Below are 72,089 nucleotides of genomic sequence, written 5' to 3'. Positions count from 1 at the left end.
TGGCGCCACCTCTTTAAACTGTTTGAAGTACATTTAAACTGTTTGAAGTACATTTTCTTTGGTACTGTAAGCGTTTACAACTTTGACTTCTGTAAAAATAATCTGTGTATCTTCTTCTTTCACCACTGTCCAGTTTGTCCAGGCCTCATCATTAGTGGATGAACAGCAAACAAGCAGAGAGGGCCTTGCAGGGGCGTCACAAGGGGTAGGAAAGTGGGACTGAGTTACCGGGGCCCAAGGTGGAGGGGCCCTAGTAACTTTAGCTATTGAAAAATAGCAGATATACAAGCTCACAGCTCATACAAGCTTGTAGATCTGCTATTTTTGAAAAGTCGTGAAAATGTGCGCAAATCTTTGAATATATATGTATTTTTTAAGTGAACATTTGTAACTCAAATTTTGCTTCTGGGGGGTCCCTGGAACTAAATATTTTGAGATGGGGGGGTCCTTCACATGAAAAAGTTTGAGCATCACTGACATGGAAACAGGTTTCTTGGCACACATTTTCACGATTTTTCAAAAATAGCAGATCTACAAGCTCGCAGCGCGGCACTCGGTGCCACGCTGTGAGCGTGTATATCTGCTATTTTTCAATAGTTAACATTCATGGGGGGCCCGCAGTGAATTCTTGTACCCAGGGCCCAGAATTTGGTGTGACGCCCCTGGGGCCATGCACGAGGGCTGAGCTTCAAACGGCAGAGGATCAGAAGGATGCGAGCTGAGCGGCTTCTCCCAGAAGACGGGGTTTGTTTGGACAGAACCCTTCTGGGTCGTCTGTGGGAATACTTTCCCTTAAACTGGTCGGTTTGATTTTCCAGTGACTGTGGCTGCAACAGGAATTTGTCAGGAAATCTGGCGGTTTATTTGAAAAACTTTCTCTCGCATGAAAGATGTGTCTAACTCTCTCTATGACCACATCGTTCTTGTGATCTTTGTCAGACAGACGTATCCCCCTGTTAAGAAGACGCGGTTCAGATGCAATCCAATCCAATCCACCTTATTTATGGAGCACATTTAAAACCACAGTGATTAATTAAATTGCTGTACACTCAGTAGAGAGAATACAGTACACAATAAACAGGACAACATATAGACACATTGCCCAGGGGAAACAGCAACTCTCAGTATGAGTTTTCAAACGTGATTTAAACACAGGCATGGTTTGAGACACTCTAACATGGGGTGGGAGCTCGTTCCACAGTTTGGGGCGCTACAGCGGAAAGTGATTCTGCCCGGGTCCTTAGCTTTGTTGGTGGGACTTTTGCTGGGATTCAATGGCGAAATTAGATCTTATTCTGCATGGGTTTTCAGATCAAAAGGGCCCTGTACTGCTGTGAGGGGGGCCCATAGATTAGGAGATTAGAGACCCCTAATATATTGGAAATGACAAAATACATATGTCGTTGTCGGGTGTAAACCTCGTATCTCCAAGTTTCAAATTTGTATGTTCTTTCGCAAAGTAAAGCCCTGCTTCATCAGACAAGGCCGTCGCACAAAAGTAGTGAAAACAGCAGATCTACAAGCACACAACGCCTCGCACCGCGAGGCGTTGTGTGCTTGTAGATCGGCTGTTTTCACCAGTTTAAATCATTTTTTAAATGAAAAATGCAAAATGAACGGTTTTGGACATACAAGGTTTTCACCCGACAACGGCGATATAATAGCCTATGAATTTATAATACTGTCACCAGTATTGGGCCCTTGGGTTTATTAAACCCATCAACCCTAAACAAATTACGCTTGTGCTGGGATTCATTCCTAATAATTATTTAAACTCCAGGTGGTTGCCTCAAACTGCATTTATTCAAATCTACAGTATGTCTCCCGAAGGAGACATCCACATTTACAGCAGTGTGGATCTCGGGTCCGGGGACTTGAAGGGGGTTCCAGAGGGTCCCCCCCAGCTAAATGAGTTAATAGCATCATCAATGAGCTCACTATTATACTTGCTGAGCTTTGCCATGTCCTTTGTGTTATTTAGCGCACGCCTGACCTAAATGGAAACAATAAGCCTTTGCCTTTTTAGTGTCTCATCCATTTGTCATCGTATTAACTGATTGTACAGCCTATTAAAACTGAAATCAATAAAAAGAAAATTGTCAATTCGAAAATAGCCAATCGACGGGCTAAAAGGGTTCTGCAACCAAATACGTTTGAATGTGTTGATCCTTGACAGGAGGTTTGAGAACCACTGATCTACAGTACCACTGTTCCAGAGGAGAACAGTACCAGGAGCTTCAGGCAGGGCTGATCTGCCACAGGTACACTCATCTCCTCCGCATGGGGGGGGGGGACTTACAACAGAAGAGTAATGAGAGCAGCCAACTTCATTCTTTTCACTTTGCTATTTGGCTGACACCTTGAACAGTGCCAGGCCAGCAGCCCCAGAGGCCAGACGGAGGCCATTAGCCTACAAGACACAACAAGAGGATGAATTGTACCTGTGGGAGCCAACGGTGTAATGTCTCTCGCGTTCATTCACCTATACGTTATGCAAGAATGCAGCTGCGTTTGTCTGAGCCCTCGGGGCACACAGACACAACGATGACTCGACCGTAATACTTTCTTCTCGCCCTGAATTCTCCGGTGAAAGTGTCCCAGATCTACTACAGCATGACGCGTCCCAGATCATATCAATTCATCGCAGCCCCCGGTCCTGGACATCGACCAAGAGAACGATAGAATGGCAGAATGGCATAGTTACGAAGATTTATAGTTGGCGACATACGTGGCATGACACAGGCAGTATGTTTCCAGGTTGTCTGTCCATACCGCCGTGTGTCTGTCTGTCTCAGGGACGTGCTGGCCATTGGGAAAAGCGGGAAAACTCCCGAACGGCCGGTTCATTCCCGGCCGGTCCAGGCTGGCCATTAGGAAAAGAATATTAAAAATAAAATGTCGGCCTTCGTTCCATTTTTATCCTTGTATCTCCAAGTTTCAAATGTATACATTTTTTCGCAAAGCAAAGCCCTGCTTCATCATATAAGGCCGTTGTGAAAACAGCAGATCTACAAGCACACAACGCCTCGCACCGCGAGGCGTTGTGTGCTTGTAGATCGTCTGTTTTCACTCGTTTAAATCATTTTTAAAATGATAAATACAAAACAAACGGTTTTGGACATACAAGGTTTCCAGGGCCTCTCCAACTCTTTTTCCCGGGCTGAATCAGGGGCCCAGCACGTCCCTGGTCTGTCTGTCTGTCCGTTCGTCCGTCCCCACCTTGTGAGCCCGGATACCTCAGGAACGCCTTGAGGACAGTGGTGGAAAAAGTACTAACATATTTTACTTGAGTAAAAGTATCAATACTGCAATGTAGAAATACTCTGTTACGAGTCAAAGTCCGGAATTCAACATGTAGGCCCTAATTGAGTAAAAGTACGAAAGTATTGCCATCAAAATGTACTTCAAGTACCAAAAGTAAAAGTACCAAATGTTTGAAAATAGCAGATCTACAAGCTCACAACGCGTTGCATTACAAAATGTTTGAAAATAGCAGATCTACAAGCTCGTAGATCCACTGTAAGACTTCTCACTGCAGAATTACAGTAAAGTACTGGCAGCACGTTATCTTTTAATTGCTGTCTTTTTGGCAGTCTCTTCCTGTATTTGGAATTACAGTAGCCTATATTACTGAAAATAGATGTACAGTTAAATACTGTATTCCTGTTCAAAGTTTTTCAGTAACTTACTGTATTCCTGATAAAGGTTTTTCAGTAACTTAATGTATTCCTTCTCAAAGTTTCTCTGTAACTTACTGTATATTATGGTATTTAAACTAAATCTGTGGAAGTATGCTGCAGAATGTTGACATTGTTAAAATTGGGACAACACAGAGAAGATTTGCAAACATGGTCCAAGAACACATTAAGCATTTTTAGCTCCCAGAAGCTTAGACAATGCCCCTAATAACTAGACAAATGCTTTTCCCAGAATACTTTGCTGTCTTCTTCCCAAGATGCTTTGCTGTTAAGAGCAAATTTACAGCAATTCCTGACAATAATGATATAATCTTTAATTGCTGTAAAAATGTATTTTTCCCTCCCAGAATGCTTTGCTGTTAACAGCAAATTTACAGCAATTCCTATGATAATGACATTCTCTTAAATTGCTGTAAAAAAGTAATTTTCTCTCCCAGAATGCTTTGCTGTTTACAATATAATACTGTCTGATACTAATACAGTATAATACTGTTCGGATTTTGCTATAAATTTACAGCAAGGGCTAACAGTCGGCTATTTTTTTAGATCTGCTACTTGGCACCATAGACTGTAAAAAATATGGACGGTGGGAACCCATTGGTTTCTATGCTGCGAAAATTATGCTTTTTTAGTTTTTTGCCCTTGTGTGAGTGTCGCCATCATTGTTTACCGGTACCCAATTGGAATGCTATTGTCACGTGTAACCGCAGGGACACATGGGCATTGTCTTGAGCCGGCTGAAAATAAAGCACACAAAGAAGAATCATGACAAGCCTATGACCGCAAGCCCCTCCTACAGCATACCCTGCTATAGGCCTAACATAAAATATAACATACGGTAATTTGGACCATATTTTCACAAAACGCATATCATGGTGATTGAAACAAGGCTTTAAACTAGCGTCAGGAACTATAAAGTATTTATGACAATGTTTATTAAGGTAATAAAATCATGTAAAAGTTTGGGGGAAATGAATAGAATCCAGTGGAGAACATGCTTCTTCTGGTACCAGAACAGTGCAACTAGCGGCCAATCATAGGAACTTGCTTCATTTTAAATCCAGACAACTGGCCCCCTGTTTGGCACTGTAAGTTGTGCTTTAAGTATTGGTGCTATTTGTGTTGTGACACTTTGTGTTTTCGACACTTTAATATCGTCGTTGTCGGGTGAAAACCGTGTCCAAAACCATTCGTTTTTTATATCATTTAAAAAAATGAACTAAACTGCTGTTTTCACTACTTTTGTGCGACGGCCTTACCTGATGAAGCAGGGCTTTACTTTGCGAATAAACGTACAACTTTGAAACTTGGAGATACGAGGTTTCTGCCTGACAGTGACGATATGTTCTTCATTTTATTGTGCCTTGCTCTTTTTCACAACAGTAGTTTTTTTTCTTTTTCATACTTCTCTGTAACTTTGTAAATCTTAAAAAACTGCTGTGCTGCCTCTGGGCAACTGAAAAGTAACTGTTGAATATGAAAAGGACTCCTATCCTCTCCTCTCCCCTCCCCTCTAAGGAGAGGAGACCCTTCCTCTGCTTCCAGACCTGGTTAGTTCCTGTGGTGTGGTGTGTGCCCCCCCCCCCCCTCCCCCCTCCCCTCTCATCATGGACACAGATTGTCTGTGTGCTGTCAGCGGACCAAGACAAACACAAATATTCACACCGGACGGGAGCCTAATCAGCACTTTAACACACACACACACACACACACGCGCACGCACACACACACACACACACACACACACACACACGCAAGCACACACACACACACACACACACACACACACACACACACACACACACACACACACACACACACACAGAGTACTCGCTGTGTGTGCGATGACATCATCGCCCGGGACCCCTTCTTCCCTTCTTCCCTTCTTCTTACTCATGACATCACCCACGCGTTAACGAGTCTGCTTGCGGTGACCCTGGGATGACCTCCAAGGCCGCAGAGGGGTTTTTCCATCCGACTTTTTTTTGGGGGGGGGACGGACGGGACCCTCCCCCCCCTCCCCTCTCCCCCTCCCCCCTCCGGTTTCCTCTGGGCTGCTGGAGGAGGCTCATGTGGTTGTAATAAATCCTCCGCAAAGACTTGAAAGCACAGCTGAAAGATGTTTGGATGGCCCCCGATGCACCGACCCCTCTGCCTCCCATCCTCCTCCCCCCTACCCCCCCCCACCCGACAGCTCCAATTCTCCTTGCTTCGAGGAATTTATTTTAGTTTATTCTCCCCCATCGCTTAGTTTTTTTCCTCCCACGTACACTGTGTGAGCAGCGATCGATCCACTTTCGGAGACAATGCACATGTGTTCACCGCTTCCAAGTTATGACGCAACAACAATGTGGGGGAACATTCGCGTGAAACGCGTTGGCGCGGCGCTGCAGTTTGCAGGCATGCGTGCTGCGGACTCCCCGTGGCGCCCTCAGCGGGCCGCTCCACCCAGACGCACCCCCGCAGCCGCGCTCAAACCTGGCCCCGATCTGGACGGTCTTGCTCATCTTTTTGATCTGAGAAAAGGGATGAGTGGCACATTGGCCGCTCGCACGTGAAGTCCCACATGCGTTCGCGATAAATGTGTCTGGGCGAGTTTGAGAGAGAATGATTTGGTGTTACAGTGTAGACGGGCGTCACAAGGGGGGGGGAAAGTGGGACTGAGTTAATAGGGCCCAAGGTGGAGGGGCCTGGAATTATTTTATACTTTAGCTATTGAAAAATAGCAGATATACAAGCTCACACTGTGGCGCTGCGAGCTCGCAGATCTGCTATTTTTGATAGTCGTGAAAACGTGTGCAAATCTTTGAATATATGTATTTTTTTTACATGCTTCTGGTGGGTCCCTGGAACTAAATATTTTGAGATGGGGGTCCGTGGCCAAATACATTTCATTTTGGGGGTCCTTCACGTGAAAGAGTTTGAGCACCACTGACACAGAAACATAGGTTTTTCAAAAAACCTCAGAAGGATTTGAAATATTCAATGACAAATGTCAAGATTTCTCAAAAATAGCTGATCTACAAGCTCGCAGCGTGGCACTCAGTTGCACTCGGTGGCACTCGGTGGCGCTTTCTTAGTTACTATTTACACCAGCCCCCATAAGTCACATCTGCCCATGAAAGATTGCGGTGCATCTTGGGAATGGGCTTATTGTGTCTAAAAATACATAATTAGCCACTCTAGGGGCATGCTTGCAAATCAAAATCGTTAAAATCACTAAAAAGATAGAAAGAAGTAAATGAAAATATTTTAACACTTCTATTTTCTCTAATGACTATCTAAAATATGAACCCTTGTTGTGAAAAAACAATGTTGTCCTTTAAAGCAGGGGTTTTCAAAGTGGGTGACGGGGCACCCTGGGGTGCCGCGACGACAGTCCAGGGGTGCCGCGAGATCATTTGATAATATTTGGAATTTATTTGGACACTGGAAAAATATTTAGTATCATTTTAAACTTGAAGTACACAGTTATCAGTTCTAACCAAAATGGCTATTATCTCGACGTTTTCCTCGCAACATAATCACTAAAACATCATTACTGTCAGGCAGAAACCTCTGTCGCACAACACGAGTGAAAACAGCCGATCTACAAGTACACAACGCACGTGTGCTTGTAGATCTGCTGTTTTCACTAGTTTAGTACATTTTATAGATGATAAATACAAAACGAACGGTTTTGGACATACGAGGTTTCCACCCGACAACGACGATATGCTATAAGGTGCTGGGAGTGAAAATTATAATGTAGGCCTAGGGGACTAGGGGTGCCTCGGATTAAAAACATATTTATGGGGTGCCCTGAGACAAAATAGTTTGGGAACCCCTGCTTTAAAGTACCCAGGGCCCAGAATTCGGTGCGACACCCCTGAGTGGGGAGGCCGCGGCGCGGCGCAGCGCGGTGCGGCGGTATAAGCCACAGGGCTGCTCTTACTGCTTGGCCCGCTGGGTGTTTATCAGCTCGTAAATGAGCTAATACGAAGAACTGTCTCACACACAGACCTGTCTCTGTCTGGAGAGGCATGGGAGCTGCACTTGAAAGAAACACACATGGGTTGTGTGGAGAGAGCAGTCGCTCCTCGGCCAACAGGCCTGGACCTGATACGACTACGCAGGGTGTGAGCTGAGCTTACCCAGGCCACTGACCCAGACCGATGCTGAGCTAATCGTCTGGAACGGCCGTGTGGATAACTTTTAATGCTTTAATGTGCAGGATTCGGGGTTGTTCAGAAACTACAGTAGAAGCGCGTCTGTGTGTGCGCGCGTCTTTGTGTGTGTAAATATGTGTGCGGCAGGAAGACGTAAATATTTTTAACCTCGTTATTTCTGAAGTCTGGTTCCCATTTGGCTCCAGGTCTCACACTCTGGATTATAAGACTCATTCTGGTTGAAGGCCGCGCTTCTTTTTCTTGGAAACATAAAAAGCGTAGGAACGCTTTGCTGGTCAATTCTTTTGATTGTTTTCTTAGAAGTGCCGGTTCTTACAGTGCAGGACAACAAGTCTCTGACATGCAGTAGTTTTAGCCCCCGCACACACTTATACACACAGCACCAGACACCAAAACTAGGCCAAACAACCTACTTCTATCATCAGACTCAACAGGAACGTATTTAGACGTAGGCCTACAAGGATCCAGGATTTACTTTGGACACCTCTGTGCTGTACAGTCTTTACAGTGGATCGTATGAGTCCAAATCCCTCTCACAAACTGAAGGACAACAGGCACGTGCACACATAGACCTCATGGTCTATGTGTGCTCATGCTCATGCCATAACCGAAGGCAGCAATCGGGAGAATCGCCTTTTCTTCGGTACTCTCCTGAACTTGAACGCAGCATTTTGCGTTGACATAATTTGTCCTGTGTAGAAATCCATGACACATAATGGGAGCGTGTCGCTATTTCTACAAGTTATCTTTTCGACAACCAAACCTAACCCTAAACCTAACCCTAACCTCCGCGGGGTGAGTAGCGGTACCTGCCGACGCTCCGTTGTCGAAATGATGTGCGTTCGAAAAAGCTAGATTTCCCCCACATAATCAACAATATAACGTTAGCAAGGTTTTCTAAATCAATAATATAACTAAACAAAAATACAATAAGATTATCATTTAGCACGAGAACACCTTCCTTAATAAAAAAACGTTTTTAGGCCTGTTTTAAAAGCATCTAGGGTCTGTGGTGCTCTCAAATCCATGGGAAGGCTGTTCCACAGGCGTGGCACTATACCAAGCAGAAGGCCCGGTCCCCCATGGTGCGTAGGTTTGTACCAGGGACTTCCACGAGGTATCTGTTTGCTGATCTGAGGGTATGGGTGGCAGTCTGTGAGGTTTGTGGAGGCTTAATTAGCTCTTGTAGGTAGGGGGGGGGGGGGGGGGGGCAAGTCCAACAGGGAGCCAGTGCAAGAAGGCATCACAGCGGCCTGGGAATCACACGAGGGGAAAGTAGATGCCACTTAAGGGCTTTGACTCTCTCTGGATTAGTGGCCAGTTGAGACGGAAATGAGCGTATAAGAAGGGATTTACACACTAACACATTTCGGCTCGTTAGCGTAGCTTTAGTCAGCAAAAGGTTGGATCTCTTGGTCTATCAGCAAAGCACAGCTTGATCCGCCCGGGGCTTTCAGTTCAACACCGTGTGCATTGTTAGCGTAAAACATCTCAATTGTTTGAGCGCTGTGATATTATTATAGCATTGTTGACTGATTAAAAAGGCAATTCGACGACTCGACTCAAGAGGGTTTGTTCATGACTTTCAAAGATGCACCGCCCGGGGAAGAACTTCACTGAACCGTGAAATTGCAGCTTTCGGGGGGAAGAAAGTGCTGCTCTTCAATGTTGATATGACACTGATTTGGGGTTTGATTTGAAGGTTTTTCCCGTGTCTGTCTTAAGGCTACGGGGCTACGGCGCTTTGTGTTTGTCAGCATAAAGCGGGGGCACGAGTGCGGATGAAGGGAGCCCGGAGAGATCAAATGGCAGCCTTGTGAAGAACCACAGGATCTTTTTGCAGACATGCTATAGAAATGACTCCATGTCTGCCAAGCGAGCGAGCAAGCGTGCCAGCCAGGGTGTAATTAACGGTTGTGTGTGGATAGGTTGTAATACAACTTTACATATCCCCTTTCAGCGCTCCTGCCTTTTTAGGTATGAGGCGTTCATTGTGCAGCCATAGTTTTTGAGGGAATTGACTGTCATTATCTCCGTCTCTCTCACAGAGAGCTGCTCCCATCGCCTCGTTCTGCGGTCCCGATGACACACAGCGCCGTGTGCTGCGACTTACACAGTGTAGTGCCACTCTGATATCTGAACCAAATGTAGGTTTCAATTCCCTGAACCAGTGTGGTAGTGTGAAAGATAGGCATTCAGGCATTGTAATAACCGGTGGGGTTGAAGAGCGGCATGGAAAGGACATTCGACTTCTCATTTTTGTTGTTGTGGTAATGGCACACAAATAGGTTGTTGAAAGGGCGGTGGGTACACTGTCACGTCTGGTACGCAGGTTTAGGGAAACGTCGGCTTTCGACAGTCGGATTGCAGAGGGCTGGTCGTTGAAAAAGACATCAAGCCATAGGTATTTTTAGCACCTTAGTAGCCGTCTGTCGGTGTCGGCCCCCAGGTGAATTCAGGATTTTTTTCTTCTCTCCTTCCAAACGACTGATCTCCCGACTTCATTCAACTGCCAATCTGTGGGAATCTGTAGTAGACTGTTTGGTGGAGAGCTACCTTTACACATACAGCAGTCCAACTAGATAAATGGTCAAATCAATCTTGCATCCACACAGCGAAAAGCCTGGTGTTTGTTTCCGAAACGACCAGTCTCCGGTCTAGAGCCCGCTCCGCCTATCGCATCCGGTCATTCGCACGCACGCATACTGTAGGCCTACTGTACAGTACATGCACACACACCGTTTCTGTATCTGCACCAGACAAAAAAGACAGCGACTTGACCCTTGGTAAAAATGGAACATAAAACAACAACACTGACGTGTTTCAAATTCAACAATAAACACATAACCAACTTCCTAACTCAAATAACCATGCGATAACACAATAAACAACGGTACAGTGTATGCACCTGAGGCATGCTGCTGGGTAAAATGTTTTTTAAAACGTTTTTCACATCACACTGGCACGCCCCGCAACGCCACAATATTTACTGTGGTCAGCGACGCATAGCTCAGAATGAGGTCGGCTGGGCTGGAGTCCGTCTGAAGCTGGTCTACCTTCTGAAGAATCCTTAACGTGGGGAATCTGGAATGTGCATGTGGGTGGGTGTGTGTGGGCACAGGTGTGTACGCAGTTGTGTGTGGCTGCGCACGTGCGCGCCTGTGTGTGCGCGCGCGCGCGCGCGCGCGCGCGCGTGTGTGTGTGTGTGTGTGTGTGTGTGTGTGTGCGTGTGTGAGTGAGTGCGCTGTGATAAATACACCCTTTAGACACAGCTGAGGGTACAATGATGTTCTTAAAGTCCCTGGGTGGTCCAGCCTCTCAAGGAGACTCAGAGCGCCTTCTTCAGAGTCCAGAACCATTTTTAAGAGTGCTCATTATTAGCAGCCGCTCCAGCTCCACCACCAGGGCTGGGATTAGCTTCCTTTAGCCCAGCAGCAGATGTGAATGTCTAAACAGTTCAGTGTAAAACGCCTCTGAGTATTCTATTACAGGTTCTCCCCCTATCCTATCCTATGCTATGCACCAGATCCAGAGGGGAAAAAAAAGCTCTAAAGACTGACTAAATGAAGTCATTCATTTTCTGGTCTGATGTCATCCAAGAATTGCCATAATTGCGCGGCCGGGCCTGGCGTCTCTGGTCTGTGACTGGCAGGGCCGGCGAGCTGAGCGGGGTTAGGTTTATATACACTATGGCTGATTGGTGGAGGCCATCAGTGGTGGAAAAAGTACTCACGTTCTTACGCAAGTGAAAGTATCAATACTGCAATGTCGAAATAGTTTTACCCTGTTACAAGTAAAAGTCCGGAAATACTTGAGTAAAAGTACAAAAGTATTGGTATCAAAATCTACAATACATAAATGGTGCATGTATATAGCACCTTTATCCAAGGCGCTTTACAATGATTTTGCGTTACATTCACCCATTCACACACACATTCATACACCGATGGCGGAGGGCATGCAAGGCACCAACCTGCTCATTGGGAGCAATTCAGAGTCTTGCTCAAGGACACTTCGACACTAACTCTGGTGGAACCCAGGATTGAACTGAGGACATTCTGGTTGCCAAGCAGCCACTTTACTCATGAGAAAGAAAAAAAATCACACCCAATGTGAAGTGAGCGGTGGTCGTGCTCATAACGTCTTCAGACTAGGATATAGGTCTAGGATGTAATTGGTGATGTAATACAGGCTACACACACACACATTGCTATAGAGCATCGCAGTGCGGTGTCGGAAGTAAACAACCCATTCATTTTCACCATAGTGTTTTTCATTATCAGCCACAAAGTCGTAGCAATTCAATGTACACTTACCACTAGGCTGGTGGTTGTAAAATGGTTCTATATGCTCCTGTAGAACCCCCGAGTATGTATGCAATCACTCTAGTTTTAGTAAAAACACGTTTTAATCAAGATCGCACGGAGAAGAACTGCATTTCCCATACTGCTAAACGTAAAAACGACGTCTGTGATTGGTCTAGCTTCTTCTTCTTTCATGTATCTTGCGGTTACCGCGGAAGTAGCTACTGCCCCCTGTCTTCCCGGCGGATTATTGCACGTCAGCAGAACAACGTGAGCGATCGTCTTTCTTTTACAAATATGATCCACTATGTTAAGATGACGATAAGAGCGTCCACAGAGATGACAATCATTACATTTCAGGCCGTATGCTGGCCTGGATAACTAAACTGAGCGTGATTTAAGGGCTTTATTTCAGGAAACAACAACAACATTCGCTATGCATTCTGGGAGTGTAGTTTCCGCAATTTTAAAAATAATGATGTACACAGTCTTGTACCCTGCCCTTTTTTTCAGCTTTCTAATTAATCTTTGCATTCAAAAAAATTTGAATATTGACACGATCCCTCTCCAGCCGAGGTGGCTTTGTCCAAGGCTTAAAAACGTTTAAATAAATACTTTATGAAATGTCTATGGAAGAAATGAATGCGGAAAACGCTTCCGACACCAGAGTGAGGACGGGGTGGGGCTTCAACTGCGATGCTCTATGGCAAAACGCTGAGGAAAAAGTGGCTACAGACACAGCCACTCTAGTTTACCACCGCTCAAAAAAGAGTTGAAACATCTAAGAACTGTGTTGCATCATGACACATTTTAGCTTGTAGATCTTCTGTTTTCACTATATTTGAAACGGGTGCATCCCCACATTCCGACTTGCTGCCATTCCGACAACACTAACCCTAACCTCTATGAAAGTGCCGCCACTCAGACAATTAGAAGTCAATGTCGGAATGGCAGCATGTTGGAATGGAGAGCTGCCCCCATTTGTGAAATAGGGCTTAGGTGGTTCATTAATAATAATATAATTTTTGCCTTCCTAGAAATGTGGTGAGGTCCAAAAGTGCAATATGCGTACCATTTTTCTTTGAAATGTAGTGGAGTGAAAGTCGTAATTATAGAAAAAGAAATCCCACCTAGTATGAATTGAGTGGTGCTAATAATGATTGGTGCTAATCATTTCATTAAGCGTCCAGAGAAGCTTGGCCAACGTGACCCTGGGCGCACAACAAACGCTTTGTGCCAAGATGTAGAATGCCAAATGTAGGCCAAGCTTTGTGTCCCGGCAGGGACGTGCAGAGAATGTTAGTGAGGCAGGGGCTAACATTTCTAAAAGGCCCTTTTGGTGAAAATATCGAAAGTATCAGACCTCACAAGTTGTGAGCTTGGAGGTCGGCTATTTCCGATGCTTGATATCTACACAGAGAGGGCAACTCTTAAGATGTTGCATTCAAGTTCAGGACAGTTTGGACAAGGAAATTCTCTTGAATGCTGCCTTCAGGTATGGCATGGAAAGAGGGCATTTTCATTTCTTTCACCATAGTAAAAATAAAAGGGCAGGGGCTCATGCCCCCTTTGATGTCTATGTGTGCACGTGCCCGTGTCCCGGACAAAGCCAGATGTTGGAGCTTAGCTCAAAAACACAAACACTCAAGTAAAGTGCAAATACTCAAAGAACATAACTACTCACTGTAAAGTACAGGACTCAAGTAAATTGTACTTATTTACAGTGCTCTGTCCACCACTGGCTGATTGGTGGACGCAGCGCGGACCGGAGTGGATGCTCTGCTCAGCAGCAGACCATAGAGCGCAGCAGGATGCTACGGTATGGGAAGCAGCAGAGGGACCACTTTCCTCTGACCGCCGCTGTGGCTTTGGAAGCCAGAGCCGGTGGCGTGGGCAGCAGCCTCTCTGCTGCTGTCACAGGGCTAAGACAAGACGGGGCCTGAATGATGTGGTCGGACCCGCAGGAGGAAGGGTAATGATAGGCTCAGCTAGAGCTCACTCAGCGTCAGAGACCTGATGTAATTCACCCTCTCACACGGGGATTAGCGTTTACGTATGACCATGGGAACCTGACGGTCCCGCGGGGGGGCATTCGGGGTAAACGGGTCGGGGTCAGAGGATCACACAAAGTTGTTCTTCCTGAAAGAGACCTGGAAGGAAGGGATCAGAGAGGTTACAGTATTTAGGCCAGAGGGTCTCACAGGGGCGTCAATTGGGTATGGCAGGGGTATGAGGCAGCCATACCCTGGGTCCAGGGGGGAAAATAAAAGTTACTTTAAAAATATAAATACATGAATGTCTCTTTGTCTATCTGTGCTGGTTATTATTGTGTTAAAATACAGTAAAATGACAATGCAAAATTTTACAAAATGGTCAGTTCAACAAGATATTATAATTATATTCTCCACATTTTTATTCTTTTTGACAGAATGGTATATTCCCAGGTTCCGCAGGTCAGCTGCACAGGTGCAATGCATTATTGTTAGGCCTTAACCCTTAATCCCTTAACTCCTTTGCCTTTTTTTTTACTATTTTGAAAAACATTTTAAATAGTTCAAAAAGCTACAAGCCCACAACGTGTCGATGAAGATTGAAGTATTTTAATTTTTCAAAATAGTAAAAAAAAAGGCAAAGAAGTTTAGGGATGAGTGGTAAGGCATGGACGAAAATATATCTCAAAGAGTGTATTCCTTTAAAAACCCAGGACGGGTGTGTCTGATAAAATTTATATCAAAAATATAAATACTGAATGAAAAGTTTGAAGTGAAACATAAAAGCCAGAGTCGATGTTAAAATGACCCCAAACTGAAAGTGAAATATCTTTTAAGTGTCTTTGTAGTGAGTATTGGAGTGAAAGTCATCCGTATCATAAAGCATGGCGTTGTTGTCGGGTGGAAACCTCGTATGTCCAAGTTTCAAGTTTGTCTGTTCTTTCGCAAAGCAAAGCCCTGCTTCATCATACAAGGCCGTCGCACAAAAGTAGTGAAAACAGCAGATAAAATGATACCGGTATATGCAAAACAAGCGGTTTTGGACATACAAGGTTTTCACCCGACAACGACGATGGGTTGGAGCACGGGGCCAAAGAGTTTATTCCTTAGCTTTACTACAGCAGCAGAGCCCGGGGACAGAGAGTTTATGACTTGGCAGAGCACAGGGACATGAGGATCTGAGCGTTTTAAAGGATGAAACCTTACAGGTTGAGCTCAATTCCTGGCTGCTTCCTCTTGGCCCGCTTCCTCTCTCTTACCTCTCAGTGAACTGGCCCACTTCTCAGGCATGGCTGTGCCACCGTGTCCCGGACCTCCGGTCCCCGCAGGCCTACCGGCTGGCTGTCCCACTGTGTCCCGGTCCCTGCAGGCCTATACAGGCTGGCTGTCCCACTGTGTCCCGGTCCCTGCAGGCCTACAGTATACAGGCTGGCTGTTCCAGCCCCTGCAGATCTAAAGGGGCAAGCGCACGGTGGTCTTCAGGGAGAGAGGGAGAGAGATAAGGGCCGGGAGAGGCTCTGTTATGACCCCCTCCTTTGTAGTCGTTGGTACAGGTGTTTCTTTAGGTAAGAGTTAGGTAACATCTACAGTTTGTCATCGTTGTTGGGTGGAAACCTCGTATGTCCAAAACCGTTTGTTTTGTATTTATCATTTTTAAAATGATTTAAACTAGTGAAAACAGACGATCTACAAGCACACAACTCGTCGCACCGCGAGGCGTTGTGTGCTTGTGGATCGGCTGTTTTCACTACTTTTTGCGACGGCCTTGTGTGATGAAGCAGGGCTTTACTTTGCGAAGAAATGTACACATTTGAAACTTGGAGATACGAGGTTTCTGCCCGACAGTGACAATATTGTTTCTTTAGGTAAGAGTTAGGTAAGATCTACAGGATGTACTTTAATGTATGCTTTGTTAAAGGTAAGCATAGGATATTTTGTATTTTTTATTGGGACTTTATGTTCAGGGACCAACCCTGAGGTACCCATGTTTGTCAACGTAATAATCACTCCCTTTTTTAATATATAGGAGGGAGTCCATTTTTATGTTACAGCTGGTGACCCCAGCTACAGGCCGGGTCACAACAGACTGTGTTGTGTTGTGTAAGAGCCACGTAACTAAAGACATAATACCCTGGAGTAAAGATGAGCCGTTAGCCCCGCTGACGGACTGCCCACAGACGCACCGTCATTCATTCACACAGACAGCTTTAAATCCCTTCATTAGCCTTCCTCATTATCAGTGTGGGACAGTACATTGAGTATGAGTACTTTCACTCCACCCTCTTGTTTTCATACTAATTGCGACCGTAGGTCGCATTTAGTATGAAAACCTGCAGATCATGTCTGTCCGCCCGTGTGTCACGCCTCATGTCACGCTCCATATATGGCCATCAATATTAAGCCCATATCTGTCTCATGATAACCAGTGTGGTTGTCGCGAGTCACACTTAATTCCGCCCTTGTCCCTTTTATGCCCATATATGGAGATCCCTGATGTCATCAATATTAAGTCCATTTCTGGGAATGCTGATATATGGACATATTGTGTCAGTTTCTGTTGTTTCAGCGCAACCTCGCTTCTCGCCCTTAGGGCGTCTTACTGGTATATGAAGGGGACGTGTCTAATAAAATGAATATCAAATGTCTAAATATTGAATCAAACAACTGAGTAGGCGTTAAAAGGACCCCAAACATGTTAAAAAGTGAAATATCCCTGTAAGCCCTATTTCAAATAAAGTGAAAATTGTAGATCTAGAAGCTCACAGTGTGTCATGATGAGACGTTATGAGTGTGTAGATCTGCTATCTATATTATGTTCACTATCATATTGTTTGAAAATGTATATATTAATACAGCAATGGATCAATATTTTACTTTTAAGTGTAACCAAGTACTCCGTTACTTTAACTTGGGTACACATTTGACAAAGCAACTTTCAATTGTAGTTATACTGGGGTTTAATACTTTGTCCACCATACAGTATATAGTAACTTAGATGGCTTGTTTTCTCTAAAGTCCAAACAGATTACTGGACGAATGCTTTTTGGTGGTGGCGAAGCAATGCCAATGGAGTTTTGTAATTAAACAATGTAATAAACAACAAACAGTTCATTAAGAGGGGGAGAGAACTATTTATGGGGGTCCATATAAACTGTTGGACATGAGACTATACATTTCCAAGAGGCCATACAATTGCCAAAGCCAATTAAAAGCCCCCCCCCAAGTGAGGAAATATATGTTTGATCCAACATCAATAGGCTGCACTGCAGCTGCATGCCAATCCAATGTCAGTTGAAACTCTCTTGGAGCCTCGTAGATCCCAATCTCCCCGTAATGGGAGAGGAATTCAGTAGAGGAGAGGAATTCAGTAGAGGAGAGGAGAGGGGTGTCACTGAGGTTGAACTGTTAATTGTGGTGGACTGTCTGCCGCTGGTGGAAAAAGTTCAATTTATTTTACTTAGGTTAAAAATAAAGATCAAAACCACAAGGTAGAAATACCCCGTTACAAGTAAAAGTCTGCAATTCAAAAATGTACGTTAGTAAAAGTACAAAAGTATTGCAAAATGTAGCCTATTTAATGTACCAAAAGTAGAAAGTATAAGTAGGCCTACTCATTATGCAGAACATTGTGTGTGTGTGTGTGTGTGTGTGTGTGTGTGTGTGTGTGTGTGTGCGTGCGTGCGTGCGTGCGTGCGTGCGTGCGTGCGTGCGTGCGTGCGTGCGTGCGTGCGTGCGTGCGTGAGTGAGTGAGTGAGTGAGTGAGTGAGTGAGTGAGTGAGTGCGTGCGTGCGTGTGTGTGTGCGAACCTGCAGCTTTCCATGGAAAGGGATGCTTCCCTAGAAAGAAAACAGCACGTGCTTCTGTTTCTGCTCTTTTCCTGACAACCCTTCCAAGGGGGCTCACAGTACTGTTGTTCTATGAAAATGGAAACAAGCCATAATATACTTCCTTGGGTAAAATCCTCTTAGCAAGACCTTGTATTGAACCGTATACTTACTTTCATGTGCTTTTTATTTTTGCTAACTGTTAATAAAGTATTCAATGCAACCAATCAATCAATCAATCAATCAATCAATCAATCAATCAATCAATCAATCAATAATGTTGTCAATGTCAGGCAGAAACCCCTTATCTCCACAGTCCAAACTTTGTTTTGTTTTTTCCTGTAAATTAATTACATTAAATGGGGGCACGATGGCACAGTCTGTAGCACTGTCGCCTCACAGCTAGAAGGTCCTGTTTTTTTTTCGGGGTGCCCGCTGGCCTATAGTGGTCCAGGGGCATACCACATACTAGGCTATGATGCCTGCTGGTGTCGCCGGTTCGATTCTCGATCCGGACAACCTTTGCCACATGTCATTCCCCATCTCTCTCCCCATTTCCTGTCAGTCTACTGTCCTATCAAATAAAGGCATAAAAAGCCCAGAAGGTCCTGGGTTTGATTCTCCTCGGGGATGCTTTCGGTGCTGTGGGCCTGTTCTCTCTTCCACGTCACCAGTGCCCAAGCCCTGCTGTAGGTGGGGTTGGCGAAGGGGCCTTTCTTTCTGTGTGGAGTTTGCATGTTCTCTGGGTGTCCCCTACCTATAGGGTAGGTACCCTCACAAAACACAGGCAGTAATCCTGGTGTCTACAGCGCCTCCCACTGGTCAGCTGGGGCGCCTCATGATGGAGGGGAAAGGAACCGGTTGGAACGTATTCCTTCCACGCGCTACGTCCAACCGGGGACGCTCCCCCCCTGTCAGGTGATAAGAAGTGGCCTGCTCACTCCTCATGCATTGAAAGAAGCATTAGCTCAGTTCGGGGCTCTCTTCCCAGGCTGGCAGAGGGAGAGTTGTGCCTAGGATTACAGCTTAGGTAATTGGCACTGGGTGAAAAATGGATTACAAATCGTGGTATAATAAATAGATCCGCAAGCTCGAAACGCGACGCGAAGAGACACGTTTCAAGCTTGCGGATCTTCTACTTTTGCTATTTATTTTTTTAAATTTGAATCCTGAAAATAACAGTTTTGGACATAAGGTTTCCACTCTACATGACAAGGATACATGAGACCAAGGGGATATTAGCTTTTTAGAGTAGATATCTCTCTGAAACAATTCATTCTCTGTAGGTAAATATCAGATTCATCAATATCACAATAATCCGATAGCATTCCAAACTAATCTAAATACTTAATGGTTATGTTTTTTTTGTGTGCCTCAAATCCCTTTTATGCTTCATATAAAATGCATTTGAATTCTCCCTCTCTTAAAATGTCCTGGCTCTTGATTCCATGAGCCCCCGTCTGTTTGATTATGGCTGTAATCTACTACAACACCACCCTCTAGTGGTAACCTAGCGTGAACACATTTTTCTTTCCAAGTAGCTCAACAATCAACATTGTGCAGCAGCACTGCTGTATATCAGCTGGGTTAATCATCACTCTTTGACCTGACTGTTCTATGCTCAAAAGTGTTCAGTTGCAGCTTTTAGAGGCTCACCGACTACAGGCTAAAATAAGGGCAAGGTTACTGATGCCTCAAAAGTTGAAGTAAGGGTGTTGCTACAAAATAGAATATGTGGAAACTGGTCTTATATGTAAGGTACAGGCTATTCTTATGAATAGAATATGCTTTAACATAAATTAAGACCTATCTTTTAATGGTGCAACAAATTGCTTCAAAAGCTGCATATCGAGTGATTTTGGGCATAACGCAAGAAGTTGAAGGGTAGCCTAAATGTAGGCTAAGTCTAAAAAAGATGTAGTGTGTATGTTCAAATTATTTATTATAGCCTATAGGCCTACTTTACATTACTTATAGCCCATTTTAAATCAAGGTTCACTGCCCACTCTTCCTTTGTGACCAGTCTGCCCACTCTTCTTTGTATCTGTCACTCACAACAACACAAACATAAAAAGTAAGTGTGTGTGTGTGTGTGTGTGTGTGTGTGTGTGTGTGTGTGTGTGTGTGTGAGTGTGAGACTGTGTGTGTGTGAGACTGTGTGTGTGTGTGTGTGTGTGTGTGTGTGTGTGTGTGTGTGTGTGTGTGTGTGTGTGTGTGTGTGTGCGCGCGCGTGCGTGCGTGCGTGTGTGTGTACAGTAGGCTATGTAATAGTGTGGTTGTGGTTTCTCTACTACATTGTCTATATTTAGGCTAGTTGTTGTCATGTGCCAGCTATAGCTGCAGGCCAGGCCAGGCCAGCCAGCGGCGTTAGTTCAGAAAAAGCTAAGGTATGGCAACATGATTGGTGTCACCAGTCATGTTGCCATACCTTAGCAACAGGCACGATTACAGTACATTGTATTATTTCCCCCTGTAGCCAAGGTATGGCAGCTGCCATAGCTAGCCATACCCAATTGACGCCTCTGAGGCCAGCAGAGGTGTTGTTGACAGGAGGCCACTCAGACACAGCTGGGTCCTAACCGTCACCCTGACCTGGCACTACAGTGACAGCTAGTGACACACAGTGCCACCAACAGTCAGTGGTGGGAAGTATATAGGGGCCTACATTTACTCATAACTTAACTTAGTAGCCTACTTAAAGTAGTAGTTCACCCACCCATACAATGACTTATTTACACGTACACAACCTAAGAGATTTAGTTTTAGTTTTGTTTCAGTCACATTCCTGAGCCAATAAGTTCATGCCAATAGATTTACCACCATTGATTCCGGATGGGGACACAAATGCATTTGGGTCCCCATCCGGAAACAATGACGGTAAATTTACTATAATCACATTTTTGTCGTGCGACAAATAAAGAAATATATAGGCCTATTATTGAACTTAAGTCTCCATGGCGTGAGTAATCAATATAGAAAAAAAGGCATTTGGGGGTGAACTACTCCTTTAAGTACAATTTTGAGGTATTTGTAGGCTACTTAAATTGAGTATTTCCAATTTCCAAATACAATAGGCCTACTTTTATCTCAGAGTGAAATATTGTACTTCACTAATTATTTTACAACTTACTATACAAGTTAGTGCTACTATGTAGATTGTGATTATTATTACAAAACATACACTAACCACTTCAGCCCTGTAGGATACATTTCTGTCATTTGAGAAGAGCTGATGGTACAGTGACAGTGACAGTTATAGTGACACAGTGCCACCAACAGTCTAGTCTAGTGCCACCAGCCAGGACACGCCCCTCCATCTGCTTGAATGGAACTACACTGTACGTGCGTAAAGACGCGCTGCGCGCAACGCACTGTTTACATGCATGGGAACAACAACAACAAAAAACTTCCTACACTTCCGTTTCCAATTATAATCATACAAAAACACACACACAAATTCATCGTTTTAGCGTTGCTTTCGGTTTGAATCCAATGCCGCGATCATGACGCGAGAGGAAGAGCTGATCCGGATCGCCAAAAAACTGGACAAGATGGTGTCCAGGAGCAACACGGTGAGTGTCGGCTGGACGTTGACGCATCGCAGCGTTTGTGTGGTCGCCTCGGGTCCTGGTCTAGCAGGCCTGGGCCTGAAAAGAACCGATCTGCAAGCACGCCACGCGTTGTGATCTGTGATGTGTGATCTGCAAAGAACAGATGCAGATCTATTCTTTATCTGGCGGCGACGACACTGCCGTATTACGAGGAGTTAGAAAAATATAAGCACGAAAATGCAACTAAAGAAAGTCACCGCCTATTTAAAGTTTTGATTTATTTTCTAATCTATAGTCATTAAGCTTTTTTGCGTTTCTGTTGCCATCATTCAAAATTGCATGGACTTTTACCAGTGTATTACTGCACACAGAACAGTTGTAAACCCCTAACAACTGTTGAACAGGTGGCTGCATGGATGCATGCACACGCACGCACACGCCCACAGAACGCAGTTTATTTGCTTGCTGAGCAGATTTGAGGAATACAAAACATGCAAATGGAGAAATAAACGCGTTTGCAAGCAACTTGTTGGGCCTGTAATGTACAGGCTATTGTTTGTTTTCAGGGTGATCTTTTGGTGTAGCGACAGAGCTTATAAGTGAAAGTAAACAGACAGTGCTGCGCGCTGTTGTTGTTGCGCGCATGAAGGTCGTGCCAGAACGCAGGCAGCCTGCAAGAAGTAGGCCATTATTCTTGGCGGTCATAATAGTAGTAGTAGTTGGTTGATCATTCATAGACACTTATATATCGACAAGTCCTGCGACCTATAACTGTCACTGCATTATACACTGTTATGTAAAGGGCATACCGCACTAATAATACGAGTGTAGTATTAGTAGGCTATATGTTATAACTAATGTGTGATTATTATTCATCTAAGACTAAATAAATGATCACAAATGATCTAATCTTGTTTTAAACCTCATCTATAAATGGACTGCATTACACACTATATAATGTAACTACACTAATTGTCATTGTGTAGTGTGATTGATATGGTTTAAGCATAAGATTTTTTTTCCTTTTTAATTTTGGTTAAAGAAACAAGTCAATCATAATATACGGATAAACACATACAAGCATAACGAAACAATTATTTAGAAAGTGGACCTGCAAATGTAATGTGAATATAAATGATTTTTTTTTTAATATTATATTTAAATAATCGCTGGTTAATAGTTAATAACCACTTTCGACATCTCCGCAATATAACTGGTACTGTAGTGTCATTGTGTATATACTATATAGAGATTGATTATGGTTTCAACAGATATGATATTATGTCTGCTGGCACCGAGTGCCGTGCTGCGAGCTTGTACAGCTGCTATTTTTGAAAAGTTGCAAAGATTTGAGCAAAAATATACTGTATGTATTTCTAAAGCGAACATTTAACTCAAATATTTGCTTCTGGGGGGTGGGGGGGTGGGGGGGCTCTGATACATAATATTTGGAGATGGGGTCGATGGCCAAATACATATCATTCTAGGGGTCCTTGACATGAAAATGTTTGAGAACTACTGACATAAAAAAACAGGCGTTTTAACCAACACACAAACGTAAGGGGTGTTCAATAGCACTGATTTATGAAAAATACAAAATAAATAAAAATGGAGCTAGCTGTTTTTGGCTGGACAGCGACGATATATGGTTTGTTTGAATAGTCATATGTGTGTTAACAGGAGGGAGCTTTGGACCTGCTGAAGGAGCTTAAAGATTTCAACATGACACTCAAACTTCTTCAGGTAGAGTATTGGACACATAGGCTACTCATACAAACTTCTTCTGGTAGAGTAATGGACATATAGGCTAGTCATACAAATGCAAAAATATGAATATGTGTATAATTGATCTCACCGCCTCACACAACGTGAAATATGCACATTAGGCACATTAAAATAACTGCGAGTGACAAACCAAACTTTTTTCTTTTTTTCTTTTTCTTTTTTTTACATTTGCCACACAAGATCGGTGAATTAATGAGGTGGCTATTGGCTTGATGATATGATATCGATCTGAACTGAAGATGTGCCTTTTCTCTGTTAATGAATGATTGTTTCGAGGTTTTTATAGGAAACGAGGATTGGCGTGGCAGTACAGTACAGTGAACAGTGTCAGTGTCTTTTCTCATGTTACTGAATGATTGTGGTGATGTTTTTTAGGAAACGAGGATTGGCATGTCAGTGAACAGTGTCAGGAAGCAGTGCACAGACGAGGAGGTTGTTGCCCTGGCCAAGTTCCTCATTAAAGAATGGAAACGCCTGCTGGGTAGGAGGACACTTCCTTTACAACACTTGTTCTCAACCTTTTTAACAGTTTGATATCAGTGGAAAAAAGTACTCACATTCTTTACTTGTGTAAAAGTATCAATACTGAAAAGTAGCTGTTACAAGTAAAAGTCCGGAATTCAAAAATGTACCTGAGTAAAAGAAAAAGTACTGAAAATTGGAAATACTCCAGTACCTCAGAACTGTCCCCAGACCCCCAGTGGTTAGCATAAATGATAAATGGTTCATTTATATAGCACTTGTATCCAAGGCACTTTACAGAGATTGTGCATTACATTCATCCATACATTCATACACCGATGGCAGAGGAAACCATGCATAGCACCGGGAGCAACTAGATTTTCAGAGTCTTGCTCAAGCACTCTTCAACAATAACTCTGGGGGAGCCCGGGATCGAACTGGGAACCCTCCGTGTTCTAAGACGGCAACTCTACCCCTGAGCCACTGCCGCCCCGGCATGTATCAAGGAGCTCCAGAGTGGGTTCTTTTTTAGTTGAGTAAATATTGACAGAAAGCTCCTTCCTCCCAACAGACTCAGCCAGTTCTCAGGGCGAAAAGGTCAACGAGATTAAAAATGGTACAGATGTCACCAAAACGGCAATGTCACCGAACCATTCATCTGAGAGGGAAGGCAGGTTGGTACTCTGACACACACACACACACAAACACACACACACACACACACACACACACACACACACGGACGCGCACACGCGCACGCACACACACACACACACACACACACACACACACACACACACACACACACACACACACACACACACAGGTTAGACAACTCATGAACTATTCCTTTCAGATTTTAATTTTAAAGGCTGATTGTAGCGTCCAGAACATCTTAAAAAGCTACTGCATCAAGGATGGCAGGTACAGTAGAGCGGGTGTATGGGAGATTAGCTGTTTAAAACTCATTGCTTGCAGGTGCAGCCGGGGCCACACACACCCTCGGCTGTGTCTAAAAGCCATGTTTTCGCTACAGAGTTCTTCCAGCTAAAAGATAAGCATAACTTGCTGGAATGGCAATGGGAGAGAGACCGTTTTCACATGCCCTCTGCGACAGCAAAAGTTCTGGCATTGACCGTAAGCCACCGTTTTCATTTGTTTATTTTCCAATGGTATAGAACTATATTCGTTCGTTCGTTCATTCATTCATTCATATATTGCAATCATTCATTATCACAGGGACTCTAGGTTAACAGGTGGAGTTGTCAGATCTGTTTCTAGCTACCGGTATATGTATCACTACACACACATCCCTTCCCACACACACCAACTCTCCTTTTTTCTTTTCTAGTCGTGCAAGGCACCCACAGTGTGTGTGTGGGTGTGTGTGTGTGTGTGTGTGTGTGTGTGTGTGTGTGTGTGTGTGGGCAGAGAAACGAACTGAGATGGTCTGGGGTGAACATTATTTGCTTTCTTGTCCGTCAGTGACAGGAGACTGGATGCGGGACTGCAGCACGACTCTGACCCTGAAAAAAAAAACCCTGACATCTACAAACACAGGAAAGAAAAGCGCGGCGACGACGACGAACACAAAAACAAAAAGAGAGACCAGGTGCCGACGAAGGAGAGACACGCAGAGAGAGATCGGACGCAGCGAGAGGAATCCCCCCAAATCAGCAAACTGTTAGCGGAATACAGAAAAGCGTGGCGTTTGGAAGAACCTAAAAAAACAAGACCCACTGAAGACCCCAAACGGGACAGGGCTGATGGAGCGAGGAAGGAGAGCCGTACGGACGGATCGCCCAGCCAAACGTACCGAGAGGAACCCTCGGATGAGAAGCATCCACATCACCCTGGCAAGGAGAGGCATTCCGAGGAACACAAAAAACAAAGAGCCTTTCAAGGCTCCAAACCGGAAAGACAAGACGATCCCAAAAGTGAGAGGCCTGCGCGAGACCCTCACGGCGACAAACCCAAGCAGGAAGCAGACGAAGGAAGCCCGACGGGGGAACAGAAGAAGATCAGAGGCGCGGACGAGATCACGAGGGAGAGAATCTGCGAGGACCCCCAACCGCGCAGGTACGTGGACTTCGTCAAACGGGACAGACACGCGGAGGAAGACACAAGAAAGGTCAGGCCTGCGGAGGATCGCAGAAACGAAAGGCGCTCGCTCGAGCTCCCGTGGGAGAGGGCCCCGTGGCGAGAGAGGCCCCCGTTCGACCCCCAACGAGAGCGGCCGCTCGACAATCACAGGCCGATGTTTGAAAGGTGAGCGGCGACGCGGAAAAGCTCGACTGTTTGGCTCACTTTGTAGCATTACTGTGCCACTAAGCAAAAGCGGGGCTTGGTTTCAGAGATGCTGAATTCTTCCCTTTAGGAGAGGAGTCCTGGACAACCTCTACCCGGACCCATACGCCATGTCCCTTCCTCCTCGCCCCCCCCGGCCACCCCGCTCCCCCCCTCCTGTCAAACGGCCCTCCGTTGACGTGAAGAAAGACAGGTCAGGACGCTCGTGCATTTTGGGCTGGAGACTGGAGAGGACTGCATGCAAAACACGGTCTAATTGGTCTGGCGTGCTGCATGAAGACATCTAACTCCTTGTTGGTGTGACACAAAACTAACTTCTGAGGTTTAACTGACTTGATCCTGCAGTATTTGAACTGGATTCCTCACCCAATCAGAAGTCTCCTGTGCACGGTGCATGAGAGTGCGATGCGAGCCTTTATTTGAGGTGCGTTAACTATAGAGGCATGCTGTTCCGTGTGTGAACCCTGCGCCTGCACAATTGAGCATTACGTCACTGTCGGGCAGAAACCTTGTATCTCCAAGTTTCAAATGTACATGTTTTACAAGCACACAACACCTCGCGATGCGAGGCGTTGTTTGCTTGTAGATCGGCTATTTTCACTAGTTTAAATCATTTTTTAAATAATAACCAAAAAAGGAAGGTTTTGGACATACAAGGTTTCCACCCGACAGCGACGATTATGTTGTGACGTTTTGTTCAGGATCAAGGACGTTCCGGAGCCCTCTACATGCCCTCCTCGTCGCAACACACACCCGCCGCCGTCTTCTCCTCCTCCCGCTAAGCGTCGCTTTAGCTTGGAAAAGATGATGAAGAAGAAGAAGAAGGAGAAGAGGGAGAGATCAGCCACTCTCAAGTGCGTGCAGTGGTTGTTGTGCGAAAGAACTGGGAGTGAGCATGGGTTGTACCCGACACCGACTGGTTATGAGTTCAACGCTTCGATTTTTCACCTATTGTGACACCCACTGTGAGAACCGTGACCTGCCCCGCATAGAGACGCTAAGGTTCATTTGGTTAAAGGGGTTGTGATTTGAAAGGAGTCTCTTGATTTCTCTGTCCAGCAACCTAACCTAAGCTGAAGGTTCCTGCTGTGTGCATGGTGTGATGGGGTCGGACTCGGTCAGGTCACATGTGTCTTTATGAGATATATTTGGAGGTTAAAACTACGGAGGCATGCTGTGTTTTTGTGTGAATTCCACGACTGAACAACTACTGTACTCTGAGCGTGGCGACATTTTGTTCAGGAAGGTGAAGAAGGTCGTCCCTCGTGCCATCGTCCAGAGGCCGCCGTATTCCGACTCGGATTCTGATTCCGACTCGGATTCTGCCCCTGCGAAGTACTCACTGGAGATTAAGGAAAGGTCAGCCAGAAGTGTGTACGGTACCGTGGTTGGTTGTTGGTGTGTGAAAAAGAAACGTGTAGTGCGTTGTTGTCGTACTCAACAGCGCAGCATGGTTATTGATTGAAGGATGAGTTTAACCCATTTGGAACGGGTACACATTTTGTGTATCATTATTTTATGCTTTAACTATTGAAAAATAGCAGATATACAAGCTCACAGCGCGGCACCGAGTGCCGCTCTGCAAGCTTGTAGATCGTGAAAATTAAATTCAAAAATCATGAAAATTCAAATGTTGACCCGATTCTATAAGTGTCTTTTGAATCCTTCTAAGATTTTTTGGAAACCCTATGTTTCTATGTCAGCAATCTGGCCAGCCATCGTCAAAGAAAAGGTCCTTTACACTTAAATGGAGCTCAGTTGGTCTGTTCTTGAGAGACTATTGTGTCAGTGGTTCTCAAACCTTTTCATGTAAAGGACCCCCAAAATGATATTTATTTGGCCACGGACTCCCATCTCACAATATCTAGTTCCGGGCACCACCCAGAAGCAAAATCTGAGTTACAAACGTTCGCTTTGAAAATACATAATATGTATTTTCAAAATCTTTGAATATATTATATTCAAAGATTTGCACACATTTTCACGACTTTTTCAAAAAATAGCAGATCTACAAGCTCGCAGCGCGGCACTCGGTGCCGCGCTGTGAGCTTGTATATCTGCTATTTTTCACCGGTTAAAGCATTCAATAATTCTAGGACTAAATGGGTCAAGTGGGGGTTCCGTTTTCTAAAGGAGTCTCTTGGTCTCTCTGTTCAGGCAAGTCCCGCCGGACCCCAACGCTCCCATCGCTCCTCTTCCCTTTCATCTCCATCCTCCACCACCCAGGTCAGCCGTCTGCATGTCGTCTCGCATCAATCGACCGTAGCGCCTTATTCGTTGCAATGAATTAGACTGACTGTATGTGTATATGTCATAGTATATAAGAGAAACAGCACATTCGAGACGCGGAGCACTCGAGATGCGGCACGGGGCGGAGCAAGCGGTCGCCACAACAACGTACTCCAGGCGGTGCGCCGCTCTATTGTCCACGACACTGCGAGCGGCTACCGAAGCCCCCCTGTATCCACGAAGCCCAAACGAGTTACGAGGCCCCCCTGGGTCCACGAAGCCCCAAGCGGCGCGAAGGCCAGCGGACCTTGGTCCTGCTCTTCGCCCCCGAGCGCCGCAGGCGCGAGTGGCCGCGAAGAGCGGGCCAGGGCCGCGCGGCCGGCGGAGCGCCGCGCGAGTTACGAAGCCGTGGTGAATGCAATCGTTATATTTATGCCCAGGCCGTAAGGCCTGGGCAAGCGCACGTTAAACGCCCTGTCCAAGTGACTACAATGGAGCTAATGGCTAGGCTAGGCTAGGCTAGGCTAGGCTAGGCTAGGCTAGGCTAGGCTAGGCTAGTAAATAAAGAGTAAACACTTCCGGTCTGCGGCGAGTTCAAAGCGTGACGTAACTCTCTTATCCAGTGGCTGACGTCGCCATCTGGTGGTGATTAGTGTGTGGTGAACGTCAAAACGAGTGCTCCTTGACAACTTTTACTGGTTTCTTGAACATACTGTAACATATACATTTGTACTCTATGTGGACTTTTAGAAAAGAGCCTCCGGACCCAAACGCACCGTTTGCTCCTCTTCCTTTACACCTGCACCCCCCTCCTCCTCCTCCTCCTCCTCCTCCTCCTCCTCCTCCTCCTCCTGCCAAGCGCCCCTCTGTGGAGGGCAAGAAAGAGAGGTCAGGACCCCCCCCATGTGTTGTCCTTGCAGACTGCAAGCGTGTTGTTCGTGTGGTAACTTAATCAAAGTGTGTGTCTGCGTTTCTTTGAGAGGGGAATCTGCCATTTTTCATTATTGTGACTGAAACCCGTATTTTATTCTATTCTGAGCCCTGTCATTATTGTTTGCCATCCCAGAAAGGAGTCGTCGGATTCTAAATCCCCGACATTGAAGAAGGCGTCAGACCACGTGAAGAAAGACAAGGACAAAGACAGGTCTGGGCTCTGTGAAGCGTGGCGTCTTTCTTTCGTCGCTTGGTGACTTAAGAAAGTCGAACGCTTGAATTGTTCTCGGGAAGTGTGAAGATGTGTCATTAAAAAAGTTTACACAAACTAGACGGAGGATTGTTGATTCTGCTCGAGTTGGCTCTGAGGGTGGAGGGGAAAGCGTACATATTTGTTCAATGCATTTGTCATGTACTGTACTCGCCTCAAAGCTATACATTGAATGTAGCACTTTGAGTTGACGTCTATACTGACAAAATAAACTAGAAACTAGATTGCTGCTACTCTATCTACAATGTGTTATGGTGGCTGGTTATAATAAGCTGTGTGGATGATTTGGGAAGAACACAGATTGTGTGAGTCTGTAAGTGCTAAGGGCTGTTTTCCTGTTTGCAGGAAAGACTCATCGGAAAGCAAAGTGCCTAAAAAACACTCGGAAGAAGCCAAGAAAGAAAGGTTGGCTTGTCAAGACTGAACAGGCATGCAGGGACTCAGAATCACTTGGCTAATTATGTTCGCTCACGGGGAATTTGTTTCCAAAATGCAATTCACACGTTGGAACTGATTGGCAAAAAGTCTGAACATTTTAAACTGTCACATAAGGCAAACATGTTTTCAAAACTCTTTATTATTTTCTTAATTCTAAAGAATTTAAAGAAAATGTCCAAAATAGGGAAAATAGCTGATTACTGTAGCTTACAATGCATGCATGCAATAGCTATTTTCACTATTCATCAATCATATAGCCGTCCCATTCCTTGTATTTGCAAACATACTTGGCCACCAGATTGTATTCTGTTGCATTAATGGTAGTCACCTGCGTTTAGTTGTTTTTCTTTTACTGACTAGTGCATTGATATTTTCCCACTTTTCATATTTCTAACATGTTGTTAAAGTTCTCTTTTATCACACACGTGCAACATGTTTCCCGTTTTCAGGAAAGATTCGTCTGACTCTAAACCAGTGTCTCTCAAAAAGACGAGTTTGGAAGTGAACTCTAAACCAGTGTCTCTCAAAAAGACGAGTTTGGAAGTGAACTCTAAACCAGTGTCTCTCAAAAAGACGAGTTTGGAAGTGAAGAAAGACAAGGACAAAACCAGGTGCGCAGGCAGGGCGGCTTAACGGCACCAGGCATTTTCTTTATTATCTTCACTCTCCACTAAAGTGCACCTCCAGGAGGATGGAAACCAGCTAAACTGAATATTATTGCACAATAATCTGTGCTCAACGATGTCATAAAGAAACCACAAGTGTACGCTTTCATTTCCTCGCCAAGAAAGAAAAGGGGGAAACGGCACCGTCAGCGGGTTTAACTCTGATGTTTGTGTTTGTGTTACAGGAAGGACTCCTCTGACTCCAAGCCAAGTCATCCTGTGAAACGCCAGTCCACCGAGTCCAAGTCAGAAAGGTATTGACTCGTTTTTATTATTATATGTCACAGTTTTTTTTTTTTTTTTTGTGAAATTGAGAACGGGAGCGCTCGTCGTGCGGCTTGTAAATCAAATCTTCTTTCTCAGGGTCCCTGGAACAAAATATTTTGAGATGGGGGTCCACGGTCAAATACATATAATTCTAGGGGTCCTTGACATTAAAAACTTTGAGCACCACAGATAAAGAAACATGCGTTTTTCAGCAAAGCTCTAGGATAGGACATTTTTAGGTATTTCTCAGGTCTTAGTGGGTTAACTTTGATGTTTGTGTTTGTCTTGCAGGAAGGACTCGTCAGACTCCAAGCCAAGTCATCCTGTAAAACGCCAGTCCACCGAGTCCAAGTCAGAAAGGTATTGACTCCTTTTTATTATTATATATATTTTTTTTTAACCGGAGAGTGACACAGAAACGCATCTGTGTCACTCTAGTTTTGACCACTTTAACCATTATTATTACAAAACTAACCACTATTACAAAATAGTAGATATACAAGCTCATAGCGCAGCACCGACTGCTTTGAAGTGCACTTTTGAAGTGCTTTGAAGTGCACCAAATCTTTGAATAAATATTATTTAAAATTTGAGTGTAACTCAAATATTTCTTTCTCTGGGTCCCTGGAACTAAATGTTTTGAGATGGGGGTCCAAGGTCAAATACTGTACATATAATTCTAGGGGTCCTTGACATTAAAAACTTTGAGCACCACAGATAAAGAAACATACGTTTTTCAGAAATGTTTTTTTGTTTGTGTTTGTGTTTGCAGGAAGGACTTGACTGACTCCAAGCCAAGTCATCCTGTGAAACGCCAGTCAACAGAGTCTAAGTCAGACAGGTACTGACTCGCTTTTATGTAATTCATTTTAGGCCCTTACATTATAGCTGACATTCTTACCCACCAATCTTCCAACTCGGCCATACAGTACACACCACCCATGACCAAATTACCGGACCCCAGAGGATTAAAGCCTGATTTATACTTCATCGTACAAATGCATAATAATAACCAAATCTACAAGCTATTGCCTTGAAGAATTGTCTGTTTTTAGCGCATGGCGCCAGTGCGTTTGTATTTACCTGTCTACAACTAGTAAGACACCTCAGGGCGACATGCAACCTAAAGGCAGAGGTCGTGGCATGTCTTGGCCGTCTGTCCAGTGATGTATATTGGACCAGTTACCCAAATATGGAGATCCATGTACTGTATTATGGAGATATGCTGTGTTACCCCAAACATGCTTACTCAGTTATTCGTTATGTGAAAGTCCTATGACGTCTATCACATCATACATACAATCCCTGTCATGCCCATACATGGAGATCCCTGTCTGATCCAGCTACACAGATATGAGCTGTCTTCCTCCATACAGTATATGGCCAAGACAGAATTCATTTGCAAATCAAGACTGCTGACTATCATCACCTGGATCTCCATATATGAAGATCACGACACTGACCTCAATCAACCCCTGGATATCCATGGAGATGACTGGAGGCATTCCCATATAAAGTCCTGTTAGATATGGGCTTAATATTGATGACATCAGGGATTTCCATATATGGGCATAAATTCTGTTAGAGTGATTCCCATGACATCACAACATACAATACATGTTATGCCCACACATGGAGATCCCTGTCTGAACCAGCCACACCACTGTGATGTCACCTGTTTATGCCCATATATGGAGATCCCTGCTCTGAGTATCTGACTGTGCTAAACTGTTCCAGGAGGGAGTCCACTGATTCAAAGAAAGCCACTTCACCCCCAGCGAAGAAGCTGACTGTGGAGAGGTATGCACTTCTCTAGCCTGATGATGATGATGATGATGATGATGATGATGATGATGATGATGATGTTAACCCATTAAGACCTGAGGCCGATTCTACAAATGCCCTCTAAATCCTAACAGTTTTCTGAAAAATCGCACCAGTGCGAAGTGAGCTGTGCAAACACGACACACGTGCATATCTCCTTGTGTGGGCCGTTCTGTCTGTGATGTCAGTTACTTTATGTGTATGAGCACGGATCCGTACTACATACATTCTGTACTAATACAGACAGTGAATGAATTGTAGGAGCGGTGTGCACCGCTCATAAAACGCTGTTGCTACAATTATCGCCCTAAATCATTATACTACAGCGTCACACAAAAAAGTAGCAAGCTGAACGCGGCACTAAGTAACGCGCTTTGAGCTTGTAGATCTGCTACTTGTGCTACCATTTATTTTTGCATCGTGTTTTTACAAGAGTTTTTCTTAATTTTTCTGCATATTACTGTGTTTTATCTGTCTGTCATTCAATGTTACAGTATATGAGATTAAAAGAATGACCCCAATTTAAACAAGCCCAAAAGATTTTCTGAGGTGTTGATCCTTTTAGTTGACCTTGTACCAGTGAACTGTACCATCATGAAACTGTACCTTTTCCTATACAAACTTCTAATAAAGTCTTCAATCAATCAATCAATCAATCAATCAATCAATCAATCAATCAATCACTATATAGGTAAAATATAACTAAAATCTAAAATGACACATAAGCTTTCCAGGTTTTAATGGGTTTTTAATGATGGTGAAAGAGACAGTGTTGAAGATATGTCATTGTGTACACCAGGAGGGAGTCTCATGGCTCCAAGCCCTCTAACCTGGGCTCTGTGCTGCAGAGGAAAGCATCAACGGACAGCATGGACAGGTACTGTATCTAAACACACACACACACACACACACACACACACACACACACACACACACACACACACACACACACACACACACACACACACACACACACACACACACACACACACACACACACACACACACACCCTTCACCTCAGCATCTTATCAAGATAGATTAACCCATTTAGACATGAGGCCAAAAAATGCCTTTTAAATCCTGAACTTTTTGGAAAAACTTCAGGAAATGTATTCAAAAATCACAAAACATTTATGTTGCTATCTATCTATCTATCTATCTATCTATCTATCTATCTATCTATCTATCTACTGTACAAAGCAACAAGGGTTCCCGGATTGGAAAGGTATAGTTAGGTATAGGGTTTTCTGGTCTAAATATAGAACAGCTACTAGGTAAAATCTTCAAATAATGATAATTTTATCTGTATAGTTGGTATCATGAGGTTCGGCCATTCTTGTTTAAGCAGGAAAGGGAAAGCGGACGTCCCCAAAGCGCCCAGCACTCCCACAAGCCCCATGTCCCCAGGGGGTCCGCTGTCCCCGCGCCTCGCCACCGGAGACTCCATCAGAGACAAGTGCATCGAGATGCTGGCCGCTGCCCTGCGCACCGACGGTAAGTCACACACACGCATAACTGACCGTGCATACGGTCTTTATGCAGACACAGCGACACATACTGATGGGCGGCTGTGGCTCAGAAAGGTCCTTAGAGTGGGGTGGCCAATGGTCCGTGGGTCGGCGGTTCACATCCCAGCTACTCCTGTCTACATGTCGAAGTGTCCTTGGGCAAGACACTGAACCCTGCGTTGCCTCCAATGGTGTTAGCTGGTCAGTTGCCACCATTGGTGTGTGAATGTGGGAAGTGAGGACGCTGGCGTTGACTGTTCGCCGCTTCACCTCCCAATGTATGAATGAATGGAACATTGTAAGCGCTTTGAGTTCGCAACTTGCTTAGAAAAGCGCTATAAAAATGCAATTCATTATTATTATTACTGTACTGTATAACTCACTAATCTCATTTATTGTCATGTATTAGCGTCATTTATTAGCTTAACTTTGAGTCATTTTAATTTCTACTTTTATTAGCACCCGGGACAGTTTTTACGTTGCTATATTCATTTTATCAGACACGCCCCCTTCCTGTCAAACCCATTGTAACTTCAATTCCATTCTATCCAAGCTTATTGTTTCACTTAGTGCAGCATTGTATAAATTAAAATAAATAAAAACAAAGCTCATCAGCTTATATATTTTTTTAAATATATAAAGACGAGGTGTTTCCCGATCTTTTTCTCCCGATTTCCGATCTCCTGATCCGATCGGGACATCCCTAGTTGGGACCCCCAGGGGGGGGGGGTCCCCAAATTATTTGGGGGGGTACCCGGATGATAAGCTTAATGTGCAACATTGTTTTTTTCACTCAACAGTAAACAAACCACCATACAGTTTAAGTGTATAGAGGGTATATGCACAATTTGAAGGACTTTTTAATAGTTCTAAAATGTCAAATGAAACATTGGCCAAATTGTCAAATATTAGAGGCAGAAACTGTGAAAATAGCAGATCTACATGCTCACAACGCGTTGCGAGGCGTTGTGAGCATGTAGATCTGCTATTTTCTCAAAAGAATCGTGTTATACAAAATGGAATGCCTCAACGCTTGTCAGGGTGGATTATTTTGAGGGTTGCGGCCTGAAAAGGTTGAGAACCCCTGTCCTAAAGGACTCCACTCATCCCTCATGCTGTCAGGCACTAGAGGAGGACATTTGACAGGAATTCCCGTGGGTCCCGTGGGTCCCGTGGGATTCCCGCAGGACAGGAGTCAAATTTGTATTAATGCCAGGATCGGGACGGGACAGGAATGAAAATCAACAGGAGTGGGCAGGAGCGGGAATCATCCCAGACCAGTTCATCAAATCGCAGAAATAAATTGCACTGGAAAGTGAGGTCTTTGAACTGCGAAAAATTATAAAATGATACGTTATATAATAATAAACATGATATAAAATATAATATGGATCAAAATAGAAAAACATCTGCACAATTTTATTTTACTACTCAATACGATTTTGTAGCTTATTTATATAATTTCAATGAGTTCTACAGCCTTTTATATAGTTATTTAAAGTTACCTTTAAATAAGTTTTCTACTTATTTTTTATGTGAACCATTTCAAATGACAAATAGCCTCGTCATGCATTGGCCACAACACTTATTATGATATGATGCAGTGTTACGGCCATAATATTCTAAATCCTAAAATCCTAAACAGAGCACAATTTCCATGTGCTCTGGCTTGTATCATCCTGCCCCGTCTACAACAGACGTGTTTGTACCATCGTCTACCTGAGTAGGAGGAATCCCCAGTAAAGCCGCGGCAGGTGGCATGAGGCAAAACAAACAAACATGTTTATTGTAGAGAGGGCAAGATGGTACAAGTCAGAGCAGATGCAAATACGCTGCCATCACAGGATTGTCTCTTGAGAGTGTGTGTGGGGACAATGTTTGATCATTTTCATTGTACAGTTTGTTGGTTACTCCCGACGTCGTAATGGTAATATTATTAGTACATTTTATGTTAGAGGTAATAAAGGACAACTTCGTTTTTTTACAACAAGGGTTCATATTTTAGATGTAATTAGAGAAAAGAAAAAGTGATTGTTAAAATGTTTTCATTTGCTTCATTCTATTGTTACCATGCTAAAATGTGGGGCATTGCGTACGCATTGGGGGCATGCGCACAAGTGGCTAAATATGTATTTTTAGACACAATGAGCCAGCAGTTTCTTTATTGCTATTTACAGTAACACTTCTAGCCCCCATAAGTCACATCCAACCATGAAAGGTTGAGTTTTATCTTGGGAATGGGCTTATTCTGAGTAAAATGACATATTTAGCCACTTGTACGCATGCCCCCAACCACTGAAATAGGAATCTCTAAAACAATAGAAAGAAGTAAATGAAATCAATTTAAAAGTTCTTAAAAGTCCTTAAATTGTTACTTTAGAAATGTGCAGAAAATTTGTGTGCGCTTATGCTGTATGTTGGTTTGTTTACTGTTGAGTGAGAAAACAATCTGGGGACCACCCAAAATCATTTCGAGAGCCCCCAATTTGGGAACCACTGATGTACACATCGATTAGATCGGTTGGGTAGTTACACCCAGCTCATCTAATTACTGCATTAGCCATCACCCACCACACCACATACAGATAAATACAAATCTAACATTAGTGCCTGTTGAGATTGGCAGATTTCACCCAGGTTTTTTTTTATCTCACTAACGTCACTTTGTCTGCTGACCTCACTCAGCAACGAAATAAAAAGAAAATAAACAAAAATAAAAATATAACAATTCACAGGAGGCGAGCAGTGATCACCCCATGATGTGCACTGCAATGTAGTTTCAAATGCATTACATTGCAGGTGCTATTTTGAGAGTAAAAAACCTAGAAAATGTGCCAATCTCAACAGGCATCAACGGTAAATGAATAATGTATTTTATGTCTGTTCTTTCCATAGACAACTACAAAGAATTTGGCACCAACTGTGAAGCCATGGCTGTAGACATCGAGAATCATATCCTTTGACTGCATGTGTTGAACAGTCTGAACCGATCACTAGCAGGCCTTACAGTCACACACACACTATGATCACACAGGTTATATACTGTATACGGCCCGCGGGCCATTTGCGGCCCGCGGGGGGCTACTGTCAGGCCCCCACCAACCCCAGTAATAATGGTGGCATACGAGCAGCAACAACACTAGTATATCGTCGTTGTCGGGTGGAAACCTTGTATCTCCAAATGTGTGTCGCACAAAAGTAGTGAAAACAGCCGATCTACAAGCACACAACGCCTCGCGGTGCGAGGCGTTGTGTGCTTGTAGATCTGCTATTTTCACTAGTTTAGTTCATTTTTAAAATGATAAATACAAAACGAACGGTCTTGGACATACAAGGTTTCCACCCGACAACGACGATATGCTACCACCAACTGGATTTTAGCCATTGTGCTCAGTGTCACTCAGTCGGCAGAGAATAGCCATTGATTTGCATGGTTCTGGATGAACCGCCAACTCAGTGTATGAGAGTGACTAATAATATACACAGCTATCCATCTCCCAGGGCTCTAGCACATTGTAGAGGGGATGATAGCGCTTGGCTGATAACCAACAATAAGCCACTCCTGAATTATTCACTGACTTATACTCAGTTGCGCACCAATGTCATGCACAGAAAATATAATGATTATTTTTGTGTGTGACACTGGCACGCAAGACATTATACGTCAGGTTTTACATGAACTCATTTACCGCCCCTCCCGATAGTCCCAATAAAATCCCTACGTTCCTCTCTGCCGGTCCCGATAATCCTTAGAGATTAATATGCTTTAATCACTATAAAACATTACAAAGTAAAATTGCTGTTTTATCGGTAATCAGTGCCTAATCGCCCCCCCTAAACTGGTGCTTCCGGTCGGTCACTTCCGTATCTGGTCGGACCAGTTTCCATATCCGGTCTGGGGCGGGAATATCGCGCAACTACCGTTAGCCTCCGTGTAAAACGGAGACGGAGCTCAGCGATGGAAAGGTCTTTTTTCAAGCGGATTTTTGTATTTCAAAGCTGAGATCGGCTCTACTCACGCATGGAACATGATCCATGCACAGATGGTGCGCGATGTGCACGCACGTCCCCACGTTAAACGGTAAGGACGACGTGGGAGTTAACCCCTTCAGTCGATGTTTAAAAGACAGTAAATGAGTTAACTGCGGCCATTATAAAGCAGTTTGCTTGGTGCACTATTAGCTGCCACTCGGGGGTGTTTGGTGCAGCCTTAACTCCCATCCTCTGTGAGGCTGCACATATCTACCAGGAGATCAAGGCCACCGACATGAAGTACAAGAACAGGGTGCGGAGCCGCATCAGCAACCTGAAGGACCCCAAGAACCCCGGGCTGCGCCGCAACGTCCTGGCAGGATACATCGGGCCGAGTCGCTTCGCCAGCATGACTGCTGAGGTTGGTACTCAGAGCTGAGCCGCCATGCGCTCTGGTGGCGCTTCTGGTAAAGCAGGGGTCTTCAACGTTTTGCGAGAGAGATAGTTGAGAGAGAGATAAAGCAGGGACCCCCACAACCTTTCTGTAGATTCCGTATAGTTTCATTGTTTGAACTTTGATAGCACAATCGTCAGTGTATTTTGGATTCATGTCAATGTGTGTTTGGCATAGACACTCGACACCGCGGTGGATTGGCACACCCAGACTTCTGTGTTGGTGGGTTCGATCCTTTACCACATGCATCTTCAATAGGGGGTCCGGGACCCCTAGGTGGTCCTCAAAGTTACTACAGGGGGTCCTCCAAATCTTTGAGTGATAGAAAGTTTTTTTTCTCCTTTTTTATATTAACCACTTGAACCCTAGTGCCATATTCTGAGAACTTTAGCCAAAAATAGCAGATCTACAAGCCAAATATGGCCCGAGGACAAATGTTATACGGCCCACGGCTTCATTCCTAAATTGTATTATAAACAGCCCACCAGCACCGTCAAACAAAAATATTTCCCCAGAGTATAATTTGTCAGGATTCCTTGTTCCCTGTTCCCCATTCTGAAGGGGTCAAAGAAAGGATATTTTACTGTATTTCTTACCCTGCACGTCTGGTTACATTTGGTAATGTAAAATAAGGCTTATGTTATTTCTGTTTTGTTCAGAGCACTCACCTGACAAAAGACCATTGATATTTAATATTGATGATGATGATAGTTAAATAAAATCGTTTATAAGCGATGCATAATTTATGTACAGTATGTGACTTTGTTATGGTCCGAAGGTACATCAGGAGATGTAGTCGCCCCTTAATATTTTCTAATGTGGCCCCCTTTGAAAAAGTTTTGAACACCCCTGGTCTATACCAGTGTTTCTCAACCTTTTTTCTGCATGGGGCACACTTTTCATGTCCCAAGAATCCATGGGCACACCGACATAATACGGGGGTGTAAATACCGTCACTGTCGGGAAGAAACCTTGCATCTCCAAGTTTCAAATTTGTATGTTTCTTCGCAAAGTAAAGCCCTGCTTCATCATGCAAGGCTGTCGCACAACAGTAGTGAAAACAGCAGATCTACAAGCACACAACGCCTCGCACCGCGAGGCGTTGTGTGCTTGTAGATCGGCTGTTTTCACTAGTTTCAATCATTTTTAAAATGATAAGTACAATACTGGCTTTCAAGCAGTTTCAAGGGGCACACTTGACCCTTCTCAGGGGCACACCAATGGTCCCCAGGCACAGTGGTTGAGAAACACTGGTCTATGCGAACACGCTTGGCCCGTGGTAGGGGGAGGGAGGGAAGGGAGGCTGATAATTGTTACTGCAACGTAATCCTACGGGCCGTGGCGGCACCTGTCAGCAGGGAGTGTGTGGGGCAGAAGGAGTAGGACGGAGGCTCTATGTCTTCTATGCTAATAACACAGCAGAATGTTGACATCTTATTGGTGTTTCAGTTGAGCAGGTGGAACACATGCACCCTCTAGTGGATAGAAATGACACCCTATCTGACAGTGTAATAATTCACCCTTTGTCAAGTCCCGCCTGTTGTGCCGCCCCTCTTCGCTCCCATTGGTTGCCGTGTCTTGGTGGGACAAAAGTCCTTTTTCTCCATCCACTGCCATTGAAATTCAGTTGCTTCTTATTGTTATTTTGTGTATTCAATTCTCATTTTAAACTTGGTTTCAGCAAAAAAAAAAAGAAAAAAGAAAAGCTCTCAGGTGCAGTATATAGTGACTGGGCATGTTTTTAAACCTTTCTATTTCTCCAAAAATTATGTTTTAGCAAATTCAACATAAAAAAGGCTGAACCAGGGCGGGACAAGGCAGAAAGAGCCTGTTGGATGGTCAGTCAGGGAACAACCAGAAGGCTGACAAAGGGTTAATTGTAATAATGGACCTATTATTAAATATTCGCCCTCTTTCTGCTCCTCTCACTCATATGCCTCTTTTCTCCGTTCCCAATCCACATGCGCCCCACTCTCCTCCATCCCCTCCTCCACCCTCCAGGAGATGGCCAGTGACGAGCTCAAGCAGCTGCGTGAAGTGCTGACCCAGGAGGCCATCAGGGAGCACCAGATGGCCAAGACGGGAGGCACCACCTCCGACATGCTGCAGTGCGGCAAGTGCAAGAAGAAGAACTGCACCTACAACCAGGTAAAAACCCAGCGGGTCCCATTAAACCTTTTAGCTCAAAGTAGAGTTATTTGATTATTTTATTTACCCTTTATTTATATTCTTTTCTGCTTTTGTAATTGATGTCATCCTATGCAAAGTACTGTGTTCTATCTGTCTGTCTTTCAATGGTATATGAGATACATAAAGTAATTTCCCCCTTTGGATAATAAAGGTATCTATCTATAAAGTGGTTCCTAGCACTTGTACCAGCGATTTGTACTGTCATGAAACTGTACTTTTTCCTATGCAAACTTCTAATAAATTCTTCAATCAATCAATCAGTTCTCAACGGGCCTGAAAATTAACAGCCCGGCAATTACCAGACTCTTACGCCCGAAAACCCCGAAAACCCTGAGAAGGTGTAATTATGCCTTCAAAGTCACACATCCAACAAGCTTTGGACTGACAGAGATAATGGCCAAAACAACGTGAAAACGGTCATTTTAGATTTTAGCTGTGTACTGTCTATAGCAACATACGACACATTTTCTAAACAGAGCACAGATTTCATTAGTGATGGCTTCTCTGTGCTCGTTGGCTTGCTGGCCTTCATTAAGCAGTGCAGCTCCACAAGTGAAATTAATATATAGCACAACACTGGAGCTGAGACATTATTATTATGAGAGGCAGGGGAAATCAAAAGCACAATGTCAGAGCCCGACATCCCCATCTTACAGCAGGCACATTATTAAAGCCAGCACAGCAAACCGCATGCCCACTCTGTCCAGCACAATCTGAGCCCAGGCAGGAAGCTGTCATCTGTTCGTCATTTTCGTTACGCTTATTTTTTTCATTCCCATTTCTGCTAAGCAGCGAGCTATGTGTGCTTAGATGATTTTGATTTATATTCTGATAGTCACAATGGAAGTCACAATGGAAGCGGGGAAGAGGAGGCGTAATGGCCGCTTTATTGATTGATCGTTTTCAGAGCTTCCGTTGCTCCAGTCCAGAGTCCAGACTGAATGGCGGAAGCATTTGAAAATACTCGCAAAACTTGGAAAAATGGAGAAAACTTGCTTATGCTTATACTATTTTTCAATAACTGTACTTGAGTAAATGTACTACTACTACTACTGCTACTTTCCACCACTGTTCGCTTGGCAGATGGTAGCATTCACACACACGACTTCAGATTTCAGATTTGTATTGAAGGGATCGGTCCCTTGAGGTGCAGCATCTAATTTTCAAGGGGAACCCATAAAAACATGAAAAAAGCTGAACAGCAGACATATAGATACTTACAATAACAGTGTACAGTTACATTCATACACAGACAGCTTGCTCACCCTCTCCCACCCACCCCACCCCACCATCATCTGTTGAGCAACAGAAGAGAGATAAGGGCACAGTGCAAATACATCAGTATGTACCGATGTTTCTGGTTTAAATTGGCACATTTCACTCAGGTTTTTTTCATCTCACTCATGTCACTTTATCTGTTGACCTCACTCAGCAACAAAATAAAAAGAAAATAAACAAAAATAAAAATAAAACAATTCACACGAGGCAAGCAGTGATCAATCACCCCATGATGTGCACTGCAATGTAGTTTCAAATGCACTACATTGCAGATGCTTTTTTTTTAGAGTAAAAAAAGAAAAAGAAAAAGAAGAAGAAGACACGTGTGACATGCATGATCTGGACAGATTGCACCAGGAAATGTGCCAATCTCAACCCATAACAATGGTATATCCCTACAGGTACAGTCAATTTAGAAACACATACTGTACAAGTTGGTTCCAGATGTGAATATAGGGAAGTCTTGAAGCGACAGGGGGATGAAATGGATCTGAAATGGAAGAGATAGAGGAGATGGAGGAAGATCATTCCAATCAGATGGAGCTTTGTAGCAGAATGACAAAGAAGAAGACAAACGGTTGTTATGTAATCAGCAGCAGCCCCTCCAAAACATCCCCACGTTCACACAGTAGTGACAGTACAGCCGCCCTTCTGTAAAGAGGGCTGATTATTACACAGGCTCGTGTTGTCTCTCTCTGAGCTTGTATAACCATAATCACATCTGAACACTTGAGGGGTGATACAACGTTCTGTGTGCGCGTGTGTGTGTGTGTGTGTGTGTGTGTGTGTGTGTGTGTGTGTGTGTGTGTGTGTGTGTGCGTGCGTGCGTGCGTGTGCATGTGTGTTTATGTAGGTGCAAACCCGCAGTGCTGATGAGCCAATGACCACTTTTGTGCTGTGCAACGAGTGTGGGAACCGCTGGAAGGTAAGAGACCTCTTTTTACCCACTTCAGCTCCCACACACACACACACACACACACACACACACACACACACACACACACACACACACACACACACACACACACACACACACACACACACACACACACACACACCAAATACAGAAGATATTTCTGAACATGTATTCTATTGCTCTTTGACCGGTTCAGATAGTTGTTACTTTAATATCTGGTTTAAAAGGATCCCTAGCTAATATGCCTTAATACATTATAATGTAGTACCACAATGGAAATAAGCGTGGAGGCTTTCTCGTGTTCATCCTTTTGGCTATTTGTATGCACATGTTTTCATATGATAATATGTCAATAAAGAAGTCAATCAAATTGCCCCCTATAACTAAAATTAAACAAATGAATAATATTTTAAATGTTATAATGTGTTGCAAGTTCATTATGTCATGTGTCAATGTGTCGTCCGCCCTATGTACAGTAATGTATGGAATGCATGTGCTAACAAAACATATATACATTATGATTTGATGCTCATATTAACCTTAGGACGTATTAAGTTGTGTTTTATTAGGCCAGGGGTCTTCAACAGGGGGTCCGGGACCCCTAGGGGGTCCTAATAGAGTTACTACAGGGGGGCAAATCTTTGTGATAGGATCATTTTTTTTAAATTAACAACTTGAAACCTCGCATCCCTATTCTGAGGAGAACTTTAGCCAAAAATAGCAGATCTCAACGCCTCGCGCTGCGAGGCGTTGAGAGCTTGTAGATCAGTTACATTTCAGCAAATAGGTTTGGTGTAGAGGTCAAAAATAGCAGACCAAGTACCGAGTGAAAGGTCAAGTTAACTAAAAACACAAATCCAACATAGACTGATGACAGTGCTGTCAAACATGTCTCTGAATCTATCTCTATCGATGAAATCACACATTTATACAATTATGTAGTGGGGGTCCCTGCTTCATCTCTCTCTCAGCTAAGGGGTCATTGGGCTGAAAACGTTCAAGACCCCTGTATTAGGCCATGCTAATAACATTCCATAGGGATTCCATGTGTGGTCCCCCCCCGCAACAAAAATAGCAGATCTATAGACCCAATACGATGTCTTGATCTCCTAATACTCAACAGCCTCGCATTTATGATAGTGATATTGATATTGATTGGTTGATCAAATATATTAACAAGATCGTTAACAGTATACAGGCACAGTCGTGCAGTCAAAGGTTAGGCTAAAAGGATAACACAAAAAGCCTCCAGTGGCTTGTAAGCACTCAACGGTGCCCCTTTAGCATCTCTAATCCCATGTCTTTCTTGGTTCTTTTTTCCCCTTTTCAGTTCTGCTGATGTCTTCTGGCTCAAGTCACAACAACAACATCACTGGTTACACTGAACGACATTTTGTTTTTGTTTTTTTCTATTAAGGGGAGGGGAGGTTTATAAAAAAATTACTGCAGCTAGTGGTTATAAAGATAGCTTGTTGAAAACTCTTACGATTTATACTTGAATTTTTAAGATTTGTAAAGCATGTGCTTGTAATGAACTGGGCCTGAATGGAGGAGCGGTTTGCTGGGAGTTGAACCACTAAAATAAACCCTATTCTACTTGGTTGACCGGGATCACACAGGGCTCTGGACTAGATCCTCCATCCACTCTCAAAGTGGGGTCCAGTGTTCCTTGAGGGGGTTCCAAATGGACCCTCACAGGTCTTGAGAGTGCATGAATGGAACCAAATGGAGCCTGATGGGTCCATTTGGTTCCATTATTTAGTGCACTCTCAGAGTTATGGGGGTCCTTGAAATTAAACATTTTGAGAGCCACTGATCTAGCATTTCCCTCTATAGTACCGAAGTCCTGACGTCACTCGTTTGTCCCCTGGGTCGCGGAAGTTTTTCTCTATGGAGAATAACATTGGGTCATTTTTTTCCTGGGGGCACGGTGGCGCAGTGGCTAGCGCTTTGCCTCACAGCTAGAAGGTCCTGGGTTTGATTCCCGCCGGGGGACGCTGTGGGTGCTGGGGGCGTGTTCCTCCCTCCGCGTCATCAGCGCCCACACCCTAGGTGGGGTTGGCGATAGGGCCTTTCTGTGTGGAGTTTGCATGTTCTCCCTGTGTCTCCTAGGGTTGATACCCTCACAAAAACATGCAGTAATCCTGGTCTCAATAATGCCTCCCCCTGGCCAGCCGGGGCGCCTGATGGAGGGGAAAGGAACTGGTTGGAATAACGTGTTCCTTCCACGTGCTATGAACCATCCCAGGGAAATCCCCCCTGTCAGGTGAAAAGAAACAACTTGGACTACCCATGCATTGAAGGAAGCATGAGGTTTGTTCATCGTCTCCCCTGGCGCGGCAGAGGGAGAGCAGAGCCCAGGATTACATAGGCAATTGGCACTGGGTGAAAAATGGGTTACAAAATTGTGTGATAAAAATTATTAGGAGAACATTGGGTCATTTTAAAATCGTCTCATATAAGCATTGGTGTCTCACCGTCAGCTGATGCTTCATATAAATACATATGAGTCAAACCTATTTTTGAAACACAGTGCTTATTTGACCCGATATTAAACAAGTCAAAAACTTGACCCAGGTAGGAATCTATAAATTACATCAGATGTCGGTGCTCTATACCAAATCTCTTTGTGGAAGAATAGCCTAACTACAAGCTTGCAACAACACAGCGCATCGCATTCGCAAAACACGTTGACGGGCTGTGTCTGCCGAATGTTCACCAATAGGGACACTAGTGTTCAAGTGTTTTAAAGCTGCACTACACAACCTTTGACACGATATAAATGTCTCAATAGAATACCAGGGAGACAAAATACAACCACCCCAATTAAGTTATATTGTATGAACTCTACCATACAGATTGTATAAGTTATATTGTATTTACATACTCTACCAAACAGATTGGAAACAATTACATTATATTCTTAAAAAAAATGACAATGCCGCCTTGAGACCCTGGTAGAATGGTAGAACAAGAACACATGGTGCTGAGAGTTGGGGGGGTGTGGGGGGGGGAAGGGGGGTCGTCATCATACTTCAAACCAATCGATTTTCTGACGGTGCATTTTACGGTGCCAATATTCACTTGTTTGTATATATTTAATAATTCCAACAGCAATACACACTATAGATTATAGCGATATGGAGGCTTTCTGACCTGTCCAATGAAATAAATGATTCTGATGATCAAAGGTGTGTTTGTCTCATTCACTGACATTATCGTCTCTGTGGGGTGGAAACTAGGGATGGGACGATATGAAAATGTAATGTCACGATTTTTGTGACATTACAGAAATTGCGATTTACGATATTATCGCGGTAATCTAAATATCCCCGCCATCCATTATCCTGGGAACGGCACATTTGCCAAAAAAAAAAAAATCTGTAAAAGAGATTCAGGAGAGTGCGGAAAAAAAGAGTACGTTATTTCAAGGTCCATTTTACGACTTAAAAGGTGAATTGATCCCTGTGCATGACGGAGGATAATTTCACGATAAATCTAAATCTCCATGATACAATTATCGTGTGTTTTTCATCGCGATAAACGATAATGACGATAATGACGATCATCGTCCCATCCCTGTATGTGACTGGGGACCTCCTGGAATCCCCTCAAGGACCACTGGTGGTCCCCGGACCACTTGAAGTAGGGCATTGATTTACCAAAAAACACCAAAAGTTAGAATATGGAGATAGGTTTCTACCCGACGATATTGTACCCAATCATACATAATGTTTGGGTTATTATTGGCTTTCTTAATAGGCTCCTCAGTCCATATGTGTCCCAATGTGTAGAATAAAAGTGCCCTACACTTTGTATGATATTATGACCATGTTTTATTCAACTGGGTTCTTTTAAAATATATCAAATTGCAACTTGGTCTGATATAAAGATTCAACATTATACATAAAAGCAGTACTCTAATCTCTCACCCAGTTGTTGCCTACAGATGTATTCTCATTTACTGATCCACTAGGATGATACAAAAAAATGTCTGAGCCATACAGATTTGGCCTTGAACTACTTATTGGCTAGCTAATTAAACTGGTCACCCTTAGATTTAACTGCTTATTCTGGTTAGCTAATTAAACTGTGGCTAAGTAGAATTTGTATGGGATTTGAAATACACTTCTGTCCCCAAGGGTCTGATTCATATGTTAATAACAGGTCATAAATAAACCTTGTGGGTGTACAGTACAAAAGCCCATGGGGGGAAAAACTGAATCCTAATTCCATTTTTGAATATGCTGTAGTCTGTAGAAATAAATGGAGGAATACATAAGGAGGAATAAATCACCATAACTAAAGCTGTTTTTTGATGAGAACAGTTCGGCTGCAGTTTCATGCAACATGTTGCATCACCAGATGCCTACAGTAGGTGGCGACAAACCATTGTTTCTCCAGAGACATGGCCAGAGAAGCTCAAGGGTTCCCAACCTTTTCAGGCTGTGAGCCCCCAAAATATTACACTGGAATTGTGGGAATTTAGTTTGACTGACTCGGTTCAACAGATACATGTAGCTGACAGGGGTGCTCAATAGTAGATTGTGATCTACCAGTAGATCACAAAGGCTGTTTTTTATATAAAATATATTTAAAAAAAGTTATTTATACACAAAAATCACAAACCCCCTCTTGTTTGGCATATGCCATTTGAATTAAAGGGGAGAACCACCCATTTTCAACATTGAACTTGGGGTTTGGCTTGCAAAGTACACTGTTATCATCATCACGGTGTACAGTCATCATCACGGTGTACAGTTGGCGTAGCCTACAGTCGATACTTTGGTAATTTTATCATCTAATCAGGCTTTTATGAACACCCTGAACAGTTTTTGATTTGCTTGATTCAATATTTATTTCTTTTTTTTTAAGTGAACTTCATTCAACTTCAAGTGGTGACTTCATTGATTGACATCAAGAAGGGCCTGCAGCTCCCTTCACAGCTTCTATAGGCAAACCCCCCAATGCAATTCTTTGTTTTCAAGAGTCAGTAGCATAAAATGGTAAATGGTGCATTTATATAGCGCCTTTATCCAAGGTGCTTTACATAGATTGTGCATTACATTCACCCATTCACGCACACATTCATACACTGATGGATGGCAGAGGAAAACATGCAAGGCACCAACCTGCTCATCAGGAACAATTAGGGGTTCAGCGTATTGCTCAAGGACACTTCGACACTAGCTCTGGGGGAGCCCGGGATCGAACTGGAGCGGGAACCTCCCGGTTGCCAAGCAGCCACTCTACCCCTGAGCCATGGCCAGGGGTAGAACTAGAACCCAAAAACCTACCACTCGTCTTCCATACAGAATGGGATGAAGGTTTTTCCCCACCGTTTCCCATTCCAAGTGTGTTTGTTTTATGTAACGGCAGTGCCGCTCTTTTTCAAAGCCCCCACATTTTGAGGATGATGTTGAGCTGGTCATTTCAAAAGTAGCTCTCAAGTCAAAAAAGTGTGGGCACATTAAGTAATCCAATGCCACACTTTACTGCCCCAGGCATAGTTGAGTGTTTCTCAACTATGCCTGGGGACCTTTGGTGTGTCCCTGAGAAGGGTCAGGTGTGCGCCTTGAAACTGCTTGAAAGCCAGTATTGTATTTATCATTTTAAAAATGAGGCGTTGTGTGCTTGTAGATCTGCTGTTTTCACTACTGTTGTGCGACAGCCTTGTATGATGAAGCAGGGCTTTACTTTGCTTAGAAACGTACAAATTTGAAACTTGGAAACAAGGTTTCTTCCCGACAGTGACAAACGATATTTACACCCCTGTATTATGTTGGTGTGCCCATGGACTCTTGGGACATGAAAAGTGTGCCCATGCAGAAAAAAGGTTGAGAAACACTGCGTTACTGATACAGTCTAGCTAACTGACAGCTCACATAAAGGAGAGTGTCAGATAGTATTGATTTTTTGAAGTCTTTAGAAACAAAGCCGGGTTCAAATCCAGGGTAGAAGAGGAAATGTCAGCTTCAACTCCAGTAGTTGCTGAGTCAAAGTATAGGCCTACTGTACTGTAGCTACACCTGGTCAATATTAATCAGATATGAGTGAAAGTTTGCTCTGTCAAATATAATACTCGGTGAGGAAGGCACTTGCATGGAAGGCCCTGAAGCGACGATGGAAGGCTCGTCTGAGGACGACCTAGAGAGAGAGAAAATAATATTAATTGTTCAAAAGTACAAATTAAAAAACGGTATCAATAGTGAAAATAGCAGTTCTACAATCTGCATCACACCACGTGTGGGCTTTTAAATCGTCCATTTTCACCATATTTAAAATAGGGCTTATAAGTGGTTGGTTCATAATGTACCTTTCTCCCTTCCTAGAAAGGTTGTAGATTCAAAAGTAAAACATCTGTCTTTTTACAGATATTCGAAAATGTAGCCTACTTCAATGTACTAACATTGCTCAAGTAAACCTGTTTACTGTCTTGTGGTGGACATCTTTGTCAAAACAATATTTGTGCCATGATGGGCGTGCAAATGAGCAGATAATAATATTACCATAAACAAATAAAGAGAAAAAAAAAAGGTCATTCAGAAAGCCCTGAATGACCATTACAGGTCTGTAACTCTGAGAGTGGGGGTCCTTGAAATTGAAAATGAAAGTTAGAGAACCACTGTACAAGTGGACTCCTAATGTACCATAGTGTCATAGTAAGAATAAGAATATTATAATGGTGTGTTAAAAGAAAATCTAAAACATGTCCATTTACGGACATATTGATGACCCCAGATCACAGTGAGAGAGAAGCCAGGAGAGTGAGGAAGGAAGCTGAGAGCAGGAGGCTGCAGTCCAGTGGTGTTAAGTAATTAAAGGGGAAGACCACCCATTTTCAATATTGAACTGTGTCATTAATATACCTTAGAGGAGTTGTGTGGAAATAGAAAAAAGGTTCCTCCAACTGGAGGATTGATTTTGGGGTTTGTATTGTAAAGTACAATGTGTGATGTTATCAAGTTGTACTTTACAATACAAACCCCAAAATCAGTTCTAGGCAACACAGAAGGGGGGGAACTTTTTTTCTATTTCCACACAACTCCTCTAAGGTATATTAATGACACAGTTCAATATTGAAAATGGGTGGTCTTCCCCTTTAAGTACATTTATGGTAGTTAAGTACACTTCATTTTGTGTTATTTTGTACTTGAGTATTATTTTACTTCTACTCCACAACACATTGTGAGCTTGTAGATCTGCTATTTCCATGATCTGATTCTGTATACATTTGTAATGAGGACATTCTGCATAATGAGTGCTTTTACTTTTGGTACTTTTAGTACATTTGATTTTGTACTTTTACTCAAGTACATTTTTAATTATGGACTTTTACTTGTAACAGAGTATTTCTACATTGCAGTAAGTACAAATACTCAAAATTGTATTCAAGTACAGTACTTAAATAAATGTAGGCTACACTTACTTTACACTACTACACCGCAGAAATGGCGGTGGCGGCTTTTACAGGGTGTCGCTCAGCAAATCGGTCTATAGAGGGTATGCGTGTGATATCTTCATCATACCAAGAAGTTATGCAGGAACGCCTACTGAGTGGCAAAAGCTACTTTCTGGCCTTGACAGCCCATACATCCAAACAGAAAAGTCCTATCTGATTGCATTAAACAACGTTAAAGGTGATACACCATGAAATTTCACTTTTCCTATTTTAAAACCTTTTTTTGTGGTCCCACTAGCACCTTCTATCCTCACAAAGTCCCATTTCGGACCGTTGTGTCTTTCTCTGGTTTTGAGAAGGCGAAGGTTAAAAGTATTTTTTTTTTCTTTTTTAAACTTAAAGCTATACTGTGTAAGTTGCTCAACTAGTGGTCAGTAGCGTTATAGCAAACCGCGGTCGCGTCTGCTTTTTTCGGCCGTTTTTCGGCCGTTTTTCGCCGCGGACCGGGCCTTCAGACCACGCGTCCGCCTCGCCTCGCCGAGACCTATCCATAGAGGTCTTTCGTGTCTCTCTACGAGCGTCGGTTGGGGAGATACATGCTAGACTCCTAGCCCATTGTAAACACTGCAGTGTATTTCCTGAAGAGCTCAGCAGTGTATGATCTGGGCTTTGATTGGCCGGTAGGGAGACACGTGTACAGAATGATGCATATGACGTAATTTTGCCAGGAAGAACAGCCCCGGTCACGGCCACCAGGGCTCAGTAGAACACATATAAAGAAAAGGCTTTGGGAGCCGAAATGAACAGAGTGGGTGTTCTAAAACTTTAGAGATTTAATAATTAGGACAATTTTAAGATTTGTTTTATTAAAAAGGTTACATAGTATAGCTTTAAAAAAAAAAAAAAAAAAATCAAAAAGATTTTGGGGGGAGTGGCGCAGTTCAGGCCAAAGGTGGTACTGCAGCTGAAATGCTCTGAGAGTCATTCAAAAATGAGAGAGGCTCTCTATTCAGGAGTGGTAATTTAGCCTCAAACCTTTTGAAAAACGTTTTTGGGACATAAACAATATGACATAAATACTTTTTAAATGCATGGTGTATCACCTTTAAGCGACGTTATACTCACTTTGCCACTCGATTTGTCATTCACTTTATGCATGCGCATACCTTCTATATCTGCTATTTTTGAATAGCCAAATTATAAAACATGGTTAAAGTGGTAGAAATGACTGTGACCCTATAATATATAAACTACCTGTACTGGGGACCACCTGGTACCTCCCACAGAACCCCTGGGTGTCCCCAGACCCCACTTTGAGAACCACTGCTGTAGCCTATATTCAAATACTTTGGGGGGGATTCTCTTAAAACTTCACTAAATCCGTTTTTGTCGCTCAATAATCCCCTCGTTAGGAGGAGGAATTTTGTACATTTATTTTGAGTTGTTCATCTCAGTGATTTGTGTTGTAAGTGAAAATGTTGCAGACTTATACGCTTATGCAAATATGCTACACTGCTGCCACACGGCAATGCTTCACTTAAATAGACTATTATCTATGAGGTGTAGAATGACAAGACCGGCTCAATTTCACAGAGTGTTTTCAATTTGTTTGCGATTCACCTCTCCCCCGTTGTGCGCTCAACGCAAACAATTTCAGACGACAACCGCAGCTGACGGGTAGCTGGTATGCTAATAGCCTAATAGGTGTATTTTCACACACGATGCAGACAGAGGAAGCCTTCACCACCAGTCCATTCTATGGATGGGTTCATAGCTATATCCTGCTAATAATAGGCTACCACTTTTGCTCTTTTAGGTTATATAACATCAAGGGAAATAAGAGGGGAAAAATACTTTGAAAGATGAAGAAATAACATTGACACATGATTTCCCCTCACAGTTCCACATGTTTCAATCCCATACACGAGAACTGCCGGTCCGTGCCGGAGAACACACTTTATCAGTTTCTCTTTCATTGCAGCAGTAGCCTTCTGAAATCCAAGCCCCTGCCGAAAAGTTTCAATGTTAAGACATCTCTAAGCTGTTTGAAATGCTTGGAGAAAGAGAATGGGGATGCGGTGTTCTCGTCTCGGTTTAGGCAGTCTGTCTTTTGATCTCAAGTGGATCTGGATATCTGTGTCCTCCAGTAGTTTGGAGTGAAAATGTATTTTCTGTCAAAAAAAAAAGAAAAAGAAAAGAACCTGTCAAAATGTAAAGTCTATGATCTCAGTGTACCAGCCTTTAGCAGTGAAATGTCGATCATTGAAGACATTCTGTCCCGCATTCTGTCATTTAGATGGTTCAGGCTACTTCAACCACAGTAATCCCACAGTAACATTTCCGTACAGACTGCAAAACAGCAGACCGCTGTTGTCGGACAGAAACCTCTTATCTCTATATTCTAACATTTTGTGTTTTTTCGTAAATGAACGCCCTACTTGATCACACTACAGCGTGACACAAAAGCATCCAAAGCAGCAGATCCACAAGCTCGAAACGTGGCACTAAGTGACACGTTTTGAGCTTGTAGATCTGCTGCTGTTGCTGCTTTTGAATTGGCATCCGGGAAAGTTACAGTTTTGGACATAAGAGGTTTCCCACATCCGACAAAGGAGATCTTCATGGTGTCTGAAAGACAAATATTTGTCAAGAAGTCGCTGCTCTTGAAGAGGACATTACATTCTCTGACCTGCAAATTAGTAAAGCTTCAGGGTTCGGGGTTTTTATGGTGAATGATCTGCACATAGCAGCCTTTATCCAAAGCTCTTTACACACTGTGAATTACTTTGACAACATTCACAAACCCACACATCGGGAGCAGTTAGGGTTCAATGTCAGCTAAATAATGGAGGGAAAACTGAAAGGAAGCGACATAGACCTGCTGTGAGCCATTACTGGCCCATTATGTAATAGAATCAGCAATTAACACATCCGTGGCGGGCCTTTCATTCAATCGATTTTCGAACAAAAATGAAACGAATAGAAAATATTTTGTTTACAGACTGTAACTCAATTTAGAGGTGGAGTTCTAAATGGACTCAACAAACTTGTTTTAAAATCTTTGCAAGTACAAGAGCATCGGTAGTCAACCAGTATTATATAATGTTCATCTTTACATTCTGAATGACTGTGCTCGTGAGCGTCCTGTCTCGTCATCTGCTTGCGACTGTAACCTGTTTCTGTTCGCGGATGACTCGTCTCTCCTTGTCTTGGAAAGGGACAAATTGCAGGTTGAAAAGGCCCTTAGCTCTGAACTAAATAAGATCTGCACCTGGCTCAATGACAACAAACTATAAATACTCCTGGATAAAACCGAATCCATCCTCTTTGGGTCAATTCCTAACCTCAGCTGGGCCTAGGTCGATAACTTCACAATCAAAGTGGGTGACAATGTAATAACAAGAAAAGACAAAATTATCTATTTGGGTTGCATCCTAGAGGCTAATCTTTCCAGTGAAAAAATGACTACTAAGATAATAAAAAAAAAAATCAACCAACAAACTTGTTTCTTACAGCGGTTCACCCCGCTAGTTGAAAGAAATACATTGAAGACTCTAACAACAAGAGCACTCATTGATCTTTGACCATGGAGTCCACGTACGGTACCGCAATGCCTCAAAGGCCCCCAAAACAAGGCTCCAAACAGCCCAAAACAAACTAATTAGGCTTCTTTTTAACCTTCCATCTCGGGCTCACTTTACTTCCTTACCACTAATCACTTTCTAAGCGTGGGGCTGCTCACGGTAGATGACAGAGTACAGCATCTTGCAATGGGCCTGGGTGTATAAGATGCACTACACCACTAAGATACCCATGTACTTCCAAAACGTCAATGATGTTCACAATTACAACACCAGAGGCAGCTCCACAGATTATGTCCAACCCAGATTTGTCACAAATGCGTTCTTTTGCTATGCTGCTAAAATGTGGAACACCCTACTGAAGGCCTTAAAGGAATGTAAATCCCTATACCTTCCTTTAAAACGGCACTGAAAAGCTACTACTCCAAACTGGTAAATTAAAACAAAGCCTATCCTTACCTCCCCCTGACCTTTCTATAAATACCATTTATTTTGCATTGTATTTTTTACGCCTGTTTTTTTCTGATGATATATTCTGCATAGCACTGTGTTCTATCTGTCTATCATTTAATGTTATGAGTATAAAAAAAAGGGATCTCAATTGAAACAAGCCGTAGGCTTTCTTGGGTGTATCCTTTTAGTTGACCTTTTACCAGCTAGTGAACTATACTGTCATGAAACTGTACCTTTTCCTATGCAAACGTCTAATAAAGTCTTCAATCAATTAATCAATAAATCAATCAATCAATCAATCAATCAATCAATCAATCAATATCGATTATGACAAGACAACCCATAAGTTCACGAGAGGCAATGATTGACAGGCAAAGTCCCTCAACAGTGACACCCACAGGCAGGGGATTGTTTTTCATTGCAGCTGAAAAAGCTTTAGAACACATTGCTCCCTGGAGTGGATTTTTCGGTTAAAACCTTATAATACACGTTTAAGGACCATGATAAAGACTTGTTTTGTAAAAACAGCATGTCATCAGACTACTGAAGGCTGTTATGTCAAAGCATAAAACCTCTAGCTTGAACTTAAAAAGGAAATGGCAAACTCACACATCCTGTAGGATAATTGAAGTGACCAATAAGAACCCCCCCCCCCCCCCCCCATACACACACACACACACGCACGCACGCACGTGTGTGCGTGTGTGTCCTGTGTGTGTCTGTGTCCTGTGTCTTGTGCGAAAGCAACGAAAATGCGAGCACGTACCCGATCCACATTGAATCTGCAGCACGCATCTCATAGTGTGTTGGAGGGGCGGCCGCAGATCTGTAAGTGCGTGCGCGTGCGTATGTGTGCGTGCGTGTGTGTGTGTGTGTGGCCACTGGGTCGGGACCATAGTTTGGGAACCGCTGGCCTATAAGGGCTGAAGTGATTGATTATGTATTAATAATCAAAATCTACAAAGTTACTAGTAACTAAAGCCTCCAAATGATTGTAGTGGAGAGATAAAGTGCATTTGCCTCTGAGATGTAGTGGAGTAGAAGTATAAGAATTGAAAATTGGAAATTGGAGAGGCTCCCCTGGTGGTGAATATAGAGTATTTCAAGTGACAGACCTTTTTCAACAGAGCCCATAAAAGAGAGAGACCACAGCTCCATGGAGTGGATTTTCAAGTTTAAACATTTTAAAACATGTTTTTAGGACCAGGGCAAAGACTTTTATGATTGGTAAAAACAGAATGTCATTTGACCTTTAATGTTGACTCACCTGGTGGAGACGTAGCCTCGTTTACCAGCCTTTTTGTGTCATAATGACATAGCTACTGGAGAGAATAAAGTGGAAACAAAAACCAACGCCACAATTAACTTCTCTTTCAACTGTCTGTCACTGTCACGTGAGTCGTGACTCGGCTGTTTTCACTCCCTGACAAACACTGACAACAACTCCTCTCTATTTCACTGATTTTTACTTCCAAATATATCAGCGCTTGTGTCTGTCTGTCTGTCTGTCTGTCTGTCTGTCTGTCTGTCTGTCTGTCTGTCTGTCTGTCTGTCTGTTAGTTTGTTTGTCTTTTAAAGGGTGGGTCCTTACTTAGTATTTAGCTTTAATAATATAAACTTTATTTGTATAGCACCTTTCATGACATGAAATGCAGCTCAAGATGCTTTACAGAGCAAATATGAAGCACAGTCTGCCAATAACCTGCATTCATGTCTACTTTCTAGGCTGAATCTGCAGCTAATTGTTTTGTTTTTGTTCTGTTTTTGAAGGCTATATTGCCCTTTAGGATAAGCAAGCACACTTTAGAATAGATTGATAATAAATAACTACTGTGTGAGGAAGGAAAATACTTTGTTTGAATTGTAAGCCTATATTGTTTAGGTTATTCAATTGTGCCAAACAAAGAGAATGCAGTCACAGTGAATAAGACAAAATAAGCCATCACACTACAGGCAAGTCAATGGAACAGTATGTCTGCTATTGCCTTTTATATCAGGTTAGCTGTACATTTGTTTCTAGAGCAATGATTATTAGGGAAATATAGAGCTTTAAAGGACCATTTCACCTCTGGGACAACCAGATCTTATTTTTTCAACACAATCCTGAGTTATTGTTTGTGTTCAATCTGTGTTTTTAGATATTTTAGTAGGCCTATTTCAGCATGCTACAACAAAGCATCATATGCATCATATGATGCTTTGTAGCATGCTGAAATACTAAAATATCTAAAAACACAGATTTTAACACAAAAAATAACTCAGGATTGTGTTGATTGTGTCCCAAACAACAATAAAATAAGATCTCGTTGTCCCAGAGGTGAAATGGTCCTTTAAACTTGTTGTAGGTGCCAAAATCCCCAAACAATAATCTTATAAGTTTTCAAAAGAATAGAGTCCACTTACATTTTCTTAATTTTAATTCAAACTAAAGAAATTGCCCCAAAACAAGTGAAAGCTATCAAACTAAAGACTAAAACTGTAAGAAAAATGTTTATGGTCTATCCTGAGCTGTCTTTCCACTTGTGCTCACTTGTAATTAAACAGGTCACTGTGACCCTGACTCCTTAAATACAGGACTAAAATCACACCTGAACCTAATCAAAGCAGCTGATCTACTGTACACTGTACACTTACCAGAAAAACATGCAGTTACAACTGTTCAAGTACTATACTAGTAAGACACCTTAGGGCGACTAGGTCGCGCCATGTCTTGGCCATCTGGCCAGTGATGTATATCGGACCTGTTACCCATATATGGAGACCCCTGGTACCCATATGGAGATCCATGTACTGTATATGGAGATATGCTGTGAGAACCCAAATATGCATCACATTGATGTCAGGGCGTGATGTCAGCGCGGCAAACCCATTCTGTTAGAGTGGTTCCCCTGACATCACAGTGATGTCAGAGCGGCAAACCCATAGACCGTAAAAAGGTGTACACGTCCAGACAAACAGAGTCAGCACGTGCCGTTTCACATACTAAACTGTGACCTTCGGTCACAATAAATAGTTAACCAAACACAGAAAAGTACAAATCTACTATAGAACCTTATTATTACAAAACAAAATGACTAGGGCTGTGACTTTAACTGATTAATTGCGATTAATTAATTACAGAAAATGTATGTGATTAAAAAAATTTACGCATTTTAATCACACTACGTTTTTGCACCACAGAACCTTCAGTTTCGGGAGAAGTAGCCGATCAGAACGCTTTGCTTGGCCCAGTGGATGCAAAATTTTGATTTAAAAAACTCACTCGTTGATTCACTCGCACAACAAAATTTGTTTTACTTGAAAAAAATGCTTCTCAGGTCAAATATTTATATGCGATTAAACATGTGATTAATTTCGATTAATTAATTACAAAGCCTCTGATTAATTAGATTTAATCGAGTCCCAGCCCTAAAAAATACACATAAATAAGTATATCAATACACAGGTCATATGTCTTCACACACGCTCCCACACTTGTAACAATTAAATTGACTTTTAACCGGAAAATATAATTTACTGCACCTCTAAATATAGCAAACCTACCAAGACATAACAAAAGCCTGAGCCAATGTCTCAAGTAAAAGTTGAAGTATAGCCTCTCTGTGATGCAGGTGCATGGAAGATGAGGTAAAACAACAACCACGTTTTATGCAAATACACCTCAAAGGACGTCCAAAATGTCACTTACATTTCCACGAGTCATTATCATCCTCATTATCATGTGAAATGAGGCTGAAGCTCCTCTCATGGAAATGTCTTATCCTCTCTTCTCCTCTGCATTGATGGAAATCATTCACTACACCAAGGGTCTTCAACGTTTTCAGGCCAAGGACCCCTTAGCTGAGAGAGAGATGAAGCAGGGACCCCCTCTACATATTGTATAAATGTGTGATGGAGATTCTCATCGATTTCATAGATAGATTCATAGACTTGTTTGACACTTAACCACTTAAAATCTTGAATCGTCGATACTTAGTAAACTTGACCTTTCACTCTGTACTTGGTCTGCTCTTTTTTTTACCCCTAAACACCAAACCTATTTGCCAAAAATAGCCGATGTACAAGCTCACAATGCGTCACGATGTGACGCATTGTGAGCTTGTAGATCAAAAGATGGTTATACATTTGAAAACTTGAAATAGGATAATGAGTACTTTTAATTATGGTACTTTAAGTAAATAATTGAGTTCTTCTTTCCACCACTGCAAGTGTGTAAAATAAACAGCAGCCATCAAGCTGTGAAAACTGTCATCCTTCCTCCTATAGCTCTTAATGACTGGTACCTCACCACCCTCCTATAGCTCTTAATGACTGGTACCTCACCACCCTCCTATAGCTCTTAATGACTGGTACCTCACCACCCTCCTATAGCTCTTAATGACTGGTACCTCACCACCCTCTGGCAAAATAAGAGTCATTGGAGATGCACAAAAGTTGCCACTTGAAGACTATGGACTGTGTTTGTCACAATAACGCCCGCCATCTTCCTGTGCTTCACAAAAGACTCAGTCTGTGTCTATTAGACACGTCATATAGCCTATACTGTAGCACCACACACACATACACGCACACAAACACGCACGCACGCACACACGCTTATAGATCAGTGCTTCCAGACCAGTGTTGATTTTGATAGCAAATATTTGTTTAGTTTTAGTCATAGTCTTTTGAATAAAATTTCATTTAGTTTTAGTATATTTCAGTCATCTAAAATATACAGTCTAGTTTTAGTCGACTATAAGATTTTAGGCTATTTTCGAAGAGCCTAGGCCCTAGACGAAGTACAAATATGGTTTAATTGATTAATTTATGTTTTTAAATTATGTAATATTGTTTTAGGCCTAAATCTACAAAAAAAGATGTCAAATAATTGTAGTGGAGTAAATGTACAACATACAACAAGTATCAAAACATGGAAATACTCAAGTACTAGTACAGTATAAGTACTTCAAAACTGTACAGTACTTGAGTAGACCCAATTGAGCATGTTGTTTGTTGTTGTGCAGTTTGAACTTTGTCTTTTATGTTTATAGAATAAGAAGGTAGGTAGATATTGATTTTGGTGTTTTCATCACAATGGGGGATCTTTCAACAGAACCAAACATGTATGTAAGCTCTCACAACAAGCTGAAGTTGCTGCTGAACACTAAAAAAACATCTATTTGGTAGTGCATGTCAGAACTAGCACACACAGTGACTCTGTGACTGCACCTTTCAACAGCACAGAACATCTATGTAAGCTCTCACAACAATAACCAATAATTAACTATGGTGAAAGCATGCAGGGACATTTTGGTAGTGGATGTTATTCCCAGCCAAACTGGGATGTCTGGTCACGGTCACCTTAGCCCTGGACAGGACTGGCATCACGCTAGACCACCAGGGGCGTCACAAGGGGTATTGAAAAATAGCAGATAGGCTATACAAGCTCACAGCGCGGCACTGAGTGCCGCACTGCGAGCTTGTAGATCTGCTATTTTTGAAAAGACGTGAAAATGTGTGCAAATCTTTGAATAGGCCTATTATATGTATTATTTTTTTTGCGAACATTTGTAACTCAAAGTTTGCTTCTGGGGGGTCTAGAACTAGAAGCAGGGCTCTTCCGAGCACAGGTCTCCGCCAGGTCAGGAAGGTTATTGTGGCCTCCTGGTGGCGCTATAAAAGGTCAATGTGAAAAGGGTGCCGTGTCATCTTCGGCCTTCCACAGCATGCTGCATGCATGATTTTGTTCCAAAAATGTGGTTTGCAAAAGTCGACCTACTGGTGGCGCTATAACAGGCCAATGTGAAAAGGTTGTCATTTGTTTCTTGACCTTTTGGGAATGTGACAGGGGCAAAATTATAATGCCTTTCGGCCTAGCGGAGACAATTAGCCAGTAGCATGCCCTTCCCCTAAAAGCTTTTGTCCAATGCTAGCTTAGCAACCGGCAGCTTGCCAAGGCTGTTGCCAAGGCAAACCTTGGCAAGCAGGAAGTTATTCTAAGCTAGCATTGGACAAAAGCTTTTTGGGAGGGGCATAGCTACTGGCTAATTACAATGTAGGCATTTAGCAGACGCTCTTAATCCAGAGCGATTTACAATAGGCAAGGACAGCACAAGGTAATACATCAAAATAACAGCACACTCACAATGATGGATAGATCAGATATTGATCAGCTTCCTCGTCACGTGAATCTAGGACACCACGTTTCTTAGCCGACATGTCAACCATTCCAAAAGTCATACGATTAGAAGTTGTTGCTCTACAACACAAACTCAGAGGAACGGGGAGGCGGAGGTAAAGGATCAATCGACGCATGAAAGATAGTCAAGCCACACACACACAAAATCATTTGAGTTTGGGAACCCCTGGCATACTGTACACAGTACACTGGGGCTGCGGTTCCTTTAGTTCAGTGGTTCTCAACCTGTGGGTCCCCAGTTAAAATATGATTATTTTTGCGGCCTGAAAAGGTTGAGAACCACTACTGCTTCACCCTGGCCACAATATGACTACCGGTTGGTTCTAGCGGAAGTGGCGGAAGTGCTGCGTTTAACGGAAGTTATGTCATGCGTTGTAGTCTTCCGTTGAAATTCTCACGGCGGAAGTTGAACAGTCTCTGCCTGATATTGTCACCAGGCTTTTCTCTTAGCAGATGAGTAAGCCTGGCTACGCGAGGCTACTACTGCTTTAGTTGAACAAGCTGCCGGACGGACGTCACTAAATGGCTCTAGAGGTAGTAATGGTCCCCTTTCTGCTAACAAGGACTTAATGAGGACTTTGGTTCAGCAGAACGTCTTCTCACAGCCACGGCTCCTCCTCCTCCTGCATTTGTGTTTAACGCAAAACAGGAAGCTGCGTCTGTCATTTATCCTCCCGTTTCCAAATGTACTTCCTTATGTGTTCTCCTTCATAAAGTCCCGTGGCCCTTCCTTCTCACACTACTGTGGTGGCTTTTAGCGGCCATTTTAACAGGGTGATATTGCCATCACATCATTGTGGGTGATATAGCTTCCCCCATTACAACATTACACATTGTACAATCATTTGATTGGACACCTCCTCCCCCCTTCAACCTGAAGCCCCCTGGCTGTCATTAATCACACTTCTATGTGATGTAACTGCTGGACCAAGTCCCCTTGTCTCAATTCATAGAGATCTTAATGAGCGATTTAATTACTGAAGAAAGTTATTGGTGTATCATAGGGGTGTAACGGTTTTAACGCGATACGATACGCATCACGATTCACAATACATGGTTAACGATATATGATACATGGACGATATTGGTTCATTCATGGCGATACGATACGATTCGATTGCTTTTGCAAACAATATAGTAGATCATTGCAAATTAAATTTGTTTTTTCGATTCAGTTACTATCAGCATAAGGCACTTAATAGGGAGACTGGGATGGGAACGGGAGGATGACGCCTTCTGGTAAAGGTACATTGTGTGTGTGTGTGTGTGTGTGTGTGTGTGTGTGTGTGTGTGTGTGTGTGTGTGTGTGTGTGTGTGTGTGTGTATATATATATATATATATATGTTACAGTTAGTTTGAGAAACCAGTTAGATTGGGAAAGGAGCGCTTGTTTTTGTTCACCTGGATGTGGAGGAAGTTCACCTGGATATGGAAGAAGCCCATGCATTAGTCCCACGCTGGTGAATGCTAACCTGGTGAATGCTACTATGCCTAAATCTAACCCTAATCCTAACCTCAGTAAAACTATGCCTAAACCTAACCCTAATCCTAACCCTAACCTCAGTCAAATTATTCCTAGTGCCCAAAAACGAGCGCTCCTGTTTGAATCTCAAACTAACTGTGACATATATATATACTGCTGTTGAGGTGGATGACAGAGTTGGCCTTGAACAGTAGAATGAGAAAGATTACTTTTTATTTTCCTTCAGTAAATCTAAAGTGTATCTCTCCAATCAAAGCAGGCCTTGCCTGCTGTCAAATACAGTACATTGAGCACACTCACGTCTGAACAATGTTTGTGAGAGTTTTCTAATGTGTCAATACCTGAAATGTTCTCTCTCTCGCAAGGACTTTCCAGCAATGCAAACAAATAAAGTAGAAAATAAACCGAATACACAGAAACACAGAATAAACAGAAGGGAACATTCTTGTGGTCTCTGCGTCCATGCAGCAAACTCATTGTGGAGGCTGAATGGCTGCCGCTATGCGTTGGCATTTGGGCACACAATCAAAATGTCAGACCGGTGGCCTTCATAATGGTTACTCCCGACGCTATCATCAAATTAATGGGACGAGCGCGAGACTCTCTTCTACACAGACACACACTCAGTGGCATTTACACTCAAAGAGAAGAAGTCAATAAATGGATTTAGGTTTTTTGGCACTTTGCAAAGAGTATAAGCTCCCCCTCCCCACCCGCCAGCCTCTCCCGCCGCTCTCAGCCGTCCAGCTCTCTTTTTCTAATCTACCCCTACTCAGAAGATGGGGTTTGACGGTGTGGTGCGTCAGTGTGGTGCAGTGTTTTGATTGGTTGGTTTTCATGGCCGTGTGTCTCTAGCGCTTCTCAGCTGTGAACAATGGAGTAGGAATGATAACAAAATGCACTATTTGCAGCTTGGACCTTGTAAACTAACAGCAGGTAGGCCAACAGCAACTGCTGCTTTTCAGAAAGTTTTACAACTTTTCACAGTTCAGAGTGAAAAGGCACACAGCTGGCTGCGAATCTTTGGTTATCCCACGATTCGATTCAGAATCGATTCTTGGGGTCACGATTCACGATTTTTTTTCCGATTCTTTCAAATCCAAACGATTCGAACAGAAACGATTATTTTCCAATTTAAAAACAATTCTCTATTCAAAACGATTCTCTATTCAAAACGATTCTCTATTCAAAATGATTCTCTATTCAAAACGATTCTCTATTCAATTCATAGGATATCAGGATCTATTCCAGTCCGCTGGCATGAAAGCAGAGTACATTTACGTAGCTTTTATAATTGTAAAGGTTTTATCAACTTATTGCAATAATTTAAACAAACAAAGGTAAATCCAAGACAACATGTCTGACTTATTCATGTTTGCACACATTCTTTTAACTTGTACAAACACAACATAATATCTAATAAATCGTAATAAAAAAATCATAATAAAAATCATAAAATAGAAATCATAAAAATAAATAAATAAATGATTTTTGGAAAATGAGAATCGATTCTGAATCTTACCATGCTAGAAAGACGATTCGGATTCGAATCGATTTTTTCCTGCACCCCTATAACAGCTGGCCTAACTGGTTGTTCGTAAATAAGCCACACTGAGTGCACTCTACAACGTCACCGCCCACTGCACTCACTAAACTGAACACACATCCAGTGCGCATTTCCGAACGCACCCTAGGTATGCCTGGTGGTCAGGTGGGTGGTGACCATACACCCACAGTGTTGGGTGTATGGTGAAAGGTTGATTTTATGATGTCATTAAAACTGTGTTTTTGATCAGGCTTTTTGATTCAGTGGCTTTCATCTTTCAGGAAGAAACCAAAAATACACAGGGAAGGCAAATTTGCACGTTATAACCCCACCCAGTGGTCTATTAATGTTAACTCCATACACACATACAAAACAGAAAAAGTACTAGCCTACTCCAGTAATGTACATCTTATTCTATTGTTCTATAGAACAATAGTCTGGTTTCCCTACTGGCAACAAGACTAACAGTAGAACAATGGAAACAATAGAAACAATAGAACATGTGTTATACAGAACAATAGAAACAACTATAGATACTGTTCCTAAGACACAGTGTGGGCTCGCTCGTGACTATATTCTCCAACGTGCTAGAGGTAAATATTGTACTTTCACTCCACTACAATTATTTGAAAACTTTATTTAGGCCTACTACTTTGTAGAGTTTGATATTATTATTACAAGACATTAACCACTTCAGCCCTATATGCATTTTTGACATTTTAAAATAGCCGATCTACAAGCTCACAATGCGGCACGATGCAATCTAGTGTGAACTTGTAGATCTGCTATTTTCAAAGTATTTTTATACATTTGAAAACTTGTGAAATGGGACATTCTGCATAACGAGTATAGGCCACTTTCTACTCTTTTGGTACTTTAAGTACATTTTGATACCAATACTTCCGTATCTTTACTCAATTAAATTTAGAATTCCGGACTTCTACTTGTAACAGAGTATTTCTTCATTGCGGTATTTATTATTTTACTTAAAGGACGACTTTGCCACTTCTCAACCTATCTTCATATAATAGGACCTCACTAATGTTTATAATAAAATAGAAAAAAAGAGAAGAAAAAAAATCTACTTGGTCCATGTCTCTTATAGGAGAGCTGTAGGAAGTTCAGAAATCCATCATCTTGTGACATCGTTTGACAGATTTGTTTAAAAACAATATTTTTGGAAAAATATTTAGATTTTTATTATCACGAGAACAATGGCTTCCACTTTAACATTGCAACTTCTCAGGAATAGAAAGCCTGCATTTTCTATTAGCTTGGATGACACAAGACGATGTGTTTCTAACCTGCCCACAGCTCTCCTATGAGACACAGACCAAGTAGAAAAAAGATTATGCTATTTTATCATGAACATTATTGAGGACCAATTATATGAAGATAGGTTGAAAAGTGGTGAAATGGTCCTTATTATTGTGTATCATTATTATATGCTTTAACTATTGAAAAATAGCAGATATACAAGATCACAGCGCGGCACCGAGTGCTGCGCTGCGAGCTTGTAGATCTGCTATTTTTGAAAAATCGTGAAAATTATCACTTTGACCCGATTCTATAAGTGTCTTTTGAATCCTTCTAAGGTTTTTTTTTTTAAAAACCTGTGTTTCTATGTCAGCAATCTGGCCAGCCATCGTCAAAGAAAAGGTCCTTTTCACTTAACTGGAGCTCAGTTAGTCTGTTTTTCAATAGCTAAAGCATTCAATAATTCTATGCCTAAATGGGTTGGTAAGAAATGTGGGTACTTTTTCCACCACTGCCTTCCGAGACTGACCGCTGCCTCCCCCCAGCTCCCAGTGCTCATTATCTTTGCTTGGCTCATACTGTTCCAGTGAGAGGAGATGCGCTGTTAGACATCACATCTCACAGGAATTAACAATGCTGCTGCTGTCCCATCGGAGCAGAGAAACCTCCCATCTCATCTCATGTTGATGTCCTGTTTAAATCGGGACAGGTTTCCACAGTGAGTGAATGCTGTATGCTCCAATACTCTTTTAAAGCTGACGAAAAAAAAGTCTATGGTGTATGGAGAAAAACACGCGACCACACACACATGTGCGCACGCACACACACACACACACACACACACACACACACACACACACACACACACACACACACACACACACACACACACACACACACACACACACACACACACACACACACACACACACACAACATAATGAGGTTTCCAACCAACAGAGACGTCATGTTGTATAAGCAACATTTGGACTGTTGTCTTTTTATTTACATTTATTTAATGTAAGACCTGGAACACATTATTATGCATTATTACTTTAACCAATAGTTTATGCTTTAACTATTAAAAATAGCAGATATATACAAGCTCACAGCATGGCATCGAGTGCCGCGCTGCGAGCTTGTAGATCTGCTATTTTTTTTTAAATCGTGAAAACGTGTGCAAGTCTTTCCATAAATGTCTTCCAAATCCTTCTTCTAAGTCAGTGGTTCTCAAACATTTTCATGTCAAGGACCCCCAAAATTACATGTATTTGGCCGCGAACCCTCATCTCAAAATATGTTGATCCAGGGACCCCCAGAAGCAGAGGTTTGAGTTACAAAAGTTTGCTTTGGAAAATATATATTCAAAGGTTTGCACTCGGCACTTGGTGCCGCGCTGTGAGCTTGTATCTCTGCTATTTTTCAGGTCTTATGGATGCTGCAACAGCTGGAAGGAGAAGCAGAGCTCGCAGCGTTATACACAGCAGCAGGGACGTGCTGGCCATTGGGAAAAGCGGGACAACTCCCGAAGGGCCGGTTCATTCCCGGCCGGTTCAGGCTGGCCATTAGGAAAAAATAAATCAAATAAAATGTCGGCCTTCGTTCCATTTTGGGGGCTGGGCGGCCAACAAAGTAAATCGTCACTGTCGGGCAGAAACCTCGTATCTCCAAGTTTCAAATTTGTAAATTCTTTCGCAAAGCAAAGCCCTGCTTCATCATACAAGGCCGTCGCACAAATAGTGAAAACAGCAGATCTACAAGCACACAACGCCTCGCGGTGCGAGGCGTTGTGTGCTTGTAGATCGGCTGTTTTCACTAGTTTAAATCGTTTTTAAAATGATAAATACAAAACAAACGGATTTGGACAAACAAGGTTTCCACCCGACAACGACGAAATATAACTCATGTACAGTAATTGGCCCACTGGCTTGTCACTTGTCATGATCTCAAATCTTTGAGTAGCAGCAGCGCTAGAGAGAGAGATCTCTCTCTATAGCGCGCAATGAGGGCCTCTCCAACTCTTTTTCCCGGGCTGAATCAGGAGCCCAGCACGTCCCTGCACAGCAGCATGCAAGCAAGTCTTTCCACAGCAACATCCATCACTGTCAGCCTGTTGTCACAACATGTCCGCCTTGCATCTCGTCTTCATTACTTTCTTTTTGCTCTTTTGTGTTGTTTTGGAGCTTTGTGTTCAGTGTTTGCCAGACGTTGCGAAAGAAAAAACAAGCTACGGAAACAAGCCACAAATAAGCGACAAAGCAGTGTTGATTTTGACAGGAGATTTTGATTTAGTTTTAGTCTTTTGAATACAAAATAATTTATTTTACTTCCAGTCATATTTTTGTCATCTTGAAATGTTTTTAGTTTTGGTCTAGTTTTAGTCGACTAAATCTACAGTTGATTTTGTCAACAAAAAATTTTATTTCGACAGGCCGCAATGGCTGATTTTACACATGGTTGCATGCTGAAAATAGCCGATATACAAGCTCACTGCGTGTCACGTTGTGCTGCACTATTAGCTTGTAGATCTGCGATTTTTGAAGAATCTTTTAGTCTCTTGTTTTTTTTAAGCAAACCTTTTTAACACTTACATTACATGTATACAGGGGCTGTTACATTAGGAAACAAGCCCGTCCCACCAATTGGAAGCAAGTCCCAAAACCAAAAGACAATATTTACAAGCAACAATATTTACAGGAAAACAAGCCAAATTAAGTAATTTGTAATACGTTTTGGGCTGACAGGCTGCTGACAGCCATGCACCCCTATATCTATTCTTCTTGAGATACTTTTTATTGTATTTTATTTTGGGGTCTTTGCTGTTCTCTTTTGAAGCTTTATATTTCCTGCAATGGATCCAGGAGGAGGAAGTTGAGATGGAAGATGAATTAAACCTGATTCTTATTCAATAAATAAGGATAAAGAGGGATTTATTCGCTACTCACTCACTGGCTCAATAAGTGAAATGTTGGTTCCATCACTGTGCCGACACAACAACACACTAAACACAACAATATAATAAAGTGACAACATTAAACTATAGTAGAACTACTGGAAGAAATAATCAGTGGTGGAAAAAAGTACTCACATGTTTTACTTAAGTAAAAGTATCAATCCTGCAAAGTAGAAATACTAAGTTACAGTTTGGAATTCAAACTTTACTTCAGTAAAAGTACAAAATGATTGGCATCAAAATGTACTTAAAGCGCCAAAAGTAAAAGTACTCATTATGCAGAATGTCCCATTTCAAGTACACCTCGTTTTGAGCTTCTAAAATGTTGATACCTTTTTGACGCAAGTAGTGTGATGGCATTTATGAAGAAAAATCGTTTCTTTCCAACAACAACAATTGCTGGTGTTTACCTTGAGAAGCATTCTGTAAAGCATTAGCACTGCTGACTAAATGAAAAGGTTATCGTCGTTGTCGGGTGAAAACTTTGTAAGTCCAAAACTGTTCATTTTGCATTTATCATTTTAAAAATGATTTAAAACTAGTGAAAACTGCCGATCTACAAGCACACAACGCCTCGCACCGCGAGGCGTTGCGTGCTTGTAGATCTGCTGTTTTTACTACTTTAGTGCGACGGCCTTGTATGATGAAGCAGGGCTTTACTTTGCGAAAGAACGTACACATTTGAAACTTGGAGATACGAGGTTTCCACCCGACAACGACGTTATGCTTCTCTGTGTTTTCTGTCTGAATAAACAGCCTTGCCTTTTGACATGAAATGGAGATGACGTGCAAATAGCCTCAATCATTTATCTACTCTATTATGCAGTCATGGCCAATTGGCAACAAGAACACTGAGGGGCAACAGGGAACCATCTGAGTGTTTGTTTTGATGTTTCTTAAATTACAGTTTTTGTCGGTGGCCTGCCATCTCAACAACAGCGAAGAGAAAAAGGAACTGTGATTGTTGGCCATAAGCGCCTGGAGTTCCAACAAGCCCCAAAGTACCTTGGCTTATGAATGACATCAAGGGTCTCACTTATCCGAGGTCTCACTGGTACGAGCTGGAGTGCTATTATCTTTTTTTTTTTTTTACTAATTTTTTTATTTTGTCACATGCGCACACATGCATTGCTGTCATTTTCATTGTCAAATTACATTCCATTTCAATCCTCCCTGCGGCGTCATTCTTCTGGGTCGTGTATTCAGTCCATTTCTCCCATTTTTCAAGAAACTATTCCTGTATCCTGAGTCTGAGTAAATCTCTCCATTACATACATTCCTCCACAATGCACAGCCACTGCTCACTTACCACAATCTCGTTATTGCTTTTTTGCTGGCTGCTAGTAGCACCTTGACCAGATACTTGTCGTCTCCATGTGTGTTTTCCCGTGCCAAGTTTCCTAAATATAATACCACACTTGTCTTTGGTATTTCATATTTCAATATCTCTTTTATTACTTACCATACGTCATCCCAATATTTGTCAATTTTTGGACAATTCCAAAATATAGGCCTATGTTCGTGGTCAGCGTCCACACAGTCTCCAGCATGGTTGTTTCTCTGCTGCGAATTTTCCTCTGATCTTTGGAGTTATAAAGTATCTAATAGTGTTCTTCCAGGAGAACTCCCTCCAAACTCTAGAGCTTGTGGCCGTGCACTGTGTCTTACAAATATTGTACCAGTCCTTTTCGGCAATCTGCACCCCAAATCCTGTTTCCCGGCCATTTCTCTTTGATATATAAAGTAGAGGTCATTTAACTTGTCATCAGTCCCTGTCCCTGATAAACAGCTGAGATCACCCTACACTTTTTATTATTGTAGGCCTGTACCATTATCTTAATTGGGGTGCTATCATCTTATATAAACAGAATTGACACAAGGAACTGACACTCTCACTGATTATATAGGAAAAATAGAATCACTGAGATTTGTGGATAATTAGGGCAGAAGGAGACAACTGAATGTCATTGTGTGCCCAGGCAGGGTCCGCTCAATATGCCTACGGGCCGCTGTTCGTCGGCAAAAATCTAAAATGTCCAAAATATTAAACTATTTGAAATGTTATGCTGCAACTATGTAGATGAATAGATAAACTGATAAGATATTAGAGAGAGAGAGAGATAGATAGGTCTAAGACCTGTTGTTTGTATTGTGTGTTATAGGTATGAGTATTTCGGGTCTTTTAGGGGGTTTATCCCCCTTTTTTTCCACCCACGCCCACGCTTCGCGGCATGGGCTGGAGGTGAGCCCCCTATCATTTCTTCCTGCCCCACCTAGTGCTAAAGGCTAGATCCGGCCCTGGGGGGCACGGTGGTGCAGTCGGTAGAGCTGTCGCCTCACAGCTAAAAGGTCCTGGGTTCGATTCTGCCGGGGGACGCTGTGGGCGCTCGGGGCGTGTTCCCTCCTCCACGTCATCAGTGCCCACACCCTAGGTGGGGTTAGGCGAAAGGGCCTTTCTGTGTGGAGTTTGCATGTTCTCCCCATGTCTCCTAGTGTAGATACCCTCACAAAAATACGCAGTAATCTCTCCAGACTAGAAGATTGATAACACCATACTGGTCAGTGAGCAGTGTTGGGAAGAACGGCATTACTTGTAACGGCGTTACGTAACGAAACTACTTTTCTCGGTAACTAATAACGTAACTCGTTACCTTTCCCATTCAATAACGCCGTTCTAGTTACTGTGGTGTAAAGTGGTTAGTTACTTGTTACTTTCTGTGGTCCAAATGAACTCTTTTTCTCCGCAGAGGAGACTGAGAGCAGCAGCGGAGCGGAGCTTCCCTGTCTGCTGCCTGTCATAAACTGCCTGTCTGTGCCTGTGGTAACTCTCATAGTCAAGTGAAAGACGTGCCTGGCTTCACACACTAACATGATGCGCTGTAGAGGAGCAATGATTGGTTGACCTAGGTTAAAACCTCAGGCTAATCCAATCAGAGACGGCCTTGGGCGGGTCTTAAAAAAATACACACAACCTGAAAGCCAAGGCACACACATTGTCACATAAACGGTGAAGAGAGACGGAGAGGAGAGTACTCGTGTCTCCAAATGCTGCCGAGAGCTCAAGATAACAGCAGCTTTGCAACTTGGAAACATTATTTTAACTTTGTGGAGATAAATGACGCTAAAATCTACTCCACCAAAATCGCCACAGCATGTCACCCAGAGTGAACCAAACAGATTGATTGCCAAGCCACGTAATGCAAGTGCTAGCGATATGATACATGCTTGATCAATGATGCTTTCCATCGCAACCTTTGAGTCATTGTTGCACAGCACTACGATAAGTGCACAACTTGGTTTGAAAAAAGTTGCCCAACACTGCCGTTGGCCCAGTCGCTTCCAAACTGTGCACATAGTCGGGGACCCACATGGCCAAAAGCTCAAAGAAAAGAGGGGTACCTGTGATTTTCTGCCGTACTTTTTATTTCTGTTTTATCTATTAGTTTGGTCATTAAGGTCCACAGAATGAGAGGCCTGCTCTGTCGGAAAGTTCGCGAAAAAAAGTTAGAGGCATTTTTGCGTAATAAAGACCTCATTTTTTGACCCTGTGATATGAACTAGGTTTCCTTTCTTAAAGTGCTCATTAAGTTGTGTAGAATGTCAATAAATCATTCCCAGATACACAGAACACATGTGTGAACAACACCAAGTCAAGAAATAATCTCCCAAAAGCCTTTCCAAATGATTTACAGCCATTTTATGTACAAAAATGTACCAGTTTCTTGCATTTTTCCCAATAATTATATCTTTACTTCAATAGTAATCAACTTTGCCATGGCTTATGACATCAGGCAATGTTTCATCCTTTTCAGCAATCTTTATAGTTATTCCACACTAAATATTATTAAAATCAACCCTAAATTAAAGGAACTGTGGTGATTTTATTACCCTTATGCTCCAAATTCATAACCTTTTTCTGGCAGAAAAGACCTGTACCCCCTCAAAAAACAAAACAAACATGTAACACAACAAATTCAAGTATTGTTTTATCATAAACAGCTGTTATCTTATACAGTATATGTAGAAAAGTCACCAATTCTCCCCCTGGTTAATCATGGACAGCTCCACCCACCTCACCTGCACTGATTTCCACACCTGCTCCCATTCACACCTCATTACTAGCCGGGTATATATACAGCTCAAATGTGAAGTCAGTCAGTCCTAGTTCAGCAGCAGAGGCACCAACATCCCTGAG

The 72,089-nt window shown here is 42.8% G+C and overlaps 1 protein-coding gene across 2 annotated transcripts; it reads left to right on the top strand.

The window, feature by feature from the left end:
- The first annotated feature begins 21,330 nt into the window (after window positions 1-21,330).
- tcea3 (transcription elongation factor A (SII), 3) lies at window positions 21,331-46,007 on the top strand. 2 transcript variants are annotated; one of them, XM_080746685.1, is made up of 17 exons: window positions 21,331-21,558; window positions 23,218-23,280; window positions 23,698-23,803; window positions 24,356-24,458; window positions 29,870-29,929; window positions 30,412-30,573; window positions 30,813-30,881; window positions 31,186-31,254; window positions 31,667-31,735; window positions 32,632-32,694; window positions 33,518-33,595; window positions 34,068-34,213; window positions 37,123-37,184; window positions 38,471-38,620; window positions 40,655-40,801; window positions 42,975-43,046; window positions 44,368-46,007. In XM_080746685.1, the coding sequence occupies exons 1-17, from the start codon at window positions 21,490-21,492 to the stop codon at window positions 44,374-44,376; spliced, it is 1,497 nt and encodes a 498-aa protein (XP_080602811.1). In that variant the 5' UTR covers window positions 21,331-21,489; the 3' UTR covers window positions 44,377-46,007. The 2 variants fall into 2 exon arrangements, with proteins under 2 accessions (XP_080602811.1, XP_080602812.1); XM_080746686.1 differs by lacking the exon at window positions 31,186-31,254.
- The last annotated feature ends 26,082 nt before the right edge of the window (window positions 46,008-72,089 follow it).

Source organism: Nannobrachium achirus (genome assembly GCF_963921795.1).
Source record: "Nannobrachium achirus genome assembly, chromosome: 2".
NCBI lineage: Eukaryota > Metazoa > Chordata > Actinopteri > Myctophiformes > Myctophidae > Nannobrachium > Nannobrachium achirus.
Note: the sequence above shows the minus strand (reverse complement) of the source record. Positions and strands in the feature narration are given on the sequence as shown.

Excerpts from the sequence above, each read along its gene's own strand:
- tcea3 (XM_080746685.1), top strand. The coding sequence starts at position 21,490 with ATGACGCGAGAGGAAGAGCTGATCCGGATCGCCAAAAAACTGGACAAG. Across the intron at positions 23,804-24,355 it reads AGAATGGAAACGCCTGCTGG|ACTCAGCCAGTTCTCAGGGC; the intron begins GTAGGAGGACAC and ends TCCTCCCAACAG. Across the intron at positions 31,255-31,666 it reads ACCGAGTCCAAGTCAGAAAG|GAAGGACTTGACTGACTCCA; the intron begins GTATTGACTCCT and ends TTGTGTTTGCAG.